The following is a 72089-nucleotide window of genomic DNA, read 5'->3' on the forward strand; positions in this document are numbered from 1 at the left end:
ACCGACACGTGTCATCCACCGTAACGGGTCGCCCTTAAGCTATCGGGTTCCGATTTGGATCCGATAACCCATTAACAGGCCAGACCAATGGGGATTCTCCATGTGTAAAATTCTGAATGGCCAGAGGAATCATGTGTTGGCTCACCGTTGGGATAGATGTCATCCAGTCATTGGACCGAAGGCGCCTATGACACGTCAACACGTGGCAAGGCCCAACAGCGGCCCATTTAGGTTAAAAAGGCTGGCCCAGTCAAAATTAGCGGTCTGACCCATTAACGGCCTGCTTGTAGACGACCCATCGCAGTTAAGGCCCATACGTCTAGTGTCAAATCGGCCCGTCAACAGCCCGTCCTAAACTTGTCGTCATCGCGGCCCATGGTCACTTCTGGCCCGTTAACAGTCCACTAAGTATTTGGGCCCAATTATGGCCCGGTGTGTTTCCGGCCTGTTAAAGGTTCTGCATCATTTGGGCCCATTTATTGGCCATTGAAACTTTCGGCCCATAAACGACCGTGAAGAATTTGTATATAAAGATGATAATTTCACGCACATTGGAAGCCCACATATAGTGTACTAGAATTAACCGTTCATCTGTTGCTCTTTCGACACTCTTTTTTTAGACCTTAACTGTTTTCAATCTTCATGTCTATTTAGGCAACAGGACGGGGTAAGAAAGTTATAACCAATCGGTGGATTCATAATCACCGGGATTTTCTCACTTCTCATGACATTCGATTGAAAACAATAACGCTAGAACATTATGTAACCAACCATGCAAACACTAGATTTGTCACATTCTTCCTGCTGAATGCGAGGTTACTATTGTCCATCAGGCTTAAGTTTATCTGCAGCATGGTTTTCACGGGTGGGTATGTCGAAGAGCAAAAAAAGGAGTTTCAGGTGGACAAAAGTGCTTCTTAACGTGTCGGGCTTCTATTTACAACATCTTGTGGTCATAATCCAGTAAATTTTATGACCCAGGATGTTCATTCTATGGACCTGACTGATCCATCAATGTGACTGTAGAAAAAAGTGCTGGAGTTAGATGTTGTTGCCCTTTTCAGTCTGGGTTTTGTCTAAACCTGAAGAACAATTAACCCTCGTGCTTTTGTATAGTTTGTAAGCTGGAGTTAGATGTTGTTGCCCTTTTCAACTCGGTTGTGACTGTCATATTTTCTTTGAAACAAGGCAAATGGATTGCATTCGCTTAATTTAGAGTGAAATATTGTAACAAATCCCAACCAAGGGAAATAACATCACTCTCGCCGGATGCTTGAGCTCACTGTGCATTACAGAACCCAAGTGATTAGCCCCCACCACCACCCACAAACTTATTTTGAACTAGCACGCCAAATGGGTTGTAATTTTCATATGAAAGGTTGCATGACCGTGACAGATTTGGATTCTGACATTTGGGACCCACGAGGAAAAAGCCTATCCAAGGTGGTGTCGACTTACTAGCTAGTCGTCAAACGATTCTGCCCACCAGCCATTGGATTGACATCCAACATCTGTCGTGTATCTTCCATCTCTTGTCTTCTTCCTCCAGTCGCCCTAACGAAACCACCACGTCGGTTCTGCCTGCTCCCGCCTCCCACGGCTGGCTGCTCCTCCGCCACCCTACCATACCCTCCAACGTTGGCCAGTCCCTCCCTCTATTCCCCCACACGTCCTGGTATTCTCCGGTGATGTCAACCCCAACACGCACCTGCACCCGAACCAGTCAACCCTCATACTCCCCTCCACCTGCAACTGGACCGGTGCATCTTCCATGGCTCCTGTTCATTCCGTCCGAGGCCTCGCCGTCGTCCTTCGCCTTGGTTCGCTCACGGTGTGCGGTGTGCCGCCCTCTTGCAGTGTCAAGAGGAACAAGAAGATGACTGTACATGGAGAGGATGATAGTAGGGGTCCACGAGCGTCATGGCAGTACGCAAGCAAGTGCCTTGTTATTACGAGCCCAAAAAATGGTTCCTCCTAATGGTTGGACATCTGGGTCTCACATCATTGTCAACGTAGTCAATAAACAAGAGAATTACACAACGAGCGGCTGACACCAGGGACCCAGCAGATCGCGGAGTTGTTATTTACTTTTGTTTGAGGAACAAGCAGTTGTTATTTATACTAGTTTTAGCGACGGATCAGGGTAACAACGCGGCTGTGCGGGGGCTGTGGCCCGTCTAGCCAGGGTTTTATTTATGTTTACCACATCATGAGCCCCGTTATGTTTTTTTCTTAATGAAAATGGCTTGCCCAGTTCTACTTTTTTAAAGAAATACCCAAACGAGGCCTACTTGCTTTGTCAGCCCTGCTGGGCTGCAAATCTTTCAAGACGCGGAGAGTTTCATCCGGCTTGCCCAAAAAATGGGCTATCAATAATAAGAAATGGATTGTACATTTTTAAAACACATCAAACTGGGAATTAGTTTCAATTTTTTTTTCATTACAAGATTTTAAATTCCATTGATTTTTATGCGTGGACAATTATTTGGATTTTACATTTATATAAATTATTTTTCAAATTAGTTTGAATGTGACTCGAAATTTTGGGATTAAAAACAGTTGACCACACCGAAATATGCAAAATTTCGTATAATTTTTAACCGTTGCCACAATATGAGTTGTAATGCTAACAAAAGGAAGATGGGCTCCAAAAAAATCCTTAAGAATTAGCAAATGGGCTGTAAATTATTAGAGATAATGGCAGATGGGTTGTATGCTTGTTTCCACACATTTGAGGCTTACTTGTGCGCCTACTATAGGTTCACGCGTACGCCTTCCTAAAAAACAGTTCACGCATATGCAACGCCATGTCAACTTAGTCAATACACGAGAGCAGTGACTTCTGGATGTCCATCCAATGGCCATCGTGCTTCTTCAATCTCTGCTCTTCCTACTCCAGCCGCTCAAACAAGCGCTGGTTGGACTGCCTGCTCCCTCCTCCCGTGGCCGGCTGTGCTGCCGCGCAGGCCTCACCGCCCCACCGTACTCCCATCGCTGGCCTAGCCATCCCTCTACTCACCTACACCTGCTATTATTCTCTGGCGATGACAGACAAACCAGTAAACCCTCGTACTCCCCTCCGCGTGGGAAACAACTGCCGAGTATTCCCTGGCTCCGTGTCTTTCCCTTCCTAGGCCTCATCATCGTCCACCACCCTGGTGCTCTCGGCGCGGCGTGGTCAATGAATTACATCCATCGGAAGTGGACTGTATGTGGAGAGGCTGACAGCTGGGTCCACGGCCGCACGCAAGGAAATGCCTCCTTATTACGCGCAAAATAATGATTCATCCACCTGACAGTTGGGACCCACCGCAAGGGCCTCTGTATTTATCAAAAAAACATTCCCCCTGTTGACAGCTCGTACCCACCAGCTATATCTTCGCACACAAGGAAGTGCCTCCATATTACGCACACAAAAAAGAATACTCCCCCTACTAGTTGGGACCCACCGTAGTTGGAGGCTGACTTGTGGGCCTATTGACGCGATGGAGGGCTTTGTCAACTTAGTCAATATGAACGGTTCTAGCTCCAGTGACCGTACGATGTCCATCCAATGGCCGTAGTGCTTCTTCAACGTCTGTTCTTCTTGCTCCAGTCACCCAAACCAGCGCCGGTTGTGCCCCCTACTCCTGCCTCTCATGGCCAGCTGTGCTGCTGCGGAGGCCTCACCGCCCCTACTACTCCCACCGCTGGCCAGGCCATCCCTCTACTCACCCACATCCCCTGTTATTCTGCGGCGACGGCAGCCTCACACCGCAGCTAAAACAGTCAACCCTCGTACTCCTCTCTGCGTGGGCATCCATTGCCGCGTCTTCCCCGGCTCCGTGTCATCCCCTTCCTAGGCCTCGCCGTCGTCCACCTCCTTGATGCTCTCGGCGCGACGTGGTCAATGTGGTCAAGGAATGACTTCCATCAGAAGAGTACTGTACATGAAGAGGCTGACAGCTAGGTCCACGGCCACAGCAAGGAAGTTCACCCTTATTACACACAAAATAATGATTCCTCCACCTGACAGCAGGGACCCACCAGACGGGCCACCGTATTTCACAAAAAAGTTTCCCCCCTGACTGCTGGGACCACCGGCTACATCTTCGCACGCAAGGAAGTGCGTCCTTATCCTCCGTGACAGTTGGGACCCACCTGGTCGAAGCGTACGTAGCGTTGTCATTCTGATCGCGAACGTGTACGTACATACTGTTCGATCGGTTTGTCTGCTGGCTGCAGCAATGAACCGTGGCCGTGTAAGGAAAGGCACGTGTCGTAGTAGAGGCGCAGACGTAGCATGTACACTTACGTATAGCCAGGGTGCAAGAAAGTAAATACGAACTATACGTACATACGGGCGGGGTCTCGAATGCCTACTCGTGCATACGTACGGCCAGGGATCGTGTACATGGAGAGGCAGCGGCGGCGTCCTGTTCATCGGCAGCCAACTGGCTGGGTCAGAACGGAGAAACTACGTCGTCGTGTTCATCAGGAGGCAACGGAATGCATCATGTTCATCGGGAGCCAACCGGCTTGGACGGAACAGCCAAAATGAGGCAAGGCGTATTGCAGAACGGAGGAAACGGTCTTGTGTTCGACCGCCTACGGTCGAAATGGGATCATGTTCACCGGGAGGGGTGTGGCGTACCGCAAAATGGAGGAAACGGACTTCTCTTGGACCTCCTACTGTCGAAACAGGGTCCTGTTGATCAGGAGTGGTGTGGCGTACTGCAAAACGAAGGAAAATGACTTCTCTTCGACCTCCAAAGGTCGAAACGGGGGTCCTGTTCATCGGGAGGGGTGTGACGTACCGCAAAACGGGACTCCACAGGCTATTGTTCATCCACCGTCTACTGCCTCCATGGGCTACTGTTCATCCACCGTCGACCTCCTCCAGCATCCACCTGCGACTGTTCATCCATGGCGTCTCCCTCCTTCCTCCACCAGCTACTGCTCATCCATGGGCTCATGTTCATCCAGCCTCCACGTCTCCTCCACCGGCTACTATTCCACCAGTCCTCTCCACGGGGTCCTGTGCAACCACCCCTCCATGGGCTACTGTTCATCCAGCCCTCCACCGGCTACTGTTCAACCAGCCCTCCACGGGGTCCTGTTCATCCAGCCCTCCACGGGGTCCTGTTCATCCACCCCGACCGGCTCGATCGATCGGGGTCCTGTTCATCCAACGGCAATGGCCTCTACTACCACGGGGTCCTGTTCATCCAACCCCCACCGGGAACTGTTCATCCAAACCCAACAACGCTCATTGTTCATCAAGAGGTAGCAGGTTCGATCGGCTTCAATTAGCAGCAGTAGCGAAGGAATCGCTCGATCGGGTTCAGTTAACAGCCAGATCAATCGATCGCTCGGGTTCAGTAACGCGTAGCCTGCAGTGCAATCACTTGGCTTCAGTAGGCCAATGCCTCGGTCGGGTTCAGTTAGAGCCCAATGCCTCGCACCCATGCGCGTATGTGTACGAGAGAAACGCGCAATGCTTGGCTCCGACCACCCACCATAACCGGGAACTCCCCGATATTTTCCTCGCCCTCACTTTTACCACAGTTTTTTCCGTCATGGACGGCCCAAACAATGTCATGCAGTTGCGTCTCCGGCCCGCCCAGGACAAAAAGCCCATTTTCTGTCATGATTTTTTGTCATAGAAGTAGGAGCCCACCACATCTAGGGTGCTACTGGGTTTTGTCACAATTATCATCATAGAAGTCATAAGCATGACAGAAAAAATTGTTCGGCCCAAAATGTCACGGATGTGTCTTTTTTTTGTAGTGATGGTTGCTGCAGCAAGGCCTGGTGGGTGGAGGTCTAGGTCACCCCCGCCGGTAACGTGTTCCTGAACCGTGGGTGGCAGCTGTTCGCCCGCACGCGCGGCCTGCAGGGGAGATGTACCCTCCACTTCAGGCATGACGGAGTAGCAACCCTCTACGTCAGGATCTTCGGGGAGGACGGCTGGCGTCTAGGGTGTTGCCCGGAGGGCAACGATGACGACGATGATGTCCACCCCTCCGACGAAGATGGCCGGAGGGGCGGTGGCATCCTCGCCGGTGAACTTGCCCTTGGCGACGGCGGCGATGCCTCCAGCAGCGGTGGCTCTTCCTCTGGGGAGAGCATGAGCGACGACGACTACGATGAGCCACCACGCCGCTGAGCCCGGACCGGGGAGGGTGGCGAGCCACCACATCGCCACGCCTCAGGAGGATGACGAGCCACCTCACCAGTGCGCTCTGGTGAAGCAGGAGGAGGATTCCGACTAAGCGCGGGCGTCGCTGGAGCCAGGCCTTAGGAGCCGTCGTGGTCGCGAGGCAGCTTTTGCTTCTCTTTTTCCTTTCTTCCTACATCAACAAACGTAGAAGGCCCTGCTGGGGGCGTGTAATGGGCCATGGCGCTTGTTATGTCATCATTTTTATATCGTATCTTGGCATTCATGTTCCTACCAATCGGGTTTCGTTGATCGTGATTAGGATAACTTAGTTGTGTGCTTCTGGTAGAATCTTGTGCCGCGAGGGCGTGCCCCTCCGGAGCCTGGGTCTCCTGCACGCCTCTCGTTCCAGAGAGATCTTGTCGGGGGTTTCCTTGTTGAGGATCCGAGGGTTCTCAGGCCTCAGGAGGCGTCCGATGGCCGCGAGGTGTCTAGTTGGTCATGGGGGCATGGGGCCGCTGGAGATGTTTCATAGGGCGCCGCGCCCCACGTGAGCCCCCTAGCGAGGACCGATGTTCACTGGTACACTGGGTCATGATGCCCGGAGAGGCCAGGAGATGAGGCCTCAGGGGGGACGCACGTGGGGGACGCACGTGGGGGACGCACATGCCCGTTGGCTCATTTAACAACGTCGCGCGAGGATTAGGACACCAAAGATTAGGACTCCAAGGCTTTGGCGAGGCGTGTTCACGGGCGGACCCAGGCGTACACACCATGCCTAGCCCCCGCTCGTGAGACGCGGGGGGAAGAGAGACGGGCAACTGCCACTCTCCCTAAAGCAAGGCTCAAAAGATTAAACGATGCAAAGGTGAAAAATTCCCATCCCTCTCAAATGAAGACGTGAGAACTTTGAATTTCATTGCAAGAAGTGGCAAATCGAGTACGAAAGCAAGCAAAACAACAGTCGTGTCCGGCGCCTACACTAGTCTTCTAGTCTTCCCCCAGCGCGGAGCATGGGGCTTCCACTAGGCGTGGGCATAGTCATTGAAAGACCATGTCGTCCGCCAGCACGGAGCATCGGGCTTCCACTTGGGCATGGGTGGGAGCCCCGATGAGGCAACAGGGCGGCACTCAGGAGACTCCGGGGCGTGTATAGCCCCACTCATTATTACGTGAGAGTTTCACGAGCAAAGATTGGAGAGGCGCATGGCGCTAGTCTGTCATCGGTAGAATTTCTGGAGATGCTGGATGTTCTAGGCATTCTGGATGGGACCCCGTCCTGTGTCTCCATGCACGCGGCGCCAGGCCTGTAGACAAATGCGATCCTGAACGGGCCCTCCTACATAGGCGAGAGCTTGTGAAGCCCCTCCCTAGAGAGCACCCGCCTCAGGACGAGGTCACCCACCTCGACGATCCTGGAGCGGACACTGCGGCAGTGATACCGCCGCAGCGCCTACGGGAACCTCGCGGCACAGAGCAAGGCTTTGCGGCGGGCCTCCTCCCCGAGCACGAGATCTATCCCCTGTGAGGCGTCCTGGCATCCCTCGTCAAACGCCAAGACCCGACGAGAGCGACATTTGACCTCGTGTGGGAGGACCTCCTCAGCCGCGTAGATGAGGAAGAACGGGGTCTTGCCAGTGGGCTTAGTCACGGTTGTGCGGATGGACCACAACACAGACTGAAGCTCACCGAGCCAACCCCTGCCGCAGGCCTCGAGCTTATTCTTGAAGCTCCTTGTCTTGAGGCCCCTCAGGACCTCCGCGTTGGCGCATTCGTCTTGGCCATTACTCCGTGGGTGTGCCACTAAAGCGTAGCATATCTACGTTCCAAGGTTAGCATAATATGTCTTGAAGAGATTGCTCATGAACGTAGAGCCATTGTCAGTGATGATACGGTTGGGGACTCCGAAGAAACTCACGAGGCCCTTGATGAACTTGACGGTGGAGCCAACTGGGATGGTGCTCACGGGCTCCACCTCCCCCACTTGGTGAATTTGTCGATGGCGACGTAGCGGCAGCGGTAGCCCCCGCCTGCTCGGGGGAACGAGCCCAGGATGTCCAGCGCCCAGACCAGGAATGGCCATGAGAGCGGGATGGTCTGGAGGCCCTGAGCAGACTGGTGGATCTGTTTGGCGTGGAACTGGCAGGCGTCACAAGATCGCACCAACTCGGTGACATCGTTGAGCGCCGTGGGCCAGTAGAACCCGCTGCGGAACACCTTGCCCACGAGGGTGCACAATGAAGAATGGTGTCCGCAATCCCTATTGTGGATGTCAGCCAACAATTCACGACCTTGCTCCTTAGATATGCACCGCAGCGAGACGTCGTTGGGGTGCCTTCGCTAGAGTTCAACGTCCCGTAAGAAATAAGCGGTGGCCTGACGGGCCACGCATTCCGCATCTTCCTCGTTCTCCGGCAGGGTGCCGCGGAGGAGGTATGCCTTGAACTCTTTGGTCCAGCAGTCCTCCTGAGGTTCCAGCACCAGGAGCAGGCGGGCTCCTGGGGTCGGGCCGCAAACCGGGGCGCCCGAGGAGGGGGGCAGGGGCGGTTCCTCCCGGAGCAGCGCCGGGCCTGCAGCGGGGGGGGGGGGGTACCGGCGGTTTCAAGAGCCTTTCCTCGAAGATGCCAGGCTTCTGGGGCTCGCGTCGGGATGCCCTCTTAATGATGGCGTCCGCCTCGTTGTTCGTGCCACGTGGGACGTGCTGCAATTCGAAGCCCAAGAATCATTTTCAATCTTGTGTACCTCTTCTAGTTATGCCTCCATGTGCTCGTCCTTAGGCTTGTATTCCTTGTTGCAGAAGTTGACGAGGAGCTGCGAGTCGCCATTGATGGTGAGACGCTTCACCCCCAGGGCCGCCTCGGCCTTGAGGCCAGCGATCAGGCCCTTGTATTCCGCGATGTTATTGGAGACCTTCTCGCCATGCCGAAAGCAGAGTTGCACAGCGTAGCATAGCTTATCCTGGGTTCGCGAGATGACGACGGCTCCGCCCCCCTCGCCCTGCCACGCAAATGCGTCGTTGAAGTAAATGACCCAGCCATCGGGCGCCTCATCTCCGGGCACGAGGGACCAATCTTCACCCATCCCCCGATCAGGGGCATCCATCCATTCCGCCATGAAATCAGCGAGGGTCGCACCGTTGATGCTGGAGGTGCTCAGCTCGAATGCTTGCAGCTCGATGTTCCATTCGGCGGCCCTCCCCACGGCATTGGGGCTATGGAGCACCTTCTCCAAGGGATACGCGGAGACGACCTTGATGGGTGGCCTTGGAAGTAGTGCTGCAGTTTCCTGGAGGCGACGAGGAGCGCGAGCAGGAGCTTCTGCGGCATGGGGTAGCGTGTGTGCGTCACGCAGCACCGTGCTGACAAAGTACATGGGGTGCCCGATGAATGAAGAGGCATTGACGACGTCCCGCTCCGCTTGGGACGAGGGGGCCTCCGGAGCCTTGCCTTCCGATGGAGTAGTTAAGGCCTCAGGAGCGCCACCCTCAGGTGGCGATGGCGCGGCTATACGTGGGGCGCTATGCCGCGCACTCGCACCTGCGCGCTCTGGGACGAGCGCTGCGCTAGCCGAGTGGGGCGTGGCGGCCAGGAAAAGCACCAAGGGCTCAATAGGACGGGGCGCCACCATGACCGGCGGGCTCGTGAGGTACATCTTGAGGTCTTGGAAGGCCGCCTTGGCCTCCGGAGTCCACTCGAAGGGGCCCTTCTTATTCATCAGCTTGAAGAATGGGAGGGCGCGCTCGCCAAGCTTGGAGATGAAACGCCCCAGCGAGGTTACACAGCCTCCGAGTTTCTACATCTCCTTGACGGTCTGTGGTGGGATAATCCTTTCTATTGCCTTGTCCTTCTCGGGGTTAGCCTCGATCCCTCTTTGCAACACCAGGAAACCCAGCAACTTGCCGGACGGGAGACCGAACACGCATTTCTCCGGGTTGAGCCGCAATTTTACCTTGCCCAGGCTGGCGAATGTTTCTTCCAGGTCTTCGACAAGGGTCCTTGCCTCCCGTGAATTGACCTCTATGTCATCGACATACGCCACGGCGTTCCTCCCGAGCTGCTTCATCAATCCCTGGAAGGTCGCATCGGCATTCCCCAGCCCAAAGGGCATGCGGGTGAAGCAGTACACCCCGCACGGGGATAGGAAAGTTGTCTTCTCGACGTCTTGCACCGCCATCTTAATTTGGTGGTAGCCCGAGAAGGTGTCCAGGAAGCACAGCAGGTCGCACTCGGCGGTGGAATCAATGATCTGATCGATGCGCGGAAGAGGGAATGGGTCCTGAGGGCACGCCTTGTTGAGACTTGTGAAGTCGACGCACATGCGCTCCTTCCCTCCCTTCTTGGGGACGATGACCGGGTTAGCAAACCATTCCGAGTGCCGTACTTCCCGAATGACGTCGACTTCTTGCAGCATGTAGACGTCCTGGATGATGAACGATTGCTTCTCCTGGGCTTGCCACCGCGTCTTCTGCTTCATCGGGCGCGCATCGGGGCACACGATCAAATGGTGTTCGATCACAACTCGTGGGATGCCGACCAAGTCCGTCGCTTCCCATGCAAACACATCCTTGTCCGTACGAAGGAAGGCGACCATCGCCTCTTCCTGATCTGGGGGGAGATCGGCGCCTATGGTGAAGGTGGGGCCTGAACCTCCGTCGTCGACGGGCACTTGCTTCATCTCGGCCCGATCTTGAGGGAACAATTGTTTCTTCTTTGCGGGTGCGGCCTCCGGGGTCTCTGGAACGTTCCCAACGACTGGCCGTGTGGCTGCCGCAGTGTCACATCCTAGCTAGTTCATGCATTAGAGTGTTGCATCATGTCTACATTTCACAGAAACCTGAAATGGGGAATGCCAGAAACCCCCAGCACCCCCCCTGGAACAACTAGGGTTTACTAAAATTCTTTTCAATGAACCTGAAATGCCCTCCATAAATGTTCACCATCTTTGGTCTTGGCTAAAACCTCTGCCAAAAATGGTTTCATATTTTTGGAGGCCATTTTGGATTTTTGCACAAGCCATAAGTATTTGCATTTGGGCATTTTAAATGCTATAAATATTTTTAAATGCCCAAATAATTTTGAAAGTATTTTTAGGCTGTTGGGAATAATCTCAAAGGTGCCTCAGAATATTTTCAGGATTTTTCCAAATGAAATAGTATTTTTACTATTTCAAAACACAGTACAGAAATAATCAAAAAAGGAGAAAGAAAACAGAAAGCAGAAACTTACCTGGCAGCCCACCTGGCGGCCCAGCACTGTGCTGGCCCGCGCCAGCGAGCTGCTTGCTCTCGCCAGAGCAGGCAGACAGGTGACGCGGCGAGCGCGAGCTCGCCACCGCGCCAGCTGCTTGCCGCCCTCGCCGCGGACGAGCTGGACGACCTTCCTCGACGCGCCCCGAGCCCCTGGACATCGTCACTCTCCCCCATCGCCTCTCCCTCGCCCTTTCCCCACCATGGCCGACGCCACCGCAGACACCTCACCGGAGTAACCGTGGCCACCGTCGACCTCGCGCCATTCCACTGTGTCCTACAGCTCTGCCGTCGCCCACTCCTTCGAGCAAGCCGAGCCCCGAGCGCTCGTTTGCCCCGAAGCTCCGCCACCGACCTCGCCTTCGCCGCTCCCCGTCGGAGATCCCCTCCGCCGTCGCCACTGCTACAGCTCGTCTCCGACCCCGCCGCCTGCTCCGTCGCAACCGCCGTGAGCATGGCCACCTTCCCATCCTCTCCTCTCTCTCTCTCGAGCTCTGTAGCCACCGCACGAAGCTCACCCGAACGCGCCGCCGCACGAGCTCGTCGCCGACGAGGCTCCGGCCATCCAACGGCCGCACCACCGTAGCCATTAGCTCACCGCAACGCCAGGAACCCGTAGCGCCATCGCATGTCCCTCGCCGTGCTCTCTAGCTACGGTTTCAACCACGCCCGTACTCCGGCAGCCGCACGGCTCGTCGCCGGCGTCGATTCCGGCGACCCCGAGCTCCACTACCACCACCAGTCGACGCGGTTCGCCCCCAGCTACACGTAGGTGCTCTCCGCCGTCCTTTTGGTCGCCGGAGGAGCAATCCCGCACACCACCGCCGCGTCTGGACGTCGCCGGCGGCTAAACGCCGGCGAGTCAGCGTGGTTTGACCACGGTTGACCCCCCAGGGTCACTGACAAGTGGGGCCCGCCTACTAATTAAATCTGGGTTAGAGCTAAAACTAATCCTAATTAGCTAATTACCTAACAGTGACACTGACACAGGGGACCCACACGTCAGGTTTGACCTGGACGACCCCGTTGACCTGCTGACGTCACACTGACGTCAGGCTGACGCAGTAAAGCATTTACTGGAATTATTCTTATATTGGAAATTCCAGAAATTATCACAAACTTCAAAAAATCATAGAAAATAATCTATAGCTCAGAATGAAAAGATTTATATATGAAAAATGATCAGAAAAATCCATTCTATCCATCTGTACTGGTTTCATGCATGATTAAGCAAGTTAACCTACTGTTTTATACAGAACAAGATAAAGCACTAATATGGGCCATTTATGAACTTGGAATTTGAATCTTTGATTCAAATTAGTCCAAACCCTTCTGGTCTTAGTTGCATTAGCCCAATACATCCATTTTGCCATGTCTCATGCATGCATCATATTGTTGCACTTGCTTGGTGTTGATTGTGCTTCGGTATGTTCATTGTGGTAGGTCCTGCCTCCGAGGATATTCACGAGTATCCAACTGAAGGGCAGTATCCCACCACCACTCCGTCAGGCAAGCAACCCATTGATCATTTCGATACAAACCCATCTTCTCGCTTCTGCTCTCGTTTACTGCATTAAGACAACGCGATTCAAACTGCTGTGTGTGTTGCGGTAGTTGAACCCACTTTCCTTTGCATGACCTGTCATTGCCACAGTAACTAGATGAAACCCACTAGCATGTGTAGGAGTTGATTGAGCCATGTTGTGTTCCTACAATGCTATGCTTGCTACGCTTAGAGTTGTGTCAGGTCTGGCTCATCAGGGTGATGAACTAGAGTGAAAGTGGTGTGTCGGTAATGAGAGTGAAGTGTTGAATACGATTTGGTAAAGGTATCGATGGGAGGCCATGTAGGAGTACATGGTGGGTTGTTTCATTGAGACCGTCCCTAAGAACTGAGATCTGTATGCGTGATTTAAGATTCAGCTACTACCACACATTGGGCCCGAAACCAATGGACCCCCTCGGCTTCTTATTCACCCTTGTCCTCTGTCCAGGAGTTGCACGTAGTTTCTGGTGTTTGTAGTAAGCTGGAGGCCGTGGACAGCGCTGACCAAGGGGTGGGCTGTGATGCGGTAGGCTCGTGGCACGGTGTACCGAGTCGCCCGTTTGGTGTCCGGGAACCCTGCACACATCGTTCGGGGCCGTATGTGGAAACCTCGGCCGGACTCCCTGCGGATGGAACCTGAATAGGCGATAAACCTGGACTAGAGACTCGAGTGTTTAGGTAGGCTGTGGCCGACACCCACGTTGGGCTTCCGCTTGAAGGTTGCCGAGTACACGTCGTGTAGCGACGATAAGTGGTGAGAGCGTGTGTGACGAAGTACACCCCTGCAGGGTATGAAACTATTCGAATAGCCGCGTCCGCGGTAAAGGACTACTTGGTCGCTTATGCAGTTCATAGACAAGTAAATGGATACTACTAAAAGCCTCAAGATAAGTGTGAGTACCGCGGATGGCCCTCTCGTTGGATGACGAGGGAGGATCCACGGTGGAGTATTGAGATGGTGATTAGTGGACTCGTGTGCGAAAACTATTTCACAAGTGGTGTATCGTAGGATAGCTTAGCCAAGAGTCAAAGCTGGCTTGCTGCAATAACCCCACTACCTTCTTGAGAATGAACATGTATAGTAGGATCTGTTGTAAGACTTGCTGAGTACCTTTGTACTCATGTTGCTTTAATTACTGTTTTCAGACGACAACACCGCCCCTTCTGACGGGTTCTACGTAGAACTCGACGACGACGAGTGACTTGCCACCCAGGTGGTGATCTAGGCTTGTGAAGGGCCTATGTAGATAGACAGGCTTCGTCAAGCCTTCTTTCTTTCTAGTGTCTGTACCCAGACAGTTTGCTTCCGCATGTGCTTGTATGATTGTATGACTTGAGTGTCGGGTCATGTGACCCCTATCTGTATGAACAAGTTATGTAAGGCTCTCCGGAGCCCTTTAAATAAAGTACTTGAGTTGTAGAGTTTTGTTGTGATGCCATGTTGTATTTGCACATATCGAGCATATTGTGTGTATGTTTGAAATGCTTGGTATGTGTGGGATCCGACAATCTAGTTGTTTATCCTTAGCAGCCTCTCTTATGGGGAAATGTAGTCTAGTGCCTCCTTGAGCCATAGTAGTCCGCTACAGCCCGGTTCACCGGAGTCCTGCTAGCCCAGCACTACTGCTCTGGACACTTGACTGGCCGGCATGTGAGTCATATCGTTCCTGTGTCTGTCCCTTCGGGGAAATGTCACGCGGTGACATCCGGAGTCCTGCCTAGCCTGCTACAGCCCGGGTTCCCGGAGTCCTGTTAGCCCAGTGCTACAGCCCGGATTCACACGCTGCTGACCGACACGTTCGATGTTGATTCATGTATGCCTGTCCCCATACGTTAGTGCCGCTTTGGGTTCACGACTAGCCATGTCGGCCCGGGTTCTCTGTCATATGGATGCTAGCGACATTGTCATATACGTGAGCCAAAAGGCGCAAACGGTCCCGGGCCATGGTAAGGCGACACCCGTGGGAGTACCGTGCGTGAGGCCGCAATGTGATATGAGGTGTTACAGGCTAGATCGGTGTGACTTGGAATCGGGGTCCTGACAGCGTTGGCATCAGAGCCGGACTGCCTGTAGGTGCGATAAGCCAAACTGGTCGATGTCGAGTCTAGAAATGCTTTAGTTATATGTAGGGGAATTGATTGTGGGAGGGAACGTAAGGTGCTTTTACTCCTTTACCTCATGCCCTCTGATCTGAGTCATTCTCTTCTCATTCTACGTGGGTTAAGGACTAGGCTCTCTCCTCTCTATCAGGTTCACGTGTTACTAATCCGTAGTAACTTATAGGATTGTTGGTTCCATGCTTCGGTTCAGTTTCTACTACCCTAGTATGTTGTCGGTTGAACCAGAACCTTGACATGATGTTGTTGAGTGGTATTGCAAAACTGTTGCGAATGTCTCAAATCCTTTTTCGAGCATTTACAGCCGTTATGCTGTCCGAATTCTCCTAGAAATACTAATGCCTTGCATTATTTCGTGCTTTCAGATGGCCACCCGTTCCCAGAACCAAGTGGTTCGTCTGACCCGGTGCATCGGCGTACCTGGTCACACGGCCATGTTGGTCCGAGTGATGGTTGAGACAGGCTATCGTTGGTATCCCGAGTATACCGTCGAGGAGCAGTTCCGAGACTTTAATCAAAGTCAATATCTTTGCACAGTCAGGATTTATCCATCCTATCCCGGAGCCACTGAACCCCTCCATTGCTCTTATGGACTTGGGGTTACTATCGAGATGTCTGTGCAGGACGCAGCTTACTCAATGATGACTATCATGCGAGCCAGAACTGCCTTGCTTCAGAACACCGACTACCGCTACATGCCAGCAGCACTCCCTGGGGCACAGGGGTACTATCAGGCTACTTACTGTGATTCTACCCATGAGGACTCACTACTCCGCACCACCACTGAGATGCTTGAGGACAAGGACCGTGAGAATCGTGCCTTGCGAATGGAGCTCTTTAATGCTCGTGCTGATCACTGGGCCACTCTGACACGGTTTGCACCTGCCATGCAAGCTGGGTTCATGGACATGAGGGACTTATACCCCGTGCGATCTGGTCTGCCAGAATGTATGGAATGGTGTGATGTAGGAGGCATCACCCCTCCTCGTGGACCCCGTCTGCCACCGTTTGTTGGACCAAGGCCACACCCGAGTCCCTATGGACCGCAAGCTCCACAGGACCGACTGTTTCCGGATGATCATGTTCAGCTTCCAGGACATGGTGGTGACTTCTATGAGGATTACTACGGAGACGTCTGAGTTGGTAGTAGTTCCACTAGTAATGTAACAGTTGTAATCTCCACAGTCCTGCGTGTCTTGTGGGATACGACTTGGTGTGTATCACGTTCCGGAGGTGTAGAAAAATAATGTATAGGAGCTTGGAATGCCTCTGATGAGATGTATCGTGTTTCATCGTAGTTGTACCCTAGCCTGGGCTTGTACTAAACTATGTATGGCGTGTATGACCGTTGGTATATGTATGTTGCTATGTTACCATGTCATACTGATGGTCATCTCTGCATTCCGTGTTATCCATTACATTCCGCCTTTCCCTATCAAGATTTAGCCATCCTCGTCTAAACCGTTGCCTTGTTTCTCCTAGGATGGTTAACACCCGCAACAACCCTGCTGTCCAGGCGCAGGATGAAGCCAATGCAGCCAGGGCGGAGAATCTGCCCCAACCGCCTTCACTGGCCGAAGTTATGCTGGAGGCAGAAAGAAACAAGCGTGAGACTAACCGCTTGCTAGAGCGAATTGAGCAGAATACTGCACGTCACCAGAGGAACGACCTGGTGTCCCTCAATGACTTTATCAAGTTGTACCCACCGAAGTTCAATCATTCCGTCGAGCCCCTTGATGCGGATGACTGGCTTCGCAACATCACCCATAAGCTACGTTCTGCCAACGTAGCCGAAGCTGATAAGGTTACCTACGCTGCCTATCACCTCGAAGGCCCTGCTAGCCTTTGGTGGGAGAACTTTGAGGCTATGCGCCCAGCTGGCCAAATCACTACTTGGGCTGAATTCAGTGAGGCTTTCCGTGAGCACCACATTCCGGAGGGTCTCATAGATCGTAAGCGCGAAGAGTTCTGCAACTTCACCCAAGGCAGACTGACCGTGGATGCATACAGCCGTGAGTTTGGAAATCTAGCGCGCTATGCTCCTGAAGAGGTATCCACCGACGCCAAGAAGCAGGCAAGGTTCCGCAAGGGACTTAGCCCCGAGCTTCGCCGTGATCTCCGTCTGCATGAGTGTACCTCTTTCCAAAAGTTGGTCAATAAGGCCATCAGTGCCGAGACAGGACAAACTGACTATGACGCTACACGCAAGCACTCTCGTGACTTTGGTTCCTCATCTGGCTCCGGATCCCAGAAGCGCCGGGTCTGGATTCCAAATACTGCTCTGCCACCCAGGTTCACTCCGAGGCCATCCTTCGAGGCGCCTCGCCCCAACCAGCAGCATGCACCGCCCAAGGTCTATGGTGGCCCCGCTGCTAATGCTGCTCCACGCCCCAATATTGTGACATGCTTCAAGTGTGGAGAAACGGGTCACTATTTGCGCGAGTGCCCCCGAAACAACCTAAATCAACCTGGACAGTCCGTTGGCCGTGGTAAGCCAGCAGGAAAGACTTACTACGCCAAGCCAGCCACCACTGCACGTGGCCATGTCAACTATGTTTCAGCTGAAGAAACTCATGAGGATCCCAACGTCGTCCTTGGTACGCTCCTTGTTAATTGCCATCCGGCAACTGTTCTTTTCGATACTGGAGCATCTCATTCATTTATCTCTGAGAGCTATGCTCGATTACACAACACCACATTTGTGACATGCCCACTTCCATGGTAATTCAAACCCCTGGTTCTAAGTGGCAAACCTCTAAGATAAGCCATGGAAATGAAATTCTTGTTGACAGATTGGTCTTCCTTGCGTCACTAATAGCTCTCAAGTCCTCGGACATAAACATCATCTTGGGTATGGACTGGATGTCAGCTCATTATGCTAAGATTGATTGCTCTACTAGAACTGTTCAACTCACCCATCCGTCGGGCAAGACAGTCAATGTTTTGACCCGAGTGTCTAAGCGTCAGCTCTACTCATTAAATGCCAACCCTCTTCCAGACCTCGAAGATGTGCCGGTAGTCCGTGACTTCCCGGATGTCTTCCCTGAAGAACTGCCAGGTATTCCACCTGACAGGGATGTTGAGTTCGTGATAGACCTTGTTCCAGGAACCGTCCCAATCTCTAGAAGACCCTATAAGATGGCACCCCTAGAGCTAGCCGAGCTTAAGAAACAACTCGATGAGTCCTTGAAAAAGGGTTTCATCCGTCCTAGTTCTTCTCCGTGGGCTTGCCCCGTCCTCTTCGTCAAGAAGAAGGATGGTACGGATCGGATGGTTGTAGATTACCGACCCGTCAACCTAGTCACAATCAAGAACAAGTATCCGCTTCCCAGGATCAACGACCTGTATGATCAGCTCGCTGGATCCTCAGTCTTCTCTAAGATGGATTTGAGGTTGGGCTACCATCAAATCAAAATCAAGAACGGGGACATTCCTAAAACGGCCTTTGTTACTCGTTATGGCCAATACGAGTATACAGTCATGTCCTTCGGGTTAACCAATGCTCCAGCCACTTTCTCTCGGTTAATGAACTCAATCTTCATGGAGTATTTGGATAAATTCGTCGTAGTATACCTCGATGATATACTCATCTACTCCAAGAACGAGGCAGAACATGCCGAGCATCTAAGGCTAGTACTAACGAAACTTCGAGAGCATCGCCTTTATGCTAAATTCTCCAAGTGTGAATTCTGGTTGCCAGAAGTGACCTACCTAGGCCACGTGATCTCTGGTAAAGGTATTGCTGTCAATCCCGAGCGAGTTCAAGCCATCCTTGACTGGACTCCCCCTGAAACGGTTAAGCAAGTCCGGAGTTTCCTTGGCTTAGCGAGCTACTGCCGCCGCTTCGTCGAGAATTTCTCCAAGGTTGCTAAACCTCTAACCGAACTCCTCAAGAAAGATAAAAGTTCGAGTGGACCCCACAGTGCGAGTTCAGCTTTCAGGAACTGAAAAGACGCCTGACATCTGCCCCCGTACTCGTACCACCAGATTTTTCTAAAGGACTTTGTTATCTATTGCGACGCCTCGCGACAAGGACTAGGTTGCATACTCATGCAAGACCGTCATGTGATTGCCTACGCTTCCCGACAGTTGCGTCCACATGAGGATAATTATCCCACACATGATCTAGAGCTTGCAGCCGTAGTCCATGCACTCAAAACATGGCGACATTACCTTCTCGGTAACCGTTGCGAGATTTTCACCGACCACCAGAGTCTGAAATACATTTTCACCCAACCGGATTTGAATCTCAGGCAAAGACGTTGGGTCGAGTTGATCTCAGACTACGACTTAGAAATAACTTACACCCCGGGCAAAGCCAACGTCATGGCTGATGCGCTAAGCCGTAAATCCTATTGTAACAACTTGATGTTACAACAAAGCCAACCACTTCTCCACGAGGAATTCTGTAAGCTTAACCTTCACATTGTTCCTCAAGGATTTCTATCTACCCTGGTGGCGAAACCTACCCTTACGGATCAGATCATCAAAGCTCAGAAGGTAGATCCGGGATCTCCCGTATTAAGAGAAACATCAAGAAAGGAGTTGCGGATTGTTTCTCCGTTGATGACCAAGGTGTTGTGTTCTTTGGAGACCGCCTAGTGGTTCCCAAGGTACGCAACCTGAGGCGATTGATCCTTAAGGAAGCTCATGAATCTCCTCTCACCATTCATCCCGGTAGTACTAAAATGTATCAAGACCTACGCCAGAGGTTTTGGTGGACTAGGATGAAGAGAGAAATTGCTCAATACATTGCTAATTGCGACGTCTGCCGTCGTGTTAAAGCAGAGCATCAACGGCCTGCTGGCACCCTTCAGCCTCTGGCTATTCCTGAATGGAAATGGGATAAAATCGGTATGGATTTCATTACCGGGTTTCCCAGGACCAAGAGAGGGAATAATGCTATCTTCGTTGTTGTCGATCGTCTTTCCAAAGTAGCCCACTTCCTACCTGTTCGTGAGAGTATAACCGCTAGCCAGCTAGCAGACTTGTACATCTCCCGAATAGTGTCTCTTCATGGTGTTCCATTGGAAATTAACTCAGACCGTGGAAGTCTCTTCACCTCTCGATTTTGGGAAAGTTTCCAAAATGCTATGGGAACTCGTCTCTCTTTTAGCACCGCCTTTCACCCTCAATCAAGTGGTCAGGTAGAACGAGTTAATCAAATTCTGGAGGATATGCTCCGAGCTTCTGTCATCTCCTTCGGCATGGATTGGGAGAAATGCCTTCCATTCGCCGAGTTCGCTTATAACAATAGTTACCAAGCTAGCTTGGGCAAAGCCCCTTTCGAGGTTCTCTATGGACGAAAATGTCGAACGCCTCTTAACTGGTCAGAAACCGGGGAAAGACAACTCTTTGGCCCGGATATGATTCAGGAAGCAGAAGAGCAGGTTCGCATTATTCGTGAGAAATTGAAAACAGCCCAATCTCGCCAAAAGAGCCATTATGATCGCAAACATAAGGCTATGACTTTTGAGGTTGACGAGAAGGCTTACCTTCGGGTGACTCCTTTAAAGGGAACCCATCGATTCGGTATCAAAGGCAAATTGGCTCCTCGTTACATTGGACCCTTTCGCATTCTTGCCAAGCGAGGAGAAGTTGCCTACCAATTGGAACTACCTCCGCATCTTTCCAAGGTTCATGACGTCTTCCACGTTTCCCAACTCAGGCGTTGCTTCTCGGATCCTATCCGTGGAGTGGACCACGAAACGCTTGATCTCCAAGATAATCTCACATACCGGGAGTATCCCGTTCGAATCCTTGATCAAGCCGAGCGTACCACTCGACGCCAAAACATCAAGTTTCTCAAGGTTCAATGGTCACACCATTCCGAGAAAGAAGCTACTTGGGAAAGGGAGGATCGTCTTCGACTTGAGTACCCCACCTTCTTCCCAACGGATCCTAAATCTCGGGACGAGATTCTTTTGAGTGGGGGTGAGTTGTCACATCCTAGCTAGTTCATGCATTAGAGTGTTGCATCATGTCTACATTTCACAGAAACCTGAAATGGGGATGTCAGAAACCCCCAGCACCCCCCCTGGAACAACTAGGGTTTACTAAAATTCTTTTCAATGAACCTGAAATGCCCTCCATAAATGTTCACCATCTTTGGTCTTGGCTAAAACCTCTGCCAAAAATGGTTTCATATTTTTGGAGGCCATCTTGGATTTTTGCACAAGCCATAAGTATTTGCATTTGGGCATTTTAAATGCTATAAATATTTTCAAATGCCCAAATAATTTTGAAAGTATTTTTAGGCTGTTGGGAATAATCTCAAAGGTGCCTCAGAATATTTTCAGGATTTTTCCAAATGAAATAGTATTTTTACTATTTCAAAACACAGTACAGAAATAATCAAAAAAGGAGAAAGAAACAGAAAGCAGAAACTTACCTGGCAGCCCACCTGGCGGCCCAGCACTGTGCTGGCCCGCGCCAGCGAGCTGCTTGCTCTCGCCAGAGCAGGCAGACAGGTGACGCGGCGAGCGCGAGCTCGCCACCGCGCCAGCTGCTTGCCGCCCTCGCCGCGGACGAGCTGGACGACCTTCCTCGACGCGCCCCGAGCCCCTGGACATCGTCACTCTCCCCCATCGCCTCTCCCTCGCCCTTTCCCCACCATGGCCGACGCCGCCGCAGACACCTCACCGGAGTAACCGTGGCCACCGTCGACCTCGCGCCATTCCACTGTGTCCTACAGCTCTGCCGTCGCCCACTCCTTCGAGCAAGCCGAGCCCCGAGCGCTCGTTTGCCCCGAAGCTCCGCCACCGACCTCGCCTTCGCCGCTCCCCGTCGGAGATCCCCTCCGCCGTCGCCACTGCTACAGCTCGTCTCCGACCCCGCCGCCTGCTCCGTCGCAACCGCCGTGAGCATGGCCACCTTCCCATCCTCCCTCTCTCTCTCTCGAGCTCTGTAGCCACCGCACGAAGCTCACCCGAACGCGCCGCCGCACGAGCTCGTCGCCGACGAGGCTCCGGCCATCCAACGGCCGCACCACCGTAGCCATTAGCTTCACCGCAACGCCAGGAACCCGTAGCGCCATCGCATGTCCCTCGCCGTGCTCTCTAGCTACGGTTTCAACCACGCCCGTACTCCGGCAGCCGCACGGCTCGTCGCCGGCGTCGATTCCGGCGACCCCGAGCTCCACTACCACCACCAGTCGACGCGGTTCGCCCCCAGCTACACGTAGGTGCTCTCCGCCGTCCTTTTGGTCGCCGGAGGAGCAAACCCGCACACCACCGCCGCGTCTGGACGTCGCCGGCGGCTAAACGCCGGCGAGTCAGCGTGGTTTGACCACGGTTTAACCCCCCAGGGTCACTGACAAGTGGGGCCCGCCTGCTAATTAAATCTGGGTTAGAGTTAAAACTAATCCTAATTAACTAGTTACCTAATAGTGTCACTGACACAGGGGACCCACACGTCAGGTTTGACCTGGACGACCCCGTTGACCTGCTGACGTCACACTGACGTCAGGCTGACGCAATAAAACATTTACTGGAATTATTCTTATATTGGAAATTCCAGAAATTATCACAAACTTCAAAAAATCATAGAAAATAATCTATAGCTCAGAATGAAAAGATTTATATATGAAAAATGATCAGAAAAATCCATTCTATCCATCTGTACTGGTTTCATGCATGATTAAGCAAGTTAACCTACTGTTTTATACAGAACAAGATAAGCATTAATATGGGCCATTTATGAACTTGGAATTTGAATCTTTGATTCAAATTAGTCCAAACCTTTCTGGCCTTAGTTGCATTAGCCCAATACATCCATTTTGCCATGTCTCATGCATGCATCATATTGTTGCAGTTGCTTGGTGTTGATTGTGCTTCGGTATGCTCATCGTGGTAGGTCCTGCCTCCGAGGATATTCACGAGTATCCAACTGAAGGGCAGTATCCCACCACCACTCTGTCAGGCAAGCAACCCATTGATCATTTCGATACAAACCCATCTTCTCGCTTCTGCTCTCGTTTACTGCATTAAGACAACGCGATTCAAACTGCTGTGTGTGTTGCGGTAGTTGAACCCACTTTCCTTTGCATGACCTGTCATTGCCACAGTAACTAGATGAAACCCACTAGCATGTGTAGGAGTTGATTGAGCCATGTTGTGTTCCTACAATGCTATGCTTGCTATGCTTAGAGTTGTGTCAGGTCTGGCTCATCAGGGTGATGAACTAGAGTGAAAGTGCGTGTGTCGGTAATGAGAGTGAAGTGTTGAATACGATTTGGTAAAGGTATCGATGGGAGGCCATGTAGGAGTACATGGTGGGTTGTTTCATTGAGACCGTCCCTAAGAACTGAGATCTGTATGCGTGATTTAAGATTCAGCTACTACCACACATTGGGCCCGAAACCAATGGACCCCCTCGGCTTCTTATTCACCCTTGTCCTCTGTCCAGGAGTTGCACGTAGTTTCTGGTGTTTGTAGTAAGCTGGAGGCCGTGGACAGCGCTGACCAAGGGGTGGGCTGTGATGCGGTAGGCTCGTGGCACGGTGTACCGAGTCGCCCGTTTGGTGTCCGGGAACCCTGCACACATCGTTCGGGGCCGTATGTGGAAACCTCGGCCGGACTCCCTGCGGATGGAACCTGAATAGGCGATAAACCTGGACTAGAGACTCGAGTGTTTAGGTAGGCTGTGGCCGACACCCACGTTGGGCTTCCGCTTGAAGGTTGCCGAGTACACGTCGTGTAGCGACGATAAGTGGTGAGAGCGTGTGTGACGAAGTACACCCCTGCAGGGTATGAAACTATTCGAATAGCCGCGTCCGCGGTAAAGGACTACTTGGTCGCTTATGCAGTTCATAGACAAGTAAATGGATACTACTAAAAGCCTCAAGATAAGTGTGAGTACCGCGGATGGCCCTCTCGTTGGATGACGAGGGAGGATCCACGGTGGAGTATTGAGTTGGTGATTAGTGGACTCGTGTGCGAAAACTATTTCACAAGTGGTGTATCGTAGGATAGCTTAGCCAAGAGTCAAAGCTGGCTTGCTGCAATAACCCCACTACCTTCTTGAGAATGAACATGTATAGTAGGATCTGTTGTAAGACTTGCTGAGTACCTTTGTACTCATGTTGCTTTAATTACTGTTTTCAGACGACAACACCGCCCCTTCTGACGGGTTCTACGTAGAACTCGACGACGACGAGTGACTTGCCACCCAGGTGGTGATCTAGGCTTGTGAAGGGCCTATGTAGATAGACAGGCTTCGTCAAGCCTTCTTTCTTTCTAGTGTCTGTACCCAGACAGTTTGCTTCCGCATGTGCTTGTATGATTGTATGACTTGAGTGTCGGGTCATGCGACCCCTATCTGTATGAACAAGTTATGTAAGGCTCTCCGGAGCCCTTAAATAAAGTACTTGAGTTGTAGAGTTTTGTTGTGATGCCATGTTGTATTTGCGCATATCGAGCATATTGTGTGTATGTTTGAAATGCTTGGTATGTGTGGGATCCGACAATCTAGTTGTTTATCTTTAGCAGCCTCTCTTATGGGGAAATGTAGTCTGGTGCCTCCTTGAGCCATAGTAGTCCGCTACAGCCCGGTTCACCGGAGTCCTGCTAGCCCAGCACTACTGCTCTGGACACTTGACTGGCCGGCATGTGAGTCATATCGTTCCTGTGTCTGTCCCTTCGGGGAAATGTCACACGGTGACATCCGGAGTCCTGCCTAGCCTGCTACAGCCCGGGTTCCCGGAGTCCTGTTAGCCCAGTGCTACAGCCCGGATTCACACGCTGCTGACCGACATGTTCGATGTTGATTCATGTATGCCTGTCCCCATACGTTAGTGCCGCTTTGGGTTCACGACTAGCCATGTCGGCCCGTGTTCTCTGTCATATGGATGCTAGCGACATTGTCATATACGTGAGCCAAAAGGCGCAAACGGTCCCGGGCCATGGTAAGGCGACACCCGTGGGAGTACCGTGCATGAGGCCGCAATGTGATATGAGGTGTTACAGGCTAGATCGGTGTGACTTGGAATCGGGGTCCTGACACGCAGCTTTGAGAGCGAGGTTTAGGGCCAGGAGTGCATCCCTAGTGTCCCCCACCATGGTGATGATGTCACTGCTTACAGGCATCTTGACGGCGTTGTAGCCGGGGTGCGTCGCCGCCATGAACTTGGCGAGGGCCGGATACCCAAGGATGGCATTGCACGGGGGGCAGTCGTGGGCAACGTCGAAGTAAATGAGCTCGGTACGGTAGTTCTAGCATGTGCCGAAGGTGACCAGGAGGCGTATCTGCCACTAGGGGTGGTGGAGCCATCGACCACCCCCGAGAAGGGCTTGGTGGGGGCAAGCTGGTCGTAAGGCACTTGAAGCAAGTCAAAAGCTTCCACGGAGAGGACGTCGAGGACGGCAAATCGCCGTCGATGAGGGTCCTGGTGACAGCGATATTGCTGATGGTGGGCGTGCATAGCATGGGGAGCGTGCCGGCGTCGACCGTGGTCTTGGGGTGATCCCTAGAGTCAAAGGCGATGCCAGTCTCGGGCGTTGTGTGGCCTGGGGGAGCCCCCTGCCACGGCTAACAGCTCCCACCCGATGAAGAAGCTGCTTGACGTGGAGGCCCGAGGCTGCCGCCTACGACCCGCCGACGATGGACGCGACAGTGTGGGGCGCCGGTGTCACAAAACGCGCGATGAGCAGGCTGCCCAGCTCCTCCCAGGAGGCCACCGAAGACTCAGGCACGCCTGTGAGGGCCATAGGGAGCCAGTTCACCATGACCTTGTCGTCGCCGCCCGCCGCCCAGATGGCCTTCGCGTACAACCGGAGGAACTCCACGGGGTCCGTCACACCGTCGTACCACAGGGGCACCGCCGGCCTAAACTTCAGCGGCCACCGCACGTGCCACAGGCTGGGGGTAAAGGCTCAGTGGCCCGCAAGACCTTCGTAGGTGCTCAATGGCCCAGCGAGTGGGGCGGCGCCCGCCATGGGAATCACGCAGCGCGGGCGAAGCGCAGTTGATGAAGAGGCAGAGCTTCAACACGGCCCTACCTAGCGCGCCAAATGTCAGATTCAGGGCTCCGCAGACCCAAGAAAGGTTCAAAATCTGGGGTGTCTGTGAAGAACTCAACCTATCAAGCCTACCAGCTCGTCGCCCCACAGCCTAGCCTGATTTGCATGAGCAAGGAAGAAGATGAACACGGTAGTTTACCCAGGTTCGGGCCACCTTGCGGTGTAAGACCCTACTCCTGCTTTGTGGTGGACTGGCCTCACGAGGGGCTGAGGATGAACTGGTGCAAGGGATGAAAAACCTCGCGAGGTTCAGGTGTGAGGAATCAGTTGACCCCTTCTACGGTGGTGGCTAACCTATATTTATAGTGGCCTCGATCCTCTTCCCCCAAAATATAGGCGGGAAGGGATCCCACAGTGGCCAATTTGAAAGGGGACAAGTAGTACATCTTATCCTGATGAAAGGTGGTCTTTGCCTGCAAAGCTTCTGGTCATGACGCAGCGGTGGGCTCAGCGATGACATCCATCCTACCATGCTGGTGGTCTTGGTCTCGTTGCACCGGAATGGAAACCTTTGCCAGATTCCTTGGGAACCCACGCCTGTCCTTGCCTCCTTAGCACCAGAGATGAAACTGCCCCCTCTGCGCTCGCTGGCGTCCGCCTGGCCTTGAACGTCACGGCTTGCGTCATCGTAGCCTCATGAGGCTGGGTACCTGCATAGAAATCTCCGCTCCTAGGTAGGCCGCCTGGGGAGGCCGCTCATTCGGGGGGTCTTGGCGTCATTCGCCTCGCGAGGCTTGGCCCCACGCGAGGGTCTTGTCTTGGCGGCCTTTTTGATGGGCCGTACCAAGCAGTCGAAGGAGCCACGCTGTGGGCCGCAGGCAGGCAAGTCTGCGTACCCTGGTTCCCAGAAAGCCAACCGCGCTTGGCCGCCTCTGAGCCGACCTCCAAGATGCCGACAGGTGCCTCGCGAGTGAGCGCATGGGGCTTGTCTCAAGGTGGCTCCAAGCCGACACGTCGGCCAAGACGGCTGGGGCCGGGCCGAAGCCTCTACCGCGGAGGGCGGGAAGGAGGACGCCGAAGCCAGGGAGGCTTGTGATGCTGCGCTAGCTAGTGCAGCGTCCATCGAGGAGCGCTACAACGAGGAAGAGTCCAAGCTGAAGTCCCTCCAAGAAGAACAAGCAGCGCACGCCCAACATCTCCAGCAGCAGGAGGAGGACCTCAAGGCCCGCGAACCAAACCTTGCAAGCCGTGACTCAGAGCTGACCCAAGTGACTGCTGACCAGGCCGTGGAGCGCAATCGCCTGGCCAAGCTGAGGAAGGAGGTGGCCGATGCCAAGGAGTCCCACGCCCAACACGTCTCCAAGGCAACAGCCCAGTTGGAGGCCAGGGAGAACGCCCTTGCTAACACCGAGGAGAAGGCGGCCACGGAGCACGACGCCTTCCCCTTGCTCGAGCTCAGGTCTCGCGAGGCACTACGCTCCATCTGTAGGGCAGGATACGAGGAGCCGCTGGCGACCCCCGAGGATGGATTTGCAGGGATCTCCTCCAAGCGCATTGAAGAGCTTAAGGGTGTTGCCGCTGAAGTGGACTCCATCATGGAGGAGGAGTGCCGCTCGCTCTTCATCGCGGCTACGACGTGCTTCTTCGGCCAGCTCTACCTCCAGGACCCGTGCTTCAACTTCAACACGGTGATTCGTCTGATCACTCCTAAGTCCCGCGCTTTTGTCGTGGGAGCCGTGAAGGGTCACGTGGATGCGCCGCTGAAGAAGTTCCTCTGCATCGCCAACACTGAGCCCATGGTGGTCCAGGCCAGCGGCGGCGATGATGGCAGCGGCGATGTCGATGATCAGCTCCCTAGTTTTTATCCTGCAACTTTACCATGCCTTGTGGAGGAGTGAACCTTCTGTTTGAATTTGTGGAATAATTTGTGCTTGTAATAACTTGTTAGGACTCCGCGATTTTCCTATTCGTGCTTGGTTTCTTGCTTGCTTGCTTTTGCGCTCTGCGTCGGCAGGGCCCAGCCCCGCGCATACCTTGACCACCGTTGGGGTATCCGGATCGCCAGGACGACAACAAGGGGTGAGGGGCTACGTGACAAGTGAGGCCCCCGAGTCGCTATGTTCAGGAGGTCCCCCATGACGTGCGAGCTGCCTTCATGAAAGAAACATATGCAGCGGCGAGGTTAATCTGGAGCCCCCATACCTTTTCTTGCCAACCTTTGCACGGGGGGACGCGAGGAGACCAGCGCACATCGGGCCTAGCCTGAGCTAGCCCCGTGTCTAGCCCCCTCGCGCGTGCTTCCAAGGGAAATGTTGCATAACAAGGGCATATGAACAGCTGAAAGGCTGTCCTGAGGTTGGTGCAGCCACTAGGGAGCTCTCAGTTATTTATCCACTAGCGCGGAGCATGGTGCTTCCACTTTGGCATGGGCATAGCCGCTCCTCGAGCGTGTCATCCGCCAGCGTGGAACATGGGGCTTTCACTTGTGCGTGATCATAGTTGCTCCTCAACCGTGTTACCCACCAGCATGGAGCATGGGCGTTCCACTTGTGCGTGGGTGGGAGTTCCCTCGGGGGGAGACTTCGGGGCATGTACAACCCCATTCGTACACGTGGCTACCATGGCAGAACTGGAGGAGGTGAATTTGGGCACTCGTGAGCCAGTGGTGGGCTCATGAGGCCCTACCTCAAGGCGGGTTGCACCTGAATCTTGTGGCGTGGGGCGCGCTTATGAAACCTATGTGACAGGGCGACCTACGCTGAACGAACCTCCGGAGGCCATCGGGTAAGGCCGAACATCAAAGACCCCAAGATATGACGTGAAGGGGACCGGCCCGCCAGACAGAGCTCAGCCATTTGATTTATCGACGCTGTAGGGATGGACTCGAGCGCAGACGCCGTGCCCTGTCTTCTCATGCAACAATCCCACGGAAAGACACTCGACGTGCGGCTCCTTGAACGGAGAAGCGAAGCGCCGAACTATAGTCGTACGAACTGGGCCGCGCACCATTACTCATCCACTCACGATTAGCTCATGCGAGAACAAGGCACTAAGGACCCCGGGAGCTGATGCGCACGGGAGCTGGCCCGCGGGACAGAGCTCGGTCTCTTGGGTTTAACAACGCTGCAGGGACGGACCCGAGCACAGACGCCATGCCAGTCCTTAATCATGAGGCAATCGCGGACAGGTTTGTGAGGGCGTAGTGACATTCATAGTGGAGAAACACGAGACATGTAAGTTGAAATATTTGGGAGATTCATAGAGGCAGAGCTAGTTCTGATATATGTGCAAAATGATACAACTTCGGGGGCGGGCCCTGGCACCCTGAGGATAATGCAGCCTGAAGGGCGCCCTTAATCTGAATAAACCAAAAAGTCACCTGGCACCATTGTTGTAGAAGCGTTGAGGTAGTTGAAGAAACATGTCGAAGAAGCTGCTCCTCATGAGCTGGTAGGCCCCGGAGGCCTGGGGGGCTCGCGAGGGTCTGGAACCTCCTCCGACATGACCGCCTAGCCTCGTGATACACCATAGCACGCTGCAGGAACGCTGGTACGAGGGGGTGATTAGACTACTTGACCAAATAAAAATCTAGCCTGCAGCGAAAGTATGTCTAGAGGGGGGGTGATTAGACTACTTGACCAAATAAAAATCTAGCCTTTTCCCAATTTTAAGTCTTGGCAGATTTTAGCAACTTAGCACTAGTCAAGCAAACAAACTACACATGCAAGTCTAAGAGTATAGCAGCGGAATGTAAAACATTGCACATGAAGGTAAAGGGAGGAGTTTGGAGGGAGCAAACGCAATGTAGACACGGAGATTTTGGCGTGGTTCCGATAGGTGGTGCTATCATACATCCACGTTGATGGAAACTTCAACCCAAGAAGGGTGACGGTTGTGCGAGTCCACGGAGGGCTCCACACACGAAGGGTCCACGAAGAAGCAACCTTGTCTATCCCACCATGGCCATCGCCCACGAAGGACTTGCCTCACTAGGGTAGATCTTCACAAAGTAGGCGATCTCCTTGCTCGTACAAACTCCTTGATTCAACTCCACAATCTTGACGGAGGCTCCCAAGTGACACCTAACCAATCTAGGAGACACCACACTCCAAAAGGTAATAGATGGTGTGTTGATGATGAACTCCTTGCTCTTGTGCTTCAAATGATAGTCTCCTCAACACTCAACTCTCTCTCATAGATTTGTATTTGGTGGAAAGATGATTTGACTTGAAAGCAACTTGGAGAAGGCTAGAGATCAAGATTCATATGGTTGGAATGGAATATCTTGACCTCAACACATGAGTAGGTGGTTCTCTCTCAGAAAATGTATGATGGAAGTGTAGGCATGTTCTGATGGCTCTCTCCACGAATGAAGAGTGGGTGGAGGGGTATATATAGCCTCCGCACAAAATCTAACCGTTACACACAAATCCCCAAACTCGGTGGGACCGAATAATGAAACTCGGTCAGACCGATTTAGTTCAAAATGTGAACATTAGGCTTTTCGGTGGGACCGACATGTCAACTCAGTGAGACCGATTTCATTAGGTTATGGCATAACGTAATCTCGGTGAGACCGGTTACACAAACTCGGTGGGACCGATTTTGGTAATAAGCTAACCAAAGAGTTGGTCAGGCAAACTCGGTGGGACCGATTCGCTCATCTTGGTGAGACCGAAACCTTACGAAAGGGAAACAAAGAGTTTGCATTGCGAACTCGATGGGACCGATCGCTCATCTCGGTTGGACCGAAACGTTATAAAGGGAAACAGAGAGTTTGTAATCCCATCTTGGTGAGACCGAGATCCCTATCGGTAAGACCGAAATGACTAGGGTTTTGTGGCAGTGGCTATGTCAACTGAACTCGGTGGAGCCGGATAGAAAGTTTCGGTGGGGCCGAGTTTGACTTTTGGTTTCGGACATATGTGGATATGAGAAAATGGTTGAGGGTTTTTGGAGCATATCACTAAGCACTTTGAGCAAGTAACCCATTAAGCAACACCTCATCCCCTTTTAATAGTATTGGCTTTTCCTATGGATTCAATGTGATCTTGGATCACTAAAAGTAAAATGTAGAGTCTTGAAGTTTAGAGCTTGAGCCAATCTTTTGTCCTTAGCATTTTGAGGGGTCCACATTTCTAATCCATGCCATGCCAATCATTGAGCTTGCCTGAAATATTTATCTTGAAATAGCATTGGTTCAATGAGCTATATGTTGTTTGGAATTACCAAAACCACCCAGGGATAGTTGCACTTTCAATCTCCCCCTTTTTGGTAATTGATGACAACATATAGATCAAAGCTTTGACAAATGATAATAAGATTGAAATACATCGTCGCTTTGAGAAGTATGTGATAAGCAAGAGCTCCCCCTAAATTTGTGCATTATTTAAAATTTGCTTTTGAATGCAAATGCACAATGGATTAGGATCATGGGTCACTCTTCCATGTCACATACATCTTGGTGGAGCGCTCAAAATGATGAAAATTAAAAGCATGCACTCATCACCAAGCAAAGTGAATGATCATATATGGAATATAAGAGATAATATCATCCAAGCAAGCATTAAAGTAGCATACGATCAAACACATTATCAAACAAGTATCTCACACAGACATAGAGTATGAACCAAGCACACAAAAAGTTCAACCAAAAGCAAGAGAGACAAAGAGGAAAAACACTCTCTCTCGAAGCCTATGATCTATACACTTCTCCCCCTTTGGCAACAGGTTACCAAAAAGTTCGAAAATGCATAGTGTTATGCGTCTCTCAGGCTTGGTCTTTGGGAGGTGGTGTAGATAGAACTCTAAGGACAAAGGCATCTGTTGATGTAGTTGGAGCTAGTGGAGTGGCTGCTGGAGGTGGTACTGAAGCTGTAGCTGCTGGTGCTGATGCTGTCTTGCACCATCTTCCCCTCTTTCTCTCCTTCCTTTTCTTATCCTTAGCAACATCTTCTCCTCCAGTTGACTTGGAGGGTTCCTGAGTGGAGGCCCTAGCCTTAGACATTGGGACTCTTCTAGCAGGAGCCTTCTTGTTCAAGCCTGGCTTTGTTGCAGCAGTTGTGCCATACTCCTTTTTCAACACTTTCTTCTTTGAGCTGGCCTCATCCTCAACAGCCACATAGTCCTCATCCTCAGAGTCTAAGCTTCTCTTGTTCCTTGCTCTAGTGGCTACCTTGGGCAAGTTACTAGGTGTGCTCCTGCTGCCCTCATCATAGCTACTTGAGGGATCGGAACCCTCACTCAATTGCACTTGTTCCTCAGATCCGTTCTGACTGTCACTCTGGTAAGACATCTTGGCAAACACACTGACAGCAGACCCTGTGAATAGATGTAGTTGAGGTAGAGTGGATGAGCATCACAAAGTGCAGAGTTTTTGCAAAACTGAAAGTGCAACTATCCCTGGGTGGTTTTGGTAATTATTAACAACATATAGCTCATTGAGTTAATGCTATTTCAAGATAAATATTTAAGGAAAGCTCAATGTCTGGCATGGCATGGATTAGAAATGTGGACCCCTCAAAATGCTAAGGACAAAAGATTGGCTCAAGCTCAAGACTCTACATTTTACTTTTAGTGATCCAAGATCCCATTGAGTCCATAGGAAAAGCCAATACTATTAAAAGGGAATGAGGTGTTGCTTAATGGCTTACTTGCTCAAAATGCTTAGTGATATGCTCCAAACCTTCAACCACTTTCTCATATCCACATATGTCCCAGACCAAAAGTCAAACTTGGCCCCACCGAAACTTTCTATCAGGCGCCACCGAGTTCAATTGACATAGCCACTGCCACAAACCCTAGTCACTTTGGTCTCACTGATAGGGATCTCGGTCTCACCAAGATGGGATTGCAAACTCTCTGTTTCCCTTCCTAACGTTTTGGTCCAACCGAGATGAGCGATCGGTCCCACCGAGTTCGCAATGCAAACTCTCTGTTTCACCTTCATAACGTTTCGGTCTACCTAGATGAGCGAATCGGTCCCACCGAGTTTGCTTGACCAACTCTCTGGTTAGCTTATTACCCAAATTGGTCCCACCGAGTTTGTGTAATCGGTCTCACCGAGATTACATTATGCCCTAACCCTAATCAAATCGGTCCCACCGAGTTGACATGTCGGTCCCATCGAAAATCCTACTGTTCACATTTTGAACTAATTCGGTCTGACCGAGTTTTCTAATTCGGTCCCACCGAGTTTGGTGAATTGTGTGTAATGGTTAGATTTTGTGTGGAGGCTATATATACCCCTCCACCCACTCTTCATTCGTGAGGAGAGCCATCAGAACATGCCTACACTTCCAACATACATTTTCTGAGAGAGAACCACCTACTCATGTGTTGAGGTCAAGATATTCCATTCCAACCACATAAATCTTGATCTCTAGCCTTCTCCAAGTTGCTTTCCACTCAAATCATCTTTCCACCAAATCCAAATCTGTGAGAGAGAGTTGAGTGTTGGGGAGACTATCATTTGAAGCACAAGATCAAGGAGTTCATCATCAACACACCATCTATTACCTTTTGGAGAGTGGTGTCGCCTAGATTGGTTAGGTGTCACTTGGGAGCCTCCATCAAGATTGTGGAGTTGAACCAAGGAGTTTGTACGGGCAAGGACATCGCCTACTTCGTGAAGATCTACCCTAGTGAGGCAAGTCCTTCGTGGGCGATGGCCATGGTGGGATAGACAAGGTTGCTTCTTCGTGGACCCTTCGTGGGTGGAGCCCTCCGTGGACTCGCGCAACTGTTACCCTTCGTGGGTTGAAGTCTCCATCAACGTGGATGTACGATAGCACCACCTATCAGAACCATGCCAAAAATCTCCATGTCTACATTGCGTTTGCTTCCTCCAAACTCCTCCTTTTACCTTCATGTGCAATGTTTTACATTCCGCTGCTATACTCTTAGACTTGCATGTGTAGGTTGATTGCTTGACGTGAGCTAAGTTGCTAAAATCTGCCAAGACTTAAAATTGGGAAAAGGCTAGATTTTTATTTGGTCAAGTAGTCTAATCACCCCCTCTAGACCTACTTTCGATCCTACAAGTGGTATCAGAGCTACGGTCTCCATTTTCCTTGATTTCCATAGCTTTTGGTGATCATAGCCTTGGTTTCACAACCTAGGAGAGTATGACGTCTAGCAAGGGAAATTACCACCATAGAGGTCCTTACTTTGATGGTACTAATTTTGCTAGTTGGAAGCATAAGATGAAAATGCATATTCTTGGACATACCCGCCGTTTGAGCTATTGTGTGTGTTGGCTTGCCAGGTGAATTCTTTGATGGGAGAGAACCGAACCGTGAAGCTGCCGCGGAAGAGTTGAAGATGCTGCAATACAATGCTCAAGCTTGTGATATTCTCTTCAACGGATTGTTCCCCGAAGAATTCAACAAAATCAGCCGTCTTGAGAATGCAAAGGAAATTTGGGATACTTTGATTGATATGCACGAAGGTACCGACTTCGTCAAGGAATCCAAATTGGATGTGCTACAAAGTCAACTTGACAAGTTCAAAATGAAGGATGGTGAAGGTGTCGCTGAAATGTACTCTAGGCTTGCTCTCATCACGAATGACATTGCCGGCTTTGGAAGTGAAGAGATGACCGATAGATTCATCATCAAGAAGATCCTAAGAGCCTTGGATGGAAAATATGATGCCGTGTGCACATTGATCCAAATGATGCCCAATTACAAAGATCTTAAGCCTATGGAAGTCATTGGAAGAATTGTTTCTCATGAGATGTCACTCAAGGATAAGGAAGAGCTTCCCAACAAGTCAAGTGGTGCTTAAAAAGCCTCATGTCATGCTCCCACATCATCAAGTGAGAAAAAACCTTCAATGAAGAATTGAGCCTAATGGTGAAGAACTTCAACAAGTTCTACAAGAGTAGAAGCAAGAAGAGAAGTTCCAAGTCAAGGTCCTACAATGACAAAAGATCTTCAAGTCGTGAACGAAATTGCTACAATTGTGGAAGACCCGTACACTACTCAAATGAGTGTACAGCTCCCTACAAAAGAAGAGAATATTCTCCTAAAAGAAGAAGTAGAAGAGAAGAATCACCGCTAAGAGAGAGAAGGAGTAGAGATGATCGTTATGAACGTAGAACCTCTCGGAGAAGCAAGGATTCAGAAAGGAAGGACAAATCATCAAGGAGCTACACAAAACGAAGACATGAAGCTCATGTTGGTGAATGGGTATCCAACTCCGACTCCGACCATCACTCCGAAAGAAGTTATCACTCCGACTCCGAATATACTCAAGATGAAGGTGTTACCGGTCTAGCACTTGTGTCAACCAACTCCTACGACATATTTGACTCACCAAATGAAGGGATTGGAAGATGCTTCATGGCTAAAGGCCCAAAGGTATCACACCCCGAGTATGTTGATTTCAATAGTGATGAAGATGATTTGCTACGAGATGATGATTTACTTGTTGATAACTCTAGTTATGAAAACTATGATGAACTTGCTATTAATCATGCTAATCAAGATGAAACGAATGACGATGATAAGAAGGAGATTGAGAATTTAACTAAAGAACTAAACACTCTTAATTTAGCTCATGAAACTACCTTGGAAGATCATCGAGAACTTTTAAAGACTCACGAGAAGCTACTCTTTGAAAAGCTCAACCTTGAGCAAGAGAATGAAAACTTAAAAGAAATCAATGATGATCTTCGCAAGAAAAGTTTTTCTTACATTGCCAAGCGTTAACTCTTGTCTACTTACATGCCACAAGTAAAATCTAGCAACAAGAGTAAGAAAGATTCTTCATCTAGTAGTAACAATAATAATGCTAAATCCAATGTTGTTGCTTCTAGTAGTTCTCTTGATTCCACTAATGATTCTCTTAGGCAAGTTACACTTGAGCAAGAAAATAGCTTATTGCAGGGAATTATAGAGAAGGGTGTTTACAAGAGCCTTGCCCGAAGTAAGAAAATTGAGGAAATTGTACGCAAGAAAGGAAGACACCGGAAGAATCAAGGTGTTGGTTTTGAACGAAAGTTCACTGCCAATGGAGTTGAGTGGGAAGAATATCAATACCCCAAGACGAAGTTTGTTCCTCAATAAGAGAAGTATGATCCTACTTATTTCCAAGGAACACAAGCTCAAGATGATCTTCCACCATAAGACCACAAGCAAAAAGGCAAGGACAAGCTTCAAGAGGAGATTGATGCATTTGAAGAAGCTCCCAAGGCCTTGGTCAAGTGGGTTCCCAAGACTACATGGAGTTCTACTACATCAAGTACGACTACAACTCCAAGGATTCCCATCAAGATGGTGTGGATCCCAAAGAAGAAGAACTAGAGAGTTCTTGAGGGTGACTCCGCCAACATACTTCACTCATATTCTTTGGCGAGGACATGTGCAAACAACTTCCACATCTTGCACTAGTTCAAGGAGTCACAAACCCTCTTGTTGGTAAGACAAGGGACAAGGTAACCTAAAGCTTTCATGGACATCATCTTATGTGAACATCATTCTATGTCTATGGATTTCCTTGTTTGTTCCTCGTGGGACTAACCTGTGTAGGTATTGAAAATGCAACTCACTCCAATGGATTGCTCCAAACGATCTACATCAACATTGAGCATCCACATCTTCAACACCTACATGAAGTCATCATCGACAAAACCCAAGGTTAGTTCATCCCACTTAGGGGGGATATCACATCTAGGGGGAGCTTTACTCTAATCAACTGAGCTGAAGCAACTCTATGTAAGACAAGCTGGTGGCACCGAGATGCAGAATCGCAAGCGGTTACTGCAACTCGGTGTGACCGAAAAGTTCAAATCGGTTGCACCGAGATAGAAAACCTAGATCAACTTAGTGAACTTGGTGTGACCGAAGTGGATGACTCGGTCATACCGAAGTGCACAAAGTGGTTTTGGAAGTTTAAGTCTATGACGAATCGGGGACTCCGAGTGCTCCTTACACAGAGTGGTTCGAATCTGACTGGATCAGACTTTGTGATGTAGCATGAATAGAGTTTGAGACGAGAAAAGCATAGATAGCTAGAGGGAGTTCTTAGGCATTCTTGTCCATCCATTTGGCGAAAGAGAAAAAGCCAACCAATCAAAGCAACAAATGCATGTCCTCGAATGAGTAAAATATGCAACCAACATGCTCACACAATAAAATGGCAAATGAATTATGTGACAAAGCATGCACAAACACTCTAGCATCTATCAAGCACAAGTGGGGTTACCACTTTTACATAAAGCATTGTTGTGTTCACACCATTAGAGTTGCTTCAGCTCGGTTGATTAGAGTAAAGCTCCCCCTAGATGTGATATCCCCCCTAAGTGGGATGAACTAACCTTGGGTTTTGTCGATGATGACTTCATGTAGGTGTTGAAGATGTGGATGCTCAATGTTGATGTAGATCGTTTGGAGCAGTCCATTGGAGTGAGTTGCACTTTCAATACCTACACAGGTTAGTCCCACAAGGAACAAACAAGGATATCCATAGACATAGAGTGAAGTTCACATAAGATGATGTCCATGAAAGCATTTGGTTACCCTGTCCCTTGTCTTACCTACAAGAGCGTTTGTGACTCCTTGAACTAGTGCAAGATGTAGAAGTTGTTTGCACATGTCCTTGCCAAAAGATATGAGTGAAGTACGTTGGCGGAGTCACCCTCAAGAACTCTCTAATTCTTCTTCTTCGGACTCCACACCATATTGATGGGAATCCGTGGAGTTGTAGTCGTACTTGATGAAGTAGAACTTGATGTAGTCTTTGGAACCTACTTGACCAAGGCTTTGGGAGCTTCTTCAAATGCATCAATCTCCTCTTGAAGCTTGTCCTTGCCTTTTTGCTTGTGGTATTGTGGTGGAAGATCATCTTGAGCTTGTGTTCCTTGGAAAGAAGTAGGATCATACTTCTCTTGTTGAGGAACAAACTTTGTCTTGGGGGTATTGATCTTCTTCCCACTTAACTCCATTGGCATTGAACTTTCATTCAAAACCAACACCTTGATTCTTCCTGTGTCTTCCTTGCTTGCGTACAATTCCCTCAAATTGCTTACTTCCCGCAAGGCTCTTGTAAACACCCTTCTCTATGATTCCCTTCAATAAGCTATTTTCTTGCTCAAGTGTAACTTGGCTAAGAGAATGATTGGTGGAACAAGAGAACTACTAGAAGCAACAACATTGGATTTAGCATGATTATTGTTACTACTAGATGAAGAATCTTTCTTACTCTTGTTGCTAGATTTTACTTGTGGCATGTAAGTAGACTAGAATAAACGGTTGGCAATGTAAGAACTTTTCTTGCAAAGATCATCATTGATTGCTTTTAAGAACTCATGCTCTTGCTCAAGGTTGAGCTTTTCAAAGCGTAGCTGCTCATGAGTCTTTAAAAGTTCTCGATGATCTTCCAAGGTAGTTTCATGAGCTAACTTAAGAGTGTTTAGTTCTTTAGTTAGACACTCAATCTCCTTCTAATCATCGTCATTCGTTTTAGCTTGATTAGCATGATTAATAGAAAGTTCATCATAGTTTTCATAACTTGAGTTATCAGCAAGTAAATCATCTTCATCACTATTGAAATCAACATACTTGGGGTGTTATACCTTTGGGCATTTAGCCAGGAAGCATCTTCCAATTCCTTCTTTTGGAGAGTCAAATATGTCGTAGGAGTTGGTTTACACAAGTGCTAGACCGGCAACACCTTCATCTTGAGTATATTCGGAGTCGGAGTGATAACTTCTTTCGGAGTGATGGTCGGAGTCGGAGCTAGATACCCATTCACCAACATGAGCTTGATGTCTTTGCTTTGTGTAACTCTTTGATGATTTGTCCTTCCTTTCTGAATCCTTGCTTCTTAGAGAGGTTCTATGTTCATAAAGATCATCTCTACTTCTTCTCTCTCTTGGTGGTGACTCTTCTCTTCTACTTCTTCTTTTGGGAGAATCTTCTCTTCTTTTGTAGGGATCGTACACTCATTTGAGTAGTGTCCAGGTCTTCCACAATTGTAGCAATTTCGTTCATGACTTGAAGATCTTTTGTCATTGTAGGACCTTGACTTGGTGTCGGGTGGTTGGTGCGACATATGCCAAAGGATGGCTTATCATTGTGGGAGCCAATAAAACGTCGCCGGTGCCTGGAAGCGGGATGAGGCGAAGACATGCACGCCGGCGAATCTTACCCAGGTCCGGGGCTCTCCAAGGAGATAACACCCCTAGTCCTGCTCTGCGGGGTCTCCGCATGATCACTAGATCGATAAGGGGTAGCTACAATCGCTCCTAGAGCTGTTGGGATCAAGGGAGAAGAAGAACAGGGCTAGCTCTTGCTTCTCTCTATCTATGGTGTGTATGTGTGTGCTATGTTTGGAAGCCAAACATGCAGGGGTGCGAACCCTTTGCATGGGTGCTCCGGGGGTTTATATAGGCCTACCCCCCGGGGGTACAATGGTAATCCGACTGGGACCTGGTCCCAGCCGTCAGTGTCTACGCTCGCCGGCTTCTCCGTCGGCTGGGTCCCGCTGGCTGGTGGGTCCCGCTGGCTGCCGGCTACCTGGTCGACAGGCCGGCCCCACCGCCTAGGGTTTTGTCGGCGGCTGCTTACTGTAGCCGCGCCTCTGATGATGAGGGCTTTGTCGGGGTGAGCATGGCTACAGTGGGCCGCCTCGGGGGCTATCACTGTAGCCTCACCCCGTCTTGTCTCCTTAATGGGGCTCCTGCTTCGAGGACGGGAGTGGCCGGCTTCTGGAGGCCGGCTATACTCTTGGCCGACTAGGAAGAGCCGGGCCGCCTTCACGCCTCTCTCTGACTGAAGGGGCCCGCAGTCCTTGGGCCGTTCAGGAGTGGGTCGTGGATGACGTCGTAGCTGGCGTGGCTACAGTGCCGGGCCGCACGGGAGACACCCCCCCCCGTACGGCCTCCTGTAGCCATGCCCGCCTCGGGCTTAGGGGGTCGTGGGCCGCACTGTGGCCATGCCCCGTCAAGTCGTCGTTATGTAGGAGTGGTTGTGATCTTGGCCGGCTTCTTGGAGTCGGCATCCTTCTTGGCCGGCTTCTTGGAGTCGGTGAGGCTGGGTCGCCTTCCGGGAGTCGGCTTTAGTGCTAGCCGGCCGGGGAAGGCGGCCCAAACGCTTGGAGTGCTTGAAGGCCCAAAGGCCTGATAAATTTTCTGAAGAGCCAGGGGTAGTCGGTTAGGCTACCCGTGGTCGTTTACCCCGACAGTAGTCCCCGAAGCTGATTGGGCTTCGAGGTGGAGTGGGGTTCGAGAAGCTCGGTCAGCTTCCTATCGTGACAAGCCGGCAGCTGGGAGCCGGCCTTGGTGCAGGCGCGCCGCCTTTAGTCGAATTCTTCTGGAGTCGGGGGGCAGGAACCCGCGGGCTCGTGCACCGGGCCGCGGGCCGGCCTCGGGCCGTGGCGTGCCACGTGGCCGGAAAGCCTGCCAGCCCACACGCGTGACGGGACGTCGCCGCAGGGAGGGGGCCCGCCACGTCCGCGCCCCGGCCCAGGCGCGGATCCTTTGTATCCCGAAACCGCCCGCACGTTCCGTGCGGCAGTTTCGGCTCGCACTTATGCGTAATAAACGCGAGACGTGGGGGGAGTGGGCGCTGTTAATCCCACGTCTCCCCCCCACGTCCGGCCTCTTCGGCCGCGTGAGGCTATAAGTAGGGGGAGGTGGAGGGCGGCAGACGCTCGCACGCTCCTCCTACTCCCTTCGTATTCTCGCCTTGCTCGTTCTTGTGACAGCGCCTCGCCGCCGCGCTCTTCCTTCGCACGCTCCTCCGCCGCCGTGCCAGCCTCCGCTATGCCTCCCCACGTAGAGCAGCTTGGCGGGGATTGGGACGGCTCCATCGTCCACAACGACCACATCGACTTCCTCCGCGACACCCGGCGTCTGCCCAGCGCGGATAAAGTGGAGGTCCGCCTCGCGCCGGAGAAGGAAATCAGGCCGGTGCCACGGGATGGCGAGCGGGTGGTTTTCCGCTCGCACTTCCTGCGCGGCTTCGGCCTGCCAGTGAGCGCCTTCTTCCGCTCCTGGCTGGACTTCTATCAGCTTCAGCCGCATCACCTCACCCCCAACGCGGTGGTGCTGCTGTCGGCCTTCGTCACTCTGTGCGAGGGCTACCTCGGCGTCCTCCCCACCCTCGAGCTCTGGGGGGAGTTCTTCCAGTCGAAGTTGGGTACGCGCAGCAAGGGCGTGCCAGCCCACACTGGCGCCTTCATCGCGTCGCGGAGATCAGGCGCCGACAACCCCTTCCCCGTCATCACGCTGATCCAATCGGTGAAGAAGTGGCAGAAGTCATACTTCTACGTGCGGAACATCGCTCCACGGGGCGACTACATCAATTTGCCGGCTTACGTAGCCGGCCCACCGGCGGGGAGGCTGCCCCAGTGGTCCTTCCGGGCGGTGACGCTGTCGCAGGGAGGAAATGCCGCCATCGCCCATCTGCGGGTGATGGTCCAGTCGGAGGGCCTGACGGGGCCCGACCTCCTGGCCGCGTTCGTCACGCGTCGGGTCCTCCCGCTCCAGAGCCGGCCTCATCTGATCTGTCAGATGAGCGGCCAGGTCGATCCGAGCCGGATGTGCACCAAGGAGATGCCGCAGCCCGACGCCGCCGACATGGTGAACTACCTCGCCAACTGCCAGCTTTCCGACGACTGGCAATTCGGCAAGGAGCCATACAGCCGCGCCAATCCTCCGCCTATGGTACGCTCCCCTTCTCTTTTTCTCTTTCTCCTTCTCTCTCAGCTTGTCGCCGAGTTCCTCTGGGCCGACGCTAACTCAGTCGGCTCGCTCTTTTTGACAGAATCCTCTGCTTCGTCCGGCCGGCGGAGCGGACGTGGAGCGCCGCTTCGTCCCCGACCGGACCGAGCACGACCAGGAGGACCCCGACCTGGGGGCGGTCCATATGGAGAACGCCGCCGAGCCGGCTGGCGGCCAAGCCGGCGGCGAAGCAGGCGGCTCCGGGTTCACCGCTACCTTCGAGGACTAGCCGGACGAAGACGAAGCCGAAGCCGTCCCGTATCGCCAGCCGGCGTCTGGCCGCGGCGCGGGCTCCTCCGGCGCGCAGCCTGCTCGGGGTAGAGGCCAGAAACGTCGCGCCACCCAGGGCATGTTCGGCAGCCGGACGAAGAAGCCTAGGGGTGGGGCGGCGGCCACCAGGCGGGAAGAGGCGGCCGCGAAGGCGGCTCGCTTCCGCAAAGTGGTGAAGCAGCCGCAGACGGTGTCGGCGTAAGTTCTCTCTTTCTTCGTACTGTCCTTCTTTCTTTCCTTTGGTGGTTCTTGAGTCTTCGTCTTCTTTTTCAACGGTCAGGGCTCCGCTATCACTTGAGCGGGCGGACGCCGGCTCCGCCATCGATTCGCTAGGGGGCTCTGGGAGCACCACCCGCCGCGTAGATCCCCGCGCCGCCCTCCTGGAGGTGACAGAAAGGAACGCGCGGGAGGCGCGGGAGGAGCAGGAAGCGCGGGAGGCGGAGCCACGGAGGGCAGCTGCCGCCCAGGCGGCTCGGGAGGAGGAAGCGGCGAAGGCGCTCGCCGAGGCCGCAGCCAAGGCCCAGGCAGAGGCCGAGGCCGAAGCGGCGGCAGGGGAGGCCTTGATGGTCACCCCCCTGCGCACCATGGCGCCCGGGGACGCGGATCCCTCGCCGGGGGGAGCCAGCGGTTCCCAGCCGGGGCTGGGAGGAAGCGGCGACGACGTCGTTATCTTGGGGGAGGCGCCGGGGCCGACTCCTCCAACTAGGACGACCCAAGGCCGCCAGCCTGAGCCTGCGCCCGCACAGTCGGCGGGGGGCGAGCCGGCCGCGGGGGCTGAGGTGGCGGTCCGGGTTCCGCCAAGCCGGCATGCGGGGAAGGCCGCGGCTGAACCGCAGAAGGCTGCGTCAGAGCCACAGCCGGCGGTGGGCTCCAGCTCGTCGGCTCGAGCCGGCGGTGAACGTCGCCGCGCAAGACGTCCTGACCCGGCTGCAGAGCCAAGCCGCGGCGCTGAGGCAGTTCACCGACGAATTCCTCGCCACGCGGGAAGCCATCCGGGTTACTATTCTCATCTTGCTCTTTTTGAACTTGATTTCTCTCGTGGGGGCGCGTCAGCGCACCCACTGGGTGTAGTCCCCGAGTTCCGAGTCGGCTGCTGAGCAGGCGCCTTGGAACTTCTTGGAGATTTTTGTTTTTGCTGCTTTTGTTCTCACGTCGGTCTTCTGTCCGTCTTGCAGGACTACCACAATCTCTGAGCGGCCGCCTTCAACTCCCAGGCTCGGGAGCTGACTCAAAAGACCGCCGATCTCACTGAAAGCCGAGGTATGTGACTTGATTTTCATCTCATGTGGGGGCGCGTCAGCACACCCACTGGGTGTAGTCCCCGAGATTCGGGCCGACTGCTGAGCAGTCGGCTCGGATCTTCCTTGATGATTTCTCATTCTTCTTCTTCTTCTTCTATTTCCGCAGTGGCCAACGCCAGTCTGAGGGCACAGCTGGGGGAGTCCCAGACTGCTCTTCGTGCCAAGGACGCGGAGCTCGCCGCCTTGGTGCAGGAGCGCGACCGCCTGGTCAAGAAGCTGACCGACCAGGAGGAAGGCCACAAGGCTGCGCTGAAAGCTGCGCAGGATCGCGAGGCCACCCTTCAGGCCGAGTTCGAGACGGAGGCGGCCGGCTGGGCGGAGGTCAAGCAGACTCTGGTCTCTGGTTATGGCTAGATTGAGGACCTGGTTGACGGTAGGTCATCTACCCCTTTGTCCTTTCTTGCCATCTGCCATTTGACTAGTTTTTTTGATTTTGGTGTTTTTCTTTCCTTTCCTTCTTCGCGCAGAGTACTTCCCCGGCTATTCCACTGCCGCCAACCAGGCCGTCGAAGCCCGTCGGCAGGCGAAGAGGCAAGCCGGCTTCGAGATCTCGCCAACCGCCGGCCGCTCACTGGAGGAGCAGCTCCTGGCGATCCAGGCTCGTATCCAGCCGGCTCACAGGCTGCTCCGCCGGCTTCAGCGTGCCGGGTCGGCGGTCTTGGCCGCCCTCTGGCTCGGCCAAGTAGTCCCGCGCACTCCCAGTCGGACCGCCGACTGGCTGGAGGTGGCCGTCGGCCGCTTCGAGGCTTGGAAGGCGTCAGCGGCTCGCTCCGGCGCCAGGCGGGCGCTGGAGTTCGTCAAGGCCTGGTATCCCGGCTTGAACCTGGACCAGTTGTCGACCTGGCGGCAGCAAGCCGACACGGAGCTGGAGCTGGCGCGGCCGGCCATCATTCGGCGAGCTTCGGAGATCGCCGACTATACCGACACCAACGTCTTCGCCCCCGAGGTGGACGACACTGGAGTCGCCCAGCCGGAAGATTGGTTCGGGCTGGACCCGGCGCATGGCGAGGACTCGGCGGAGGAGATCGACTCCAGCGACGAGGGCGAGGAGGAGGAGGAGGAGGAGGAGGGTGAAGACGCCGAGCCGGCTGGTGGAGAAGCCGGCCAGCCTGACCGCGCCTCCAGCACTACATCGCGTGCGTGTGCGTCTCCTGCCGCGGGAGGTGGTCAAGCCGGGACCAACTAGGCGGCCACTCCTTCAACCGGCGAGCTGCCTTCACTGACCAGCTCGGCCTCCAAGTCGCGCCTTAGTCTTCTTTCTTTTGTTTTCCTGTCTTGTTGCTTTGAACAATGTTTGGTTAAGTCTGCACAATTCCACCCACTGGGCGTATTGAAAACTCAAGTCTGTTGCCAGCCTTTAGGCGGCTTTATGTATATAAGTTATGCAATCGATTTTTCCTTGTACTTTCGCTTTTTGTCCTTCTGCTTTTTTCTTTGCCGCCCTCCCTTGGTTGCCGCCTCCCTAGTCAAACAGTTGCTCTGCAATCTGTAGCCGGGGGGTGCCTGGCCGATTGGGGAGGGGGAAGTAGTTTTAGCTCTGCTGGACTTAAGCTGAGTTTTCTAGGAAGCCGGCCAGCTGGCTGCTGTGACAGCCGGCAGGCGTATATGGAAGCCGTGTTTTTGTTATATAGGTTAGTTGTTCCTTAGCCGTTTTTCGTGTGGGCGTCCCTTCTGTCTTCTCTCTTGCTAGTCGGATAGTCAGTTCTTTGAGCTGCGACTTTCAACAAGAGAGGACTTGGGAGCCGGCGCACTACTTTGCTGACTTCGGGAAGAACTTAGTATATAGCTCAAGGCGGCTAGTCCCCGGGCCTACTAGTCGGACCCGGTGCCGGACAAGATTTCAGAATGTAATAATACATTCATGGATATGACACTCGTCATTCATAGATAAATAAAAGGCAGTCCTCGAGTACTGTTCGGGGGGCCTGTTGGTTTGTAACTTAATACAAAAAAGGGGTAGCGTGATACATACTGCTTTTCAGCTGTAAAATCGTCTTAGGAGATTTGCGTTCCATGGTCGCTCCGACTCCTTGCCGGAGTCGTCTCTCTTGCGTGCTCTTGGCTTTTGCGCGTCGATTAAGTAGTAGGAGTCGTTGCCGAGTGCCTTGCTGACGATGAAGGGGCCTTCCCAAGGGGCCGAGAGCTTGTGCTGGCCGGCTGTTCGCTGGATCAGCCGGAACACAAGGTCGCCCTCTTGGAAGGATCTTGGCTTGACCTTGCGGTTGTAGTAGCGGCGCAGGCCTTGCTGGTAGATGGCGGACCGGCTGAGGGCCAACAGCTGGCCTTCTTCCAGTAGGTCGACGCCGTCTTCTCTTGCTTCTTTGGCTTCCTCCTCCGTGTACATGGTGATCCGAGGCGAGTCGAACTCGATGTCTGTTGGGATGACATCCTCGGCACCGTACACAAGGAAGAATGGAGTGAAGCCGGTTGACTTGTTGGGTGTAGTGCGCAGACTCCAGAGGACAGCCGGCAGCTCTTCGAGCCAGCAGCCGGCCGACCGCTCCAGTGGTACAACCAATCGGGGCTTGATGCCGGAGAGGATAAGTCCATTTGCTCGCTCGACCTGGCCGTTTGACTGCGGGTGGGCAACGGACGCTAAGTCCAGTCGGATGCCCTGTGTTGCGCAGAAATGTGCCAGTGCGCCTTTGGCGAAGTTCGTGCCGTTGTCGGTGATGATGCTGTGCGGCACGCCGTACCGAGTAGTGATGTCGGTGATGAATGTTATGGCAGTCGGCCCGTTCAGCTTCTTAATTGGCTTGGCTTCAATCCACTTTGTGAATTTGTCCACAGCAACGAGCAGGTGTGTCATGCCACCGCGGGCTGTCTTGAAGGGGTCCACCATGTCCAGTCCCCAAACGGCAAAAGGCCAGGTGAGGGGAATGGTCTTGAGGGCGGAAGCCGGCAGGTGTTGTTTGGAACTGAAGACTTGACATCCTCTGCAGCTCTTCACTATTTCTTTAGCATCCTCCAAGGCAGTCGGCCAGAAGAACCCATGGCGGAAAGCCTTGGCCACGAGGGATCTTGAGGCGGCGTGATGGCCGCATTCGCCTTGGTGGATGTCTTGAGGATTGCCACTCCTTTTTCTGGCTCGACGCAACGCTGGAAGACTCCAGTGACGCTGCGCTTCACAAGCTCCCTGTTGATTATTGTGTATGCTGTGGCTCGTCGTTGCACTAGTCTTGCTGCGATCTCGTCAGCCGGCAGCTCTCTGCTGACTAGGAACTTGAGGATGGGCTGGGCCCATGAGGGAGCTGTGACTTCTTCTGCTATTAATGTGGCCACCATGACCCGGGTGGGTGGGCTGGGTGTTGTGTTGGAGTCGGCCATCGCTTCTTGTGTCGTTGTAGTCCCCGGGCCGACTGCTGCAGTCCCCAGGCCGGGTTCTGACGTCCCTGGGCCGGGTGTGACTACGTCAGTCCCCGGGGCAGTCGTCGAAGTCCCCATGCCGCCTGCGGGATTGCTTGAGCCGGATCCGGCTGTTTCTGGCGCAAGCGGTATGAAGATGGAATCCGACTCTGGAGACGGCTTGATGGATGGCTTGAGGAGGCGCTGGAGGGAGACGCCAGTCGGTATGGCTTGTCGGGTGGAGCCGATCCGTGCTAGGGCATCTGCTTGGTCGTTGTCGGCCCTTGGCACGTGAAGGAACTCGCACCCTTCGAAGTATCCACTCATCTACTGGATGAGGAATCGGTAGCTTGCCATGTTTGCGTCCTTGGCGTCCCAGTCGCCAGATGATTGCTGGACCACTAAGTCTGAGTCGCCGTAGCATAGGATCCGGCGTATGCCGAGCTCTTTGGCTAGCCGGAGCCCATGTACGAGCGCCTCGTACTCGGCCACGTTGTTGGAGGCGGCGAAGTGGATTTGCAGCGTGTACTTGAGCTTGTCGCCTTTGGGAGAGGTGAGGACGATGCCGGCTCCCAAGCCGGTGCGCATCTTGGACCCGTCAAAGTGCATCCGCCAATGGGTAGAGTCGCGAGCCGGCGGTAAGTACTGGGTCTCGGCCCAGTCGACGAGGAAGTCGGCCAATGCTTGCGACTTGATGGCGGTGCGGGGTTGATAGAAGATCGTGTAGGGCGCCAAGGTAATGGCCCATTTGGCCACCCGGCCGGATGCATCCCGGCTGCCTATGATCTCGGCGAGCGGGGCAGTGCACACGACCGTGATGGGGTGCTCTTGGAAGTAGGGCTTCAATTTCTTGGCAGCGAAGTACACCCCATAGCACATCTTCTGGTAGTGCGGGTAGTTTTGCTTTGAGCTAGATAGTACTTCGCTGAGATAGTAGACCGGCCTCTGGACCAGCTGGGCTCGGCCTTCCTCCGGGCGCTGGACCACAACAACAGTGCTGACGACTTGGCTTGTCGCGGCGATGTAGAGGAGCATGGGCTCCTTTTCAGTCGGCGCGGCCAGGACAGGCGGAGTGGTCAACATTTTCTTCAACTCATGGAAGGCTTGGTCGGCTTGATCATTCCAGTCGGTACAGGGGGAGAGCCTTCTCTCCTAGTCGGCTGATAAAACGGTTCAGGGAGGCTAAGCAGCCAGTGAACTTCTGCACATCTCGCAGCTTTGTGGGAATCTCCATCCTCTCGATGGCTTTGATCTTGACAGGGTTGCACTCAATGCCGCGTTCGGAGACCAGGAAGCCTAGCAGCTGGCCGGCTGGCACTCCGAACACGCACTTCTCGGGGTTGAGCTTGATCTGGAATCGGCGCAAGTTGGCAAATGTTTCCTTCAGGTCTTCCAGCAAGGTACCGCGCTTCTCTGTCTTCACCACAATGTCGTCTACGTAGACGTGGGCATTTCTGCCGAGTTGTTTCAAGAGACATTTCTGCATGCAACGCTGAAAAGTGGCACCGGCGTTTCTCAAGCCGAATGTCATTGTCAGGTAGCAGAAAGCTCCAAAGGGTGTGATGAAGGCAGTCTTCAGGCGGTCAGTCGGGTCCAACTTGATCTGATGATACCCTGAGTATGCATCCAAAAAACACAACAGCTCGCATCCGGCTGTGGAATCTATCACTTGGTCAATCCGTGGCAAAGCAAACGGATCCTTTGGGCAGGCCTTGTTCAAGCTTGTGTAGTCTATACACATGCGCCACTTGTTATTCTTCTTCAAAACCAGAACTAGATTGGCAAGCCATTCTGGAAAGAACACTTCCATGATGAAGCCGGCTGCAAGGAGCCGGGCTATCTCTTCTCCCACGATTCTTCGCTTCTCTTCTGATAGTCGGCGGAGGGGTTGCCTGACCGGCTTCGCATCAGCTCGGACATGTAATTTGTGCTCGGCGAAATCCTTCGGGACACCCGGCATGTCCTTTGGGGACCATGCAAAGATGTCTCGATTCTCACGGAGGAAGTCGGCGAGCTCGCCTTCCTATTTACTGTCCAAGTTCGCCCCAATCACGGCGAACCTTTCCGGGTGTTCCGGGTCTAGAGGTATCTTCTTTGTCTCTTTCGCAGGCTGGAAGGAGCCCTGCGCATCACAGTCCTTGGGGTTGGGGGACAAGGCCGGCTGCTTGCCGGCCATGGCCACAACCCGCTCCAACATCTTCTTCTCTTCGGCCACCACGAGGGACTCGGCCAGCCGGCTGCTGGCCATGGCACACTCGATGGACTTCTTGTAGTCGCCGGCTACCGTGATGATCCCCTTCGAGCTCGGCATCTTCATCTTCAGGTAGGCATAGTGGGGCACAGCCATGAACTTGGCCAAAGCAGGTCGGCCAAGTAGTGCATGATAGGGGCTCTCCAAATCCACCACCTCGAACCATATTGCTTCCCGGCGAAAGTGATCTTTGTCTCCGAAGAGAACATCCATCTTGATCTTGCCGATTGGAGAGCAAGATAGGCCGGGTACGATACCATGGAAGACAGTGCGGCTCGGCATGAGCTGCTTTGCTTTGATGTTCAGCTTGTCCATGGTGTCGTGGTACAGTATGTTGATACTGCTTCCGCCGTCTATCAGGACGCGGGAAAATCTGGCGGCTCGCCTCTCCGTCGCAAGGGTGACGTCCAAGACCATAGCATAGGAGCCAGGCGAAGGCATCACCTCTGGGTGGTCGGCCTGGCTCCAGCTGATGGGCTTTTCCGACCAGTGCATGAATTCGGCGGTGCTAGAGGCGACTGCGTTTACTTCTTGGTGTTGCCGGCGTCGGCTGCGCTTGTCGTCGGCTTGACTCGTGAAGACGACGTAGGCGTCGTGCGCTTCAGGGAACTCGTCTTGGATGGCGCCGACTGCCGGCCGGACCGCCGGCTGCTGGGGAGCTGGAGGCGGCGGGCCGGGAGGCGGAGGCGGCACCATCCCTTCGCCCTTGGTGACGCGGGTGAGCCAGTGGCACTTCCGTGTTGTATGGTTGGACGGCTTCGCGCCGCTGTGGAACTTGCAGGGAGCATCGAGTGCTTGCTCGTAGGAGAAGGACGGCTGCCAGGGCGGCCGGCCACCCTTCTTCTTGGGAGCGGGCCGCTCTTCGGGCTGCTCGTCTTCAATGGTGGCCACCTGCCGACTGGAGGAAGTCGGCATGGGGCCCTTGCTCTTGTGGTCGTTCTGATAGGGGCGCCGGTTAGGGTCGCCAGCCGGCGTCTTGGGAGCCGGAGCAACTACTTTCCCTGAGGCATCCACTCGGAGCTCGGTCTTCATGGAGGAGTCGGCAGTGGCGTACTTGTCGGCGGTGATCAGCAACTCATCGAGGGTAGCCGGCTCGTCGCTGAGGAGTCGGTGCTTGAGGAGGGTGCCCTCTCGGCACCCGGCAGTGAAGTACTCGATGGCCTGGACCTCGTGCACTCCCTTGCAGGAGTTGCGGAGCTCGGCCCATCGCGTGAGGTAGTCGTGGGTCGACTCGTTGGGCCCTTGGACGCAGAGGGAGAGCTGGCGAGGCTTGGGAGGCCGCTTGTAGGTGCTGGTGAAGTTGTGGACGAAAACCTCGGTGAAGTCCAGCCAGCTGTTGATGCTGTATGGCTTGAGGCTGTTGAGCCACGTGCGCGCCGTCCCTTGCAGCATCAAGGGGACGTACTTCACGGCGACGCGCCGATTGCCGTTGGCGATGCTGATGGCTGTGGAGTAGTCGATGAGCCAATCTTCCGGCTTCACCGAGCCGTTGTACTTGGGTGTGTCTCTAGGGAGCGAGAACCCTTTGGGGAAGGGCTCGTCGCGGATGCGGGGGCCAAAGCATGGCGGCCGACATCGTCTTCTTCTTTTAACGCCAAGGACCGAGCAAGGCGGTCGATCCTGTGGCGGGCGTCACTCTCGCCGACTCCTTCTCGGCGGCCGAGTTGGCCGCCAAGAGTCGGATGCGTGATGGGCGGCGGAGTGAGGCGTCTTTCTCTTCGAGGCGGGGGAGGCGGAAGGTCTCCTTGGTGTTCGACCGCCCGAGGGCGGCCATCCGCGTCGCGCTCGATAGTGATGCGAGTCCGGCTGCGGCTGACAGCCGGCTCCTTGTCTTTCTTCTGGCGCGTGCCGCTCGCAGTCGGTGAGCGGGACGTCGCGGCGTGCTCCCGGCGCGGGGGATGGCTATCAGCTCGGGCGCCGGCTTCGTGCCGTTCCACAGCCGCGTCGATCAGCTGCTGGATCCGTCTTGTCATGTAGGGGAGCTCATCGGCTCCCAGCCCATTGAGCTCCTCTGCTGCCGCCTGAGCGGCTCGCAGATTCTCGAGCGGGGTGGCGTAGACGGGGCGATCTGCGCCCAGCATGCTGGCAATGGCTGCGCCGCGCTTCTGGACGAAGCCGGCTCGGCTCGGGCCGCTAGGCGGCGGCGTCCCAAAGGCGGCGCGGTCGACTTCGCGCCGGTGGGCCTCGGTGAGGCGTCTCATCGAGGCTATCTTCTTGCTCTCCGCGATGAGGGCAAGGCGGCGTGCCTCCAGGGTCTCGGCGTCGGCGTCGGCCGGGAGGGGGACGGAGAGGTCGTGCATCGCCGCTTGCCGAGCGTCGCGGGCGTCCTCGCTCGAGTTGGAGACGTGGCTGATGACCAGCACTTCGGTGACAGCGCTGCTGCCGCTGTCAGCTCGAGGGAGGGGGTCGTCGAAGACCACCACGTCGGAGGGGTAAGCGTCGAGCGACGCGGTGTCGGAGTCGATGAGCATCGGGTCGGTGGAGCCGACCGACTCCACGTCCGCAGCAGGCTCGCTGGAGATGTGAAGTTGGTCGAGGAGGCTGACGAGGCGGCTCTCGGGGTAGTCGGTGCCTGCGTCGGACGCAGGCTCGTCGGAGATGCGAGTATCGCCGAGCAGATCGGCGAGGCGGCTCGCTGCGCAGACGTCGTCGACGCCTTGCAGCGCGTCGGGGCAAACGCCATCGGGTCATGACTTGAAGATCTTTTGTCATTGTAGGACCTTGACTTGGTGTCGGGTGGTTGGTGCGACATATGCCAAAGGATGGCTTATCATTGTGGGAGCCAATAAAACGTCGCCGGTGCCTGGAAGCGGGATGAGGCGAAGACATGCACGCCGGCGAATCTTACCCAGGTTCGGGGCTCTCCAAGGAGATAACACCCCTAGTCCTGCTCTGCGGGGTCTCCGCATGATCACTAGATCGATAAGGGGTAGCTACAATCGCTCCTAGAGCTGTTGGGATCAAGGGAGAAGAAGAACAGGGCTAGCTCTTGCTTCTCTCTATCTATGGTGTGTATGTGTGTGCTATGTTTGGAAGCCAAACATGCAGGGGTGCGAACCCTTTGCATGGGTGCTCCGGGGGGTTTATATAGGCCTACCCCCGGGGGTACAATGGTAATCCGACTGGGACCTGGTCCCAGCCGTCAGTGTCTACGCTCGCCGGCTTCTCCGTCGGCTGGTGGGTCCCGCTGGCTGCCGGCTACCTGGTCGACAGGCCGGCCCCACCGCCTAGGGTTTTGTCGGCGGCTGCTTACTGTAGCCGCGCCTCTGATGATGAGGGCTTTGTCGGGGTGAGCATGGCTACAGTGGGCCGCCTCGGGGGCTATCACTGTAGCCTCACCCCGTCTTGTCTCCTTAATGGGGCTCCTGCTTCGAGGACGGGAGTGGCCGGCTTCTGGAGGCCGGCTATACTCTTGGCCGACTAGGAAGAGCCGGGCCGCCTTCACGCCTCTTTCTGACTGAAGGGGCCCGCAGTCCTTGGGCCGTTCAGGAGTGGGTCGTGGATGACGTCGTAGCTGGTGTGGCTACAGTGCCGGGCCGCACGGGAGACACCCCCCGTACGGCCTCCTGTAGCCATGCCCGCCTCGGGCTTAGGGGGTCGTGGGCCGCACTGTGGCCATGCCCCGTCAAGTCGTCGTTATGTAGGAGTGGTTGTGATCTTGGCCGGCTTCTTAGAGTCGGCATCCTTCTTGGCCGGCTTCTTGGAGTCGGTGAGGCTGGGTCGCCTTCCGGGAGTCGGCTTTAGTGCTAGCCGGCTGGGGAAGGCGGCCCAAACGCTTGGAGTGCTTGAAGGCCCAAAGGCCTGATAAATTTTCTGAAGAGCCAGGGGTAGTCGGTTAGGCTACCCGTGGTCGTTTACCCCGACACTTGGAACTTCTTTCCTTTCTTCTACTCTTGTAGAACTTGTTGAAAGTCTTCACCATTAGGCTCAATTCTTCATTGAAGGTTTGTTTCTCACTTGATGATGTGGGCGCATCACATGAGGCTTTGTAAGCACCACTTGACTTGTTGTGAAGTTCATCCTTATCCTTGAGTGACATCTCATGAGCAACAATTCTTCCAACGACATCCGTTGGCTTGAGATCTTTGTAATTGGGCATCATTTGGATCAATGTGCACACGGTATCATATTTTCCATCCAAGGCTCTTAGGATCTTCTTGATGATGAATCTATCGGTCATCTCTTCACTTCCTAAGCCAGCAATCTCATTTGTGATGAGAGCAAGTCTAGAGTACACTTCAGCGACACCTTTACCATCCTTCATTTTGAACTTGTCAAGTTGACTTTGAAGCGCGTCCAGTATGGATTCCTTGACGGAGTCGGTACCTTCGTGCATATCAATCAAAGTATCCCAAATTTCCTTGGCATTCTCAAGATGGCTGATTTTGTTGAATTCTTCGGGGCACAATCCGTTGAAGAGAATATCACAAGCTTGAGCATTGTATTGCAGCATCTTCAACTCTTCCGCGGTAGCTTCACGGTTCGGTTCTCTCCCATCAAAGAACTCACCTTGCAAGCCAATACACACAATAGCCCAAACGGCGGGGTTATGTCCAAGAATATGCATTTTCACCTTATGCTTCCAACTAGCAAAATTAGTACCATCAAAGTAAGGACCTCTACGGTGGTAATTTCCTTTGCTAGACGCCATACTCTCCTAGGTTGTGAAACAAAGGCTATGATCACCAAAAGCTATGGAAATCAAGGCAAATGGAGACCGTAGCTCTGATACCACTTGTAGGATCGAAACTATGTCTAGAGGGGGATGATTAGACTACTTGACCAAATAAAAATCTAGCCTTTTCCCAATTTTATGTCTTGGCAGATTTTAGCAACTGAGCACTAGTCAAGCAAACAACCTACACATGCATGTCTAAGAGTATAGCAGCGAAATGTAAAACATTGCACATGAAGGTAAAGGAAGGAGTTTGGAGGGAGCAAACACAATGTAGACACGGAGATTTTGGCGTGGTTCCGATAGGTGGTGATATCGTACATCCACGATGATGGAGACTTCAACCCACGAAGGGTAACGGTTGCGCGAGTCCACGGAGGGCTCCACCCACGAAGGATCCACGAATAAGCAATCTTGTCTATCCCACCATGGCCATCGCCCACGAAGGACTTGCCTCACTAGGGTAGATCTTCACGAAGTAGGCGATCTCCTTGCCCGTACAAACTCCTTGGTTCAACTCCACAATCTTGAAGGAGGCTCCCAAGTGACACCTAACCAATCTAGGAGACACCACTCTCCAAAAGTTAATAGATGGTGTGCTGATGATGAACTCCTTGCTCTTGTGCTTCAAATGATAGTCTCCCCAACACTCAACTCTCTCTCACAGATTTGGATTTGGTGGAAAGATGATTTGAGTGGAAAGCAACTTGTAGAAGGCTAGAGATGAAGATTCATATGGTTGGAATGGAATATCTTGACCTCAACACATGAGTAGGTGGTTCTCTCTCAGAAAATGTATGATGGAAGTGTAGGCATGCATGTTCTGATGGCTCTCTCCACGAATGAAGAGTGGGTGGAGGGGTTTATATAGCCACCACACAGAATCTAACCGTAACACACAAATCCCCGAACTCATTGGGACCAAATAGTGAAACTCGGTCAGACCGATTTAGTTCAAAATGTGAACGTTAGGCTTTTCGGTGGGACTGACATGTCAATTCGATGAGACCGATTTCATTAGGGTTAGGGCATAACGTAATCTCCGTGAGACCGATTACACAAACTCGGTGGGACCGATTTTGGTAATAAGCTAACTAGAAAGTTGGTCTGGCAAACTCGGTGGGACCGATTTGCTGATCTCGGTGAGACCGAAACGTTACGAAAGGGAAATAGAGAGTTTGCATTGCGAACTCGGTTGGACCGATCGCTCATCTCGGTTGGACCGAAATGTTACGAAGGGGAACAGAGAGTTTGCAATCCCATCTCGGTGAGACCGAGATCCCTATCGGTAAGACCGAAATGACTAGGGTTTTGTGGCAGTGGCTATGTCAACTGAACTCGGTGGTGCCAGATAGAAAGTTTCGGTGGGGCTGAGTTTGACTTTTGGTTTGGGACATATGTGGATATGACAAAGTGGTTGAGGGTTTTTGGAGCATATCACTAAGCACTTTGAGTAAGTAACCCATTAAGCAACACCTCATCCCCTTTTAATATTATTGGCTTTTCCTATAGACTCAATGTGATCTTGGATCACTAAAAGTAAAATGTAGAGTCTTGAGCTTTAGAGCTTGAGCCAATCTTTTGTCCTTAGCATTTTGAGGGGTCCACATTTCTAATCCATGCCATGCCAATCACTGAGCATTATTGAAATATTTATCTTGAAATAGCATTAGCTTAATGAGCTATATGTTGTTAGGAATTACCAAAACAACCCAGGGATAGTTGCACTTTCAGGGAGGAGCTGCTTCTTCTTGGGGGTGGCCTCATGAGATAGGACGGCGCCCTCGTCATCTGAGTTGTCAGTCGGTGCGGCTCTGTTGCACTCGAGGGAGCACACCATGTCCTTCTCATTGCAGGTGACCATCATGATGCCACCGCTCCCTCGCATCTTGAGGACATTGTAAACGTGGTGGGTTGCCGCCATGAACTTTGCGAGGGCCGGATACCCGAGGATGGCGTTGTACGGGAGGCTGATGTGGGCGACGTCGAAGTCGATGAGCTCAGTGTGGTAGTTGTTGCGATTGCCGAATGTGACTGGGAGGCGTATCTACCCCAGGGGGACGATGGAGCCCTCGGTCACCCCTGAGAAAGGCTTGGTTGGCAAGAGCTGGTCATAAGGCACTTGGAGCGTCTCGAACGTCTTGACAGAGAGAACATTGAGCCCCGCGCCACCATCGATGAGGGTCTTGGTGACGAGGACATTGCTGATGGTGGGTGTGCAGGGCATGGGAAGCGCACCTCCGGCGGCCGAGCATTTGAGGTGGTCCTTGGAGTCGAAGGTGATAGCATACTATGACCACTTGAGGGGACGCGCAGCCTCGAGCTTCGGGAGGGCCGCGGTCACCTCACGAGAGAACTGCTTGAATATGCGATGTGAGGCTGGGGCCTGAGCACCACCCAGGATGCAGGCGATCGCACGAGGTTCCCGGAAGGCCCCAACCCCATCATCCCGTCGGTTGTCGTCGTTTCTCCTTGGCGGCGGCAGCGGAGGGAGGCCGGCATTTCCATGAGTACGGGCCTCACAAGGCTGGTCACGCCATGGCTTGTCATGAGGCTCGTCATGCCAGCGGTCCTCTCGAGGTTGGTCAGGCCAATCCTTGCGAGGGTCGCGGTTGTCCCAGCGGCCTCTGCCGCGGCCTCCTCAACGGCCGTAGCCACAGTCGCCACGCTCGGGACGGTGGCCGAGGCATCCATCGCAGAGGGCCCTAAGCTCCTGGCAGTCGTTGGTGTTGTGGCTGTGTACGTTGTGGAAGATGCAGAACGGACGGTTGCCCCTGGGTGGCTCGTCGTGGTCACGGCCGCGCTTCATCTCGGGCTCAGCAGCGAGCACGGCAGGGCCCTTGCGCTTTGCCTCCTTAACCTTGGCCTTCTTGTCTTCAGGGTCGGCCTCAGGAAGCTCCAGGTGGGAGAGACGGCCCTCCTCGGCCCTTGCACAGTTGTTCTCTAGGTTGAACATCTACAGGGCCGAGCATAGGTCCTCATGGATGGCGAGTTCCTCCTTCATCTTGATGTCTCGGACGCCATCGGTGAATGCTGAGATGATGGCCTCGTCCGACGCCTTTGGGATGCTGAGGCGAACATTCGTGAAGCGTTGTATGTACTTGTGCAAGGTCTCGCCCGGCTGCTGTTAACGCGCCGCAGGTCACCCACTGCAGGAGAACGGTCCCGTGTACCTTGGAAGTTGGCGATGAAACGCTCGCGAAGCTCATCCCAGGAGGAGATCGACCCCTCCGGGAGGTGCAGGAGCCAGGAGCGCGCGCCATCCTTGAGAGCCATGGGGAACTAGTTCGCCATGACCTTTTCATCAATGTTCGCTGTCTCGATGCTTAGCGAGTAGAGCTGGAGGAACTCCGTGGGGTTATGGGGGCCGCCATAGCATGGAGGTAGATTCGGTTTGAACTTGCCAGGCCAGACGACGCGGCGCAGCTCCGGGGTGAAGGCACGGCAGCCCGCCGCACTCATAGGTGCGGGCCGCATGGGTGGAGCTCGATTTGGACGCCCACACGCCATCACCTCCAGTGGCACGCGGTCTCATGCGGCGGTGCAGGGAGCGTGTGCGCATTACCTTGGGGTCGCTGCACCACCTGGCAGCTTGCCTCATCATGCGCCGGCGCCCCATGCGGTGGGTCACGCGGTTGAGCATCAAGCCTCGGCTCATGGTTGGCGTCGTGCAGAGGAGGAGGGTTGGAGCACCGTGGGCCACGTCGCCCGCCTGGGATGGTGGACGGAGCGAGCGATAGTGTGGGGGCTTCGCCTGCAGCACTGACGAGCTCGGCGATGCGGCCAAGCCAGCCGTCGGTGGGACGGTAGCGTAGCAGCTAGCATGCCATGAGCAGCGCAGCCTGAGCATTCGCCGGCCCGCAGTGAGCGTAGGAGGACGATCCCGTAGCCGGAGTGGGCGACGGAGTGGCGGTGCGGCTGTCACGCCGCATGGAGGGACGCAAGGATGAGTCCTGCTGCTCACATCGGTGGTGGCGTTAACCGCGGGAGAGGCAGAGCAGCAGGGAGCGTCGTTGCCCACGGGCACCGTCTGAGCAACACGAGTGGCCTGGCACTCGGCGCGAACATGGCGTGCATCGGCCGTGGGAGCGACGGAGCGGAGATGAAGTGATGGTGGAAGAAGGACTTTCACACGCCCCTACCTGGCGCGCCAAATGTCAGATTCAGGGCTCTGCAGATCCAAGAAGGTTCGAACTCTATGGCGTGTGCGAAGATCTCAACCTCTAAAGTGTCAAGCTCGTCGCCCTACAGCCTAGCCTCACCGGATTCGTGTGAGCGGGGAAGAAGATGAACACGACAGTTTACCTAGGTTCGGGCCACCTTGCGGTGTAAAACCCTACTCCTTCTTTATGGTGGATTGGCCTCACAAGGGGCTGAGGATGAACAAGTACAGTGGATGAACAACCTCCCGAGGGCTATGGTGTGGTGAGGGTGGAGAGGATCTCCTCTTGGTTGGGCTCGGATCCGGATCCTCCTCTATGGTGGTGGCTAACCTATATTAATAGTGGCATTGGTCCTCTTCCCGCGAAACTTAGGCGGGAAGGGATCCCACAACGGCCAATTCAAACAGGGACAAGAAGTACATCTAATCCTGATGAAAGATGGTCTTCGCCTGCAAAGCTTCTGGTCGTGACGCATCGGTGGGCTCGGTGATGGCATCCGTCCTGCCGAGCTCGTGGTCTTGGTCTTGTAGCACCGGAATGGAAAACTTTGGGGGATTCCTTGGGAACCCGCGTCTGCCCTTGCTTCCTTAGCACCAAAAGGAAAACTGTCTCCTCTGCGCCTGCTAGCGCCCGCTTGACCATGGTCGTCATGGCTCACGATATCGCAGGAGGCTGGGTACCTGCATAGAAATCGCCGCTCCTCGGGAGGCTGCCTGGGGAGGTCGCTCCCTCTGGAGGTCTTGGTGTCATCCGCCTCGCGAGGGTCTTGTCTTGAGACCCTTGTCACTGGGTCGTACCAGGTCGTTGGGGGAGCCATTCCGTGGGCCGTAGGTAGGCATGTCTGGGTACCCTGGTTCCCAGAATGCCGACACCGGCCAAAGGGAACATGGCATAGGTAAGCATGTGATACGGAGTTTGATTCTTGAAGGTTAAGTGCTCTAGCATGGGAGGACCATTGTAGTCATGAATCTTCTCTTTGTCCATTGTGCACTGAAACATATCATCTGAAATGGCGTCCATGTTGTCCACTCAGATTTCAGTTTGACAATGCTCAAAACGAGGGAAATGAAAGTGCGAAACAAAATCTCTAGATGTACACTTGATGCGTTGCCCTTCGGTTATCCATTCCATGATCCATTTTGAACTAATAGATTCATCACCGGAGATGTATGAGGTTGCATCGAACTGAAGAATAATCTCTCGGTTCCATGCATGTTCGAATGCAAACACACTGGTGAGGCAGAAATCTTCCAAATCTTGCAGCAGCTAATCAAAGCAACCAATACTCTTCATAGCAGATATATCCAGAAATTCATGAGGGAATATCTTCATCCTGTCATAGCGAATCCGAGAATAATAGATGGCCTATTCTTGGGTCCAGATACGAGGCAATTCAGATGTGTGTGGCCCATTGTAAGGACTTTCTTGAAAGAATTGGGGTGCATATTCCAATTGAATAGCGGTCCCTTGGCACCAGCACCAGTCTTGAACAAAGGAGGTTCTTCTCGGGGAAATGGATATTTGAGTTCATCCTCGACGGAGATCACTTCATCTCCATATACCATAGAGTCGATATGACGAGCAAAAACTGATTTATATCCGGACGGTCCATCATCTGAGATTCTTGTCGTTGTGTCGATAGAAATCTGCAGTTGAGAGGGAGCAGATTCTTCAATAGGCGGCACTGAGATTGAATCAGGCACTGGAGTCTGTTGGGGTTGTTCATCGGGAGTCGGTTGGTGTGCTAAGGGAGGAACCAAAACATTTGGTACTTCACGAGTAGGAGATGCTTGATGCTTGGACTGAGGAATTTCACCTTCTTCTGAGACATGTGGCTGAGAATGAATATCGTCATGAATAGGGGAGGCCATAGGCCTTGGTTCAGTTGGCCTTGGCAAGGGAGGAGCATCTGTGACTTGAGCAGTGGGTTCCAAACTGGTTCAGGAGATCTTTCCTTCTGAGGCTAAGCTTTAGGATGATCGGGAGATTTTTCTTTCATAGGAGGAGGAGCATTTTTCTTTCGCTTCTTCTGTTTCTGCTGAGCAGCTTGATCAATGTGACCCTTGACAAGATCATTATAGCCACTGTCTTGTGCTTGATGCTCAAGGTAGATCTTTTGAACAATATTATCCAAATCAGAGTGAAATCCCAATCTTCTTGTACAAAGGATAGTCAACGCTCGATTGATATCCATATAAGATTCTTCGAGTTGTCTGATGACAAATTGGAAGATGCAGTTTTCATTCAACTATTGAGGTCATTGAGCTCTGCAACGAGGTGGTTGATTTTAACAAAATCTTCTCTCATATCTCGAACAAGATCAGTTGCTTGTGTAATGACTTCGGGAGGGATTGGCAAAGATTCTACTTCACCATCGAATATATCTTCAAAAAACTTGTCAAGCTACTCCATGATCAATACATGATTGTAATAATGAGGAGCATCAGATCGGATCTCAGACTGTGCAATAGGAGCATTTTGCACTCGAACTTGCTCGGTTGGAGGCATAGAAGCCAATGGTTGTGTCAAGGTGGGAGCAAACTGAGCAACTTTTTCTTTCGGTGCAGCCTCTTTAGGAGCAGTTTGCTTAGTGGTTGGTGCCTTGGCTGGAGCCATGATTTTCTTCACTTTTGGCTTTGGAATTTGCTCCCCTAGCTTAGCTGTGCTGACAAGGGCATCAACTACCAAATCCTTCATGTTTATCGCCTCAGGATGAGGGGTTGTATCCACGAGATCTACCATAGTGACAGTGGTAGGTGGAGTTTTTCTCTTCCTAATGATCTTCTTCAGATGTGCTATAGGAACTGTGCGACCTCAAAGATCAGGCAGCACCATACAAGTGGCGATGTTCACTTGCTCGCTGAGAGTGTCATCAACTTTAGCTCTAGTGAGTGGTGGATCATCTTAATCAAAAGAATTTTATTCAGCATTTTCCTTAGTAGGTTCAGCTCGCTTCTTCTTCGGTGCGCTCATTTTCTTTGCGCTGGGATCACGTTTGCGTTTCGAGCGACCTTTTGCTTTTCCTTCAACATTTTTCTTCTCAACGTCATCTTTGAGTAGAAAGCGATTTTCTTCTTCACGAGCCCTTTCCTTTTAAGCGTTCTTGGCTCTCTTGAGGGCATTCTTCTCTCACTTAGCCATTTCATCGGGATAGGAATCGGGAGTCCGAAGAGATGACTCATCAGCACTTAGTGGTGGCGGTGGTCTCTCCTGGGGATCACCTACTCGGATGAGACCAATTTCATGACAGTCACCCCAAGGAGGATGGAAGGTAAAGTTCTTCGCAAACCGAGGATGAACCATTTCATAGTTGAACCACTTGCGCACCCAGCGGCATCGAATTATTTGCAAGCGCTTGTCTCTTTCTCGTTCTGACTCTCCTAGGACAATGTTATACCTGTCATGGGAGATATACTGAGCTGAATTTGCATATGGTTGTCTGCCTCCTTTCTTTTTCTTCGGAGCATCTTCTTCTTGCTCTTCTGCATTTTGCTTGGGTCTCTTTCTTTTGCTGGTTGATGGGCCTGCCATTGAGCCCTTTGCATTTGGAGCTTTTGGCTCATCTATTGCACCCAAGATTACCTCTTCTTCATCGGCCATGCTCATTGGTCGAGAAAAATCCTCAACGGATTGCATATACCTGTGAATAAGAATAGATGCGAACGAAAATAGGGACAAGGTTACAAATGCTAACAGCGAAGGTTTTTCGAGCGAAAACATTTTGAAGAATATACTAGTAGGTCCGAAGAATATACTAGTGAAAGAAATGTTCCGAGTGATAGAAATGTATAGAATGAACTAGTAGGTCCGAAGAATATACTAGTCAGCATGCTAAGCATTTCATTCGTTCGAGACATAATCGCAAACCCTAGATCTGAACATTTTCGGATGCGAGGGACAACTACAAACCACATCCGCATTAGTTACCTAAGCAGTAAAGATCTAAGATATGCAGTAAAATTGAAGAATAATAATCCTGGACGAACTCGAACGAGAAGAACGGGAGAACGAGTTCACGCCACACATACCCTAGCTTGGTGATGTGCAGCAACTACGGCGGTGCGGGGAAGAAGATGTCCCGTGGCGGCGAGGAAGGACTCCCACGACCGCTTTCTGGCAGTGAAGTAGCGAAGAGATCATCGGCGTTGAGCTCAAGGTGGAGCACTGCGACGAAGGTTTCAGAGGAGAGGTGGCGAGGAGGAAGAGAAGTGGACGAGGAAGAGGGGTGGTGCAGTTTTTATATGTGAAGGGAAATAACTGCATGGAGTGAATCCGATCGAACGGCTACTATCTGGAGACTATTGCATTCAACGGATAGAATGGGGTGGCAGTTGATGGATTGCACATGCCAACCATTATAAAAGATCGTGGTCCTTACTTGAGCGGGAACCCCAAATTTTGGACAACTTTCACCAAAACAGATTAAAGTTCGGACCTAATCTTTATCATAGTCAAGGACACCGATAAAGTTTTGGTACCAGATGAAATTGGAGCATTCGTAACGGAATAGCATAGACTGGAAGAGATAGAATAGAGGAATAAAAAGGGTCTTAGGCATTTCACTTAGACAAAGAAACACAAACACTTGAAAGAATAGCTATGAGAGAAATGCATTCGGACAAACACAAAATCTTTCGAGCGAAAAGAAACTTCAACGAAAGAAAATTGTGGTGGTGTGACCCACCGTATAAGAACTGTATGACCTCGAGCATCATACAATTATCGTGGCACCCAGTTAGTCTAGTTCTTCGTTAATGTATTCACTCTCAGAAAGAAAATATCACTTTTGTCAAAAATTTCAAACTCTTCGAGTGTTGTGTGCCCATTACTTCTAAGATGTGGAAGTGTTAGCACGGGTGTCAAGTCCATCTTACTACACATTTGCGAAGTCCAGGATATTTAGCTCACACCGTACCGCCCAGTATCTTTTCTCATCGATAGGCTTGGTGAATATATCGGCGAGATTGTCTTCGGTCTTGACGTGATTGATGACAACCTCTCGAGCAACATGATCACGAATGAAATGATGTCTGATGGCAATATGTTGTGTGCGAGAATGCTGCACTAGATTATGTACCATTTTGAAAGCACTCTCATTGTCACAATATAGAGGAATCTTCTTGACCTTGATGCCATAATCCTTCAGAGTCTGCTTCATCCACAATAACTGAGTGCAACAAGCGCCAGCAGCAATATATTCGGCCTCAGTCGTAGAAAGAGATACACAATTCTGCTTCCTTGATGACCAACAAACCAACGATCTACCGAGGAAATGGCATGTCCCTGAAGTAGATTTCCTGTCAACCAAGTCACCTACGTAATCTGAGTCTGAATATCCAACGAGATCAAACTGTGCTCCCTTAGGATACAATAAACCAGAGGTGGGGTGTGAGCTAAATTTCTCAGAATACGCTTGACCGCTAGGTGATGCGATTCTTTCGGTGCAGCTTGATAGGGGGCACACATGCAAACACTCAACATAATATCAGGTCTGGAAGCACATAAGTAAAGAAGAGAACCAATCATTGAACGATAAGCCTTCTGATCATAATCCTTACCGTACACATATGCATCCAGCTTACCATTCATGGGCATTAGTGTTTTATAGCCCTTCATTTTGGAATCTTGCATTTGAACTTCTTCAGGCATTCTCTCAGATATTTCAACTGAGATATGAAAATTCCATTTGCCTATCGATGTATTTGCAGTCCAAGAAAGAACTTAAGTTCACCCATCATAGACATTTGATATTTTTCGAACATCATTTTCCCGAACTCTAAGCTACAAGCATTGTTAGTACAGCCAAAGATAATACATCCACATAGATTTGACATACGAATAGATCATTATCTACAGCACGAGTGAAAAGTGTGGGATTAGTGAATCCAGGCTTGAACCCTTTGTCGAGCAAAAACTTCTTCAAGGTGTCATACCAAGCTCGAGGGGCTTGCTTTAGCCCATATAAAGCCTTCTTCAACAAGGAAAAAAACAGAAACTGGCAGTGGGCTCTAGGTTAATAGGTTAGTCCCAAAAATCATATAAAATAACATATAAATGCATATAAAACATCCAAGATTGATAATATAATAGCATGGAACAATCAAAAATTATAGATACTTTGGAGACGCATCAATCCCTCTTCCGATGTTGTCGTTTGTTGACAACGTTGATCACGCCGTGCCGAGAACACCTGCGTGATGGACGACGGTGAGACCCAGGAAGGGAATGACTCGGAGGCGGCGAAGCCAAAACAATGGAGGGATGTGGGTGTGTAGAGGGATGGCCTGGCTAGCGGTGGGAGTAGTAGGGGGCGGTGAGGCCTGCGCAGCAGCACAACCGGCCACGGGAGGCGGGACCGGGCGGTCCCGCCAGCGCTAGATTTGGCGGCTGGAGCAAGAAGATCATAGATTGAAAAAACACGATGGTCATTGGATTGACATCTAATGGTTACGTCCGCCAGAATCGTTTGTGGACGTATATAATAAGTAAAAAAATCTTGCATACGCGTCAACTTAATAGGCCCACAAGTCAGACCATTCCATTTTTTCAATAATTTATGTATAGCTCATTGCAACTTCTTATGCAATTTATTGGAGTCCATTTTTGTTTGTTGGCCAGGGCCAGGGTTAAAAATTTAAACGAAAATTTGCATATTTCTGTGGGTTCGAAACTATTTTTAATACCTAAATGCTGAGCCAGATTTAAAGTACTTTGAAGATATATTTAAATTAGGTTAAAGCAGAGTGAAATACACTACAAAAAAAGACACATCCGTGACATTTTGGGCCGAACGAAAATCTTTTCTGTCATACTTATGACACTTCTATGACGATAATTGTGACAAAACCCAGTATCATCATAGATGTGGTGGGGTCCTACTTCTATGACAAAAAATCATGACAGAAAATGGGCTTTTCGTCCTGGACGGGCCGGAGACACAGCTGCATGACATTCTTTGGGCCGTCCATGATGGAAAAAACCGTGGTAGATGCGAGGGCACAGAAAATATCGGGGAGTCCCCGGTTACGGTGGGTGGTCGGGAGCCGAGCGATGCGCGTTTCTCTCGTACGTACGCGCGTGTGTGCGAGGCGTTGGGCTCTAACTGAACCCGAACGAGGCGTTGGGCTCTAACTGAACCCGAACGAGGTGTTGGGCTCTAATTGAACCCGAGCGATTGCACTGCAGGCTACGCATTACTGAACCCGAGCGATCGATCGATGGCTATTAACTGAACCCGATCGAGCGATTCCTTCGCTACTGCTGCTAACTGAAGCCGATCGATGCTGCCTCCGGATGAATAGTGAGCATTGCTGGGGGGTTTGGATGAACAGTTCCAGGTGGGGGTGGATGAAAAGGACCTCGTGGCGTTGCCTCTGGATGAACAGTGAGTGTTGCTGGGGGGTTTGGATGAACAGTTCCCGGTGGGGGTGGATGAACAGGACCCCGATCGTCCGAGCCAGTTGGGGCTGGATGAACATGACCCCGTGGAGGGCAGGATGAACACGACCACCCCGTGGAGGGCAGGATGAAGAGTAGATGGTGGAGGGCAGGATGAACAGTAGCCAGTGGAGGCGTGGTTGAACAAGAGCCCGTGGAGAGGGCTGGTTGAACAGTAGCCGATGGAGTAGCGCGCGGTGGAGGCTGGATGAACAGGAGCCTGTGGATGAGCAGTCGCAGGTGGAGGCTGGAGGAGGTCGACGGTGGATGAACAGTAGCCCGTGGAGGCTGGAGGGGGTCGACGGTGGAGATGAACAATATCCCGTGGAGTCCCGTTTTGCGGTACGCCACACCCCTCCCAATGAACAGGACCCCCGTTTCGACCGTAGCGCTCCAACACAAGTCCGTTTCCTCTGTTTTGCGGTACGCCACACCCCTCCCGATCAATAGGATCCCGTTTCGAACGTGGCCGGACAAACACAAGGCCGTTTCCTCTGTTCTGCGGTATGCCAGGCCTCGTTTCCATCGGCTGTTCCGTCCAAGCCCTCCCGATGAACACGACGACGCATTCCGTTCCGACCTAGCCGGTTGGCTCCCCATGAACACGACGACGACGATGTTTCTCCGTTCTGACCCAGCCATGTACACGAGCCCTGGCCGTACGTATACGCGAGTAGGCGTTCGAGACCCTGCCTGTATGTACGTACGTGGCCGTATTTTCTTTCTTGCACACTGTTGATACGTCTCCAACGTATCTATAATTTTTGATTGATCCATGCTATATTATATTCTGTTTTGGACATTAATGGGCTTCATTATACACTTTTATATTACTTTTGGGACTAACCTACTAACCGGAGGCCCAGCCCAGAATTGTTGTTTTTTGCCTATTTCAGAGTTTTGCAGAAAAAGAATATCAAACGGAGTCGAAACGGAATGAAACCTTCGGGAACGTGATTTTCGGAACGAACGTGATCCAGAGGACTTGGACCCTACGTCAAGACATCAACCAGGAGGGCACGAGGTAGGGGGCGCGCCTACCCCCCCCCCCCCCCCCGGGCGCGCCCTCCACCCTCATGGGCCACACGTTGCTCCATCGACGTACTTCTTCCTCCTATATATATACCTATGTAACCCCAAACTACCAGATACGGAGCCAAAACCTAATTCCACCGCCGCAACCTTCTGTACCCGTGAGATCCCATATCGGGGCCTTTTCTGGAGCTCCGCCGGAGGGGGCACCGATCATGGAGGGCTTCTACGTCAACACCATAGCCTCTCCGGTGATGTGTGAGTAGTTTACGTCAGACCTTCGGGTCCATAGTTATTACCTAGATGGCTTCTTCTCTCTTTTTGGATCTTAGTACAATGTTCTCCCCCTCTCTTGTGGAGATCTATTCGATGTAATCTTCTTTTGCGGTGTGTTTGTTGATACCGATGAATTGTGGGTTTATGATCAAGTTTATCTATGAACAATATTTGAATCTTCTCTGAATTCTTTTATGTATGATTAGTTATCTTTGCAAGTCTCTTGAAATTATCAGTTTGGTTTGGCCTACTAGATTGATCTTTCTTGCAATGGGAGAAGTGCTTAGCTTTGGGTTCAATCTTGCAGTGTCCTTTCCCAGTGATAGTAGGGGCAGCAAGGCACGTATTGTATTGTTGCCATCGACGATAACAAGATGGGGTTTATATAATATTGCATGAGTTTATCCCTCTACATCATGTCATCTTACTTAAAGCGTTACTCTGTTCTTATGAACTTAATACTCTAGATGCATGCTGGATAGCGGTCGATGTGTGGAGTAATAGTAGTAGATGCAGGAAGGAGTCGGTCTACTTGTCTCAGATGTGATGCCTATATACATGATCATACCTAGATATTCTCATAACTATGCTCAATTCTGTCAATTGCTCAACAGTAATTTGTTCACCCACCGTAATAGTTATGCTCAAGAGAGAAGCCACTAGTGAAACCTATGGCCCCTGGGTCTATTTTCTATCATATTAATCTCCCATCAACAAGTTAATTCTAGCGTTGTCTTTATTTTGCTTTCTTTACTTTGCATCTTTATCATAAAAATACCAAAAATATTATCTTATCATATCTATCAGATCTCACTCTCGTAAGTGACCGTGAAGGGATTGACAACCCCTTTATTGCGTTGGTTGCGAGGATTTATTTGTTTGTGTATGTGCGAGGGACTCGTGCGTGGCCTCCTACTGGATTGATACCTTGGTTCTCAAAAACTGAGGGAAATACTTACGCTACTTTGCTGCATCACCCTTTCCTCTTCAAGGGAAAACCAACGCAGTGCTCAAGAGGTAGCAAGAAGGGTTTTCTTGAAGGGGACCCCATAGATACCTATGAAAAGATGAAATCTATATTTGGGCATCCCATCAATGAGAAAGTTGAATCCACATCTCTTTTGCTCTCTTACCAAAACAAATCTATCAAAGAAATAAAAGCTAGCCTAGATGCCAATTTTCGCAACGTGCTTAATCCTTCTTCTACCATTAATAGCCACGTGCTTTATCAAAATAGAAAGATTAATTCCATAGATAAGAAGTTTGCTCTTTTCTTCCCTAAAACCAAAGATGGCAATACCTAGATCTATCCTTGCTATTATGCCTAGCTAGGGGCGTTAAACGATAGCGCTTGTTGGGAGGCAACCCAATTTTATTTTTAGTTTTTTGATTTTTGGTTTTGTTTAGGAATAAATATTTGATCTAGCCTCTGGTTAGATTTGTTTTTATGTTTTAATTAGTGTTTGTGCCAAGTTTAACCTATAGGATCTTCTTGGATGATAGTTATTTGATCTTGCTGAAAATTGCAGAAACTTTCTCTTCACGAAAACAATTGTTAAAAATCGACAGAACATGATAAAATATTGATTACAATTGCAGCTGATCAATAAACAAATTGTCTAGGTCTTCCTATTTTTGCTGAATTTTTGGAGTTCCAGAAGTTTGCGTTACTTACAGATTACTACGGACTGTTCTGTTTTTGACAGATTCTGTTTTTCGTGTGTTGTTTGCTTATTTTGATGAATCTATGGCTAGTAAAATAGTTTATAAACCATAGAGAATTTGGAACACACTAGGTTTAACACCAATTAAATAAAGAATGAGTTCATTACAGTACCTTGAAGTCGTTTTTTGTTTTCTTTCGCTAACAGAGCTCATGAGATTTTCTGTTATGTTTTGGGTTGTGAAGTTTTCAAGTTTTGGGTAAAAGATTTGATGGATTATGGAACAAGGAGTGGAAAGAGCCTAATCTTGGGGATGCCCATGGCACCCCAAGATAATCTAAGGACTCCAAAAAGCCAAAGCTTGGGGATGCCCCGGAAGGCATCCCCTCTTTCGTCTAATTCCATCGGTAACTTTACTTGAGCTATATTTTTATTCACCACATGATATGTGTTTTGCTTGGAGCGTCTTGTATGATTTGAGTCTTTGTTTTTTAGGTTTCCACAATCATCTTTGCTGTACACACCTTTTGAGAGAGACACACATGATTCGGAATTTATTAGAATACTCTATGTGCTTCACTTATATCTTTTGAGCTATATAGTTTTTGCTCTAGTGCTTCACTTATATCTTTTAGAGCACGGTGGTGGTTTTGTTTTATAGAAACTATTGTTCTCCCATGCTTCACTTAGATTATTTTGAGAGTCCTACAAAACAGCATGGTAATTTGCTTTAATTATGATAGGCATTCAAGATTAGTAAAAAAAATTCTTATGAGTGTGTTGAATACTATGAGAAGTTAGATGCTTGATAATTGTTTTGAGATATGGAGATGATGATATTAGAGTCATGCTAGTTGAGTAGTTGTGAATTTGAGAAATACTTGTGTTAAAGTTTGTGATTCCCGTAGCATGCACGTATGGTGAACCGTTATGTGATGAAGTCGGAGCATGATTTATTTATTGATTGTCTTCCTTATGAGTGGCGGTCGGGGACGAGCGATGGTCTTTTCCTACCAATCTATCCCCCTAGGAGCATGCGCGTAATACTTTGCTTTGATAACTTGTAGATTTTTGCAAATAAGTATATGAGTTCTTTATGACTAATGTTGAGTCCATGGATTATACGCACTTTTCTTCCTTCCACCATTGCTAGCCTCTCTAACACCGCGCACTTTTCGCCGGTATCATACACCCACCATATACCTTCCTCAAAATAGCCACCATACCTACCTATCATGGCATTTCCATAGCCATTCCAAGATATATTGCCATGCAACTTTCCACCGTTCCGTTTACTATGACACGCTCCATCATTGTCATATTGCTTCGCATGATCATGTTGTTGACATCGTATTTGTGGCAAAGCCACCATTCATAATTCTTTCATACATGTCACTCTTGATTCATTGCATATCCCGATACACCGCCGGAGGCATTCACATAGAGTCATATTTTGTTCTAAGTATCGAGTTGTAATTGTTGAGTTGTAAGTAAATAAAAGTGTGATGATCATCATTTTTTAGAGCACTGTCCCAAGTGAGGAAAGGATAATGGAGACTATGATTCCCCCACAAGTCGGAATGAGACTCCGGACTAAAAAAAAGAGGCCATAAAAAAAGAAGAAAAGGCCCAAATAAAAAAATGAGAGAAAAAGAGAGAAGGGACAATGTTACTATCCTTTTACCACACTTGTGCTTCAAAGTAGCACCATGATTTTCATGATAGAGAGTTTTCTATGATATCACTTTCATATACTAGTGGGAAATTTTCATTATAGAACTTGGCTTGCATATTCCAATGATGGGCTTCCTCAAAATGCCCTAGGTCTTCGTGAGCAAGCGAGTTGGATGCACACCCATTTAGTTCCTTTTGTTGAGCTTTCATATACTTATATCTCTAGTGCATCCGTTGCATGACAATCCCTACTCACTCACATTGATATCTATTAATGGGCATCTCAACGGCCCATCGATAGCCTAGTTGATCTGAGACTATCTTCTCCTTTTTTGTCTTCTTGACAACCACCATTCTATTCCACATATAGTGCTATGTCCATGGCTCACGCTCATGTATTGCGTGAAGATTGAAAAAGTTTGAGAACATCAAAAGTATGAAACAATTGCTTGGCTTGTCATCGGGGTTGTGCATGATTTAAAAACTTTGTGTGGTGAAGATAGAGCATAGCCAGACTATATGATTTTGTAGGGATAACTTTCTTTGGCCATGTTATTTTGAGAAGACATAATTGCTTAGTTAGTATGCTTGAGGTATTATAATTTTTGTGTCAATATTAAACTTTTGTCTTCAATCTTACGGATCTGAATATTCATACCACAATTAAGAGAATTACATTGAAATTATGCCAAGTAGCATTCCACATCAAAAATTCTGTTTTTATCATTTACCTACTCGAGGACGAGCATGAATTAAGCTTGGGGATGCTTGATACGTCTCCAACGTATCTATAATTTTTGATTGTTCCATGCTATATTATATTCTGTTTGGACATTAATGGGCTTTATTATACACTTTTATATTATTTTTGGGACTAACCTACTAACCGGAGGCCCTGCCCAGAATTGCTGTTTTTTGCCAATTTCAAAGTTCCGCAGAAAAAGAATATCAAACGGAGTCGAAACGGAATGAAACCTTCGGGAACGTGATTTTCGGAACGAACGTGATCCAGAGGACTTGGACCCTACGTCAAGGCATCAACCAGGAGGGAACGAGGTAGGGGGGCGCGCCTACCCCCCCCCCATGGCGGCGCCCTCCCCCCTCGTTGGCCCCATGTTGCTCCACCGACGTACTTCTTCCTCCTATATATACGTACGTACCCCCAAACTACCAGATACGGAGCCAAAAACCTAATTCCACCGCCGCAACCTTCTATAACCGTGAGATCCCATCTTGGGGCCTTTTCCGGACCTCCACCGGAGGGCGCATCGATCATGGAGGGCTTCTACATCAACACCATATCCTCTCCGATGATGTGTGAGTAGTTTACCTCGGACCTTCGGGTCCATAGTTATTAGCTAGATGGCTTCTTCTCTCTTTTTGGATCTCAATACAATGTTCTCCCCCTCTCTTGTGGAGATCTATTCGATGTAATCTTCTTTTGCGGTCTGTTTGTTGAGACCGATGAATTGTGGGTTTATGATCAAGTTTATCTATGAACAATATTTGAATCTTCTCTGAATTCTTTTATGTATGATTGGTTATCTTTGCAAGTGTCTTCGAATTATCAGTTTGGTTTGGCCTACTAGATTGATCTTTCTTGCAATGGGAGAAGTGCTTAGCTTTGGGTTCAATCTTGCGGTGTCCTTTCCCAGTGACAGTAGGGGCAGCAAGGCACGTATTGTATTGTTCCCATCGAGGATAACAAGATGGGGTTTATATCATATTGCATGAGTTTATCCCTCTACATCATGTCATCTTACTTAAAGCGTTACTCTGTTCTTATGAACTTAATACTCTAGATGCATGCTGGATAGCGGTCGATGTGTGGAGTAATAGTAGTAGATGCAGGCAGGAGTCGGTCTACTTGTCTCGGAGCTGATGCCTATATACATGATCATACCTAGATATTCTCATAACTATGCTCAATTCTGTCAATTGCTCAACAGTAATTTGTTCACCCACCGTAATACTTATGCTCTCGAGAGAAGCCACTAGTGAAACCTATGGCCCCCGGGTCTATTGTCCATCATATTAATCTCCCATCAACAAGTTATTTCTAGTGTTGTCTTTATTTTGCTTTCTTTACTTTGCATCTTTATCATAAAAATACCAAAAATATTATCTTATTATATCTATCAGATCTCACTCTTGTAAGTGACCATGAAGGGATTGACAACCCCTTAATTGCGTTGGTTGCGAGGATTTATTTGTTTGTGTATGTGCGAGGGACTCGTGCGTGGCCTCCTACTGGATTGATACCTTGAT

The sequence above is a fragment of the Triticum aestivum genome, chromosome 2D (assembly GCF_018294505.1).
Source record: "Triticum aestivum cultivar Chinese Spring chromosome 2D, IWGSC CS RefSeq v2.1, whole genome shotgun sequence".
In the NCBI taxonomy this organism is placed as follows: Eukaryota; Viridiplantae; Streptophyta; class Magnoliopsida; order Poales; family Poaceae; genus Triticum; species Triticum aestivum.